Source organism: Cryptomeria japonica, chromosome 10 (genome assembly GCF_030272615.1).
Source record: "Cryptomeria japonica chromosome 10, Sugi_1.0, whole genome shotgun sequence".
In the NCBI taxonomy this organism is placed as follows: Eukaryota; Viridiplantae; Streptophyta; class Pinopsida; order Cupressales; family Cupressaceae; genus Cryptomeria; species Cryptomeria japonica.
Window position 1 is genome coordinate 892,310,482 of NC_081414.1, and position 72,089 is coordinate 892,382,570.

Here is a 72,089-nt window from a genome sequence, read left to right on the forward strand (position 1 = left end):
GGATAGGATTTGTGGTTTTGCAAGTCCTTGAGGAGGAGATAAAATGAAGCCCTAGGCTCACTGTTGGGAGTAGGTGAGTTAAGACAGTAGGAAAGTGTGTTTTAAGAGCCAAAAGAGAATTGGCACATGGAAAAGTGTCATATGGTTGGAAAGCCCTGAGTATACTCTTGAAGAATCCTAAATTGTTTGGAGCGGGAGATTTGACTGGTGAAGAGTTTCAGACCCATCTTTCTAAGTCACCCGGTGAGGCCTAAACCCTCAAAAATAGTGCAGCATTGGAAACCCCCCTTGTACGGATAACCTAGATGCACATTTTCAGTATTGTCTGTAACTTCCAAAAGGGTACTCGAATCCATAATTTAATTATAGCCTTTTTTGAAAAGTTTGCAAACTAAGTCCCTAAAACCGCCAAGGGAGGGTTAATTCAATTCGGCCTATTTGAGCCCGGTAGAGACCTAGAAAGGTTAGAAAGCCAAAGAGATGGGTTTGGTGATCCTAAAAGCCTCAAAATACTTAAAAGACACTTGGTAGATGCATTGTGAGTCCATTGGAAGTGGTTGTGTGTTGAGATCCTTGCAGGAGTGGTTGGAGCCCTGGAGTGGTGTGTGTGTGATTGAGGTGGCAACCTCAAGAGGTGGAGTTGATTGTCCAAAACCATTGGCTATACCTAGGAGGCAAGACAAAGAGGTTCAGACCTTGGAGGTCTCATTACCATAAACCCCTACTAAGTGCCATTGGATGGACTTGAGTAGTTGAAAGGTTAAGGAGGACAAGACAATCCAGAAGATGTATTGGATCAAGCTCCAAGACTCTCTACATCAGAGTGGTATCAGATTCATTCTTTGAAATATTTGGTGTATGTCAAATTGTGAAGAATAAGAAGCAAGTTCAATGCCTCCAAAGGCAATGACTCCATAAGCCATTCGACAGTTGGTGGTAGAGATGATTGAAGGATTGAAGGATGCAAAAGGAAGTAGAGGAACTAGAGAGGTTAAGAAGGATAAGGGGAAGGTAAAGACAAAATGGGGAGATGAGACTGATGAAGAAGTGGAAGATGGAGAGGAACCAACAACAATAGCAATGCCTCAAGACCAAAAGCTATTCTTGGATGCAATCAAATCCATTTCCAAAGACAACTTGGATGGATTACTCACTTATGGAGGAAATCTCAAATGAGAAGAGTTGTTAGATTGGATAGAGGCCCTAAATAATCACTTTGATTATAAAGAGGTAGCAGAGAAGAAAAGAGTAAATGTGGCCGAATCAAGATTGAGGGGATCAACATTATTTTGGTGGAATATGACGCAAGAAGAAAGGATACAAGAAGGTAAGAAGAAGATAACTTCATGGGAGCATATGAAGATCAGACTTAAGGCTCAATTCCTTCCAGGGGATTATGAAGTTCAAATCCATAAGAGACTACAAAATCTGAAACAAAGGGAGTCAAATTCCAATGCATACGCTGAGGAATTCCACAAGCTCAGTTTGAGGGTTAGGAAGCATGAGAATAAAATGGAGAAGTTGGCCAGGTACATGAAAGGCCTTAGACAAAACATACAAGATGCGATAAGTATCCTCACATCTGACACTGTTCATAAGTGTTTTCAGTTGGCCTTAAGGGTAGAGGAGAAGATCAAGAGGAGAAGTGAACAAAATCAGAAACATAGAGGTGGTAAGAATTTCAGAGGTAGAGGAACCTTTGGTAGGGGGCAGCAATCATCAAGAAATGAAGAGCAGCAAAGCCAAGAAGGCAGTGGGGACTCTCAAAGAGGATCATTTAGAGGAAGGAGCAATTTTAGAGGCAAGTTTGGAAACTCAGGAAGAGGGAACACAGTCTTCACCGGTAGGTGTTATCATTGCAATCAAGTTGGGCATACCATGAGTAAATGCCCAGGAAAAGCCTCAAGTTCCTCAATCTCTTACATGGGTGAAAGAAGGACTCAATTGGTGCAAGAGGAGGACACTCAAAGTATGACTTCTTCAATTAGCAAGGCAGGGCCAGTGACAAATGGAGAAAACTTAATGATGAGAAGGACAATGCTCAAGATACCCCAAGCTCAAGAGCCACCACAGATGAAAAGTTTATTTAGGACCACTTGCAAGTCACATGGGAAGATTTTTAAGGTGATTGTAGATTCAGGGTCCACTGAGAACATTGTCTCAGTTGAAATGGTGGATAAACATAAACTAAAAAGATTACCTCATCTCACTCCCTACAAGGTATCATGGCTCAACCGGGGTCAACATGTCTTGGTTGATGAACAAGTGTGGGTGGACTTTGAAATTGGTGAGTATAAGGATAGATTATTCTGTGACATATTGCATATGGATGCTTGTCAATTGTTGTTGGGTCATCCATGGCAATATGATGTGAGAGCTGGTCATGATGGAGAAAAGAATAACTATCTTATCACCAAGAATGGGAAGAAGTACCAAATGGATCCACTACCTGATCCAGAAGAATAAAAACAACTAGGCTCAAGTGTGATGTTGATGAGAGGTAAAGAGTTTCTAAAAGTGTTGAAGCAAGAAGGTCATCAAAGCCATGCTATAGTATTGAAGCCTAGAGATGAAGCTAAGGCAGATCCAATGAGTGAAGTGCCTCAAGAGGTGAAAGATCTACTCAAACAATATGCAGAAGTGATAGGAGATGACATGCCTGATTCTTTGCCTCCAATGAGAGATGTGAACCATCAAATAGACTTAATACCAGGGGCCAATCTGCCAAACAAAGCTACCTATAAAATGACACCTAGTCAAAATGAAGAGATTGCCAAACAAGTGCAAGAACTCTTAGACAAAGGGTTTATCAAGAAGAGTTTGAGTCCATATGTTTTTCCTACTGTGTTAGTGCCTAAAAAGGGAGACAAATGGAGAATGTGCACTGACTCCAGAGCAATCAATAAGATTACTATAAGGTACCGGTTTCCCATGACAAGGATTGAGGACCTATTGGACAATCTAGGAGGTGCAAGCTACTTCACAAAGGTGGACTTGAAGTCTACTTATCATCAAATCAGAATCAGACCTGGAGATGAATGGAAGATAGCCTTTAGAACCAATGCAGGCCTATATGAGTGGTTGGTGATGTTGTTTGGCCTCACCAGTGCACCTAGTACCTTCCAGGGGCTCATGAATGAAGTCTTAGTTGAGTTTATTGGTAGATTTTTTATTGTGTATCTTGATGATATTTTGATCTTCAGCAAGTCTAAGGAGGAACACCTCAAGCATATGGAGATGGTCTTGAAGAAGTTGAAGGAGGCTCAACTCAAGATTAACCTTGAAAAATGTGAGTTTTTGAAAATAGAGCTTGTATACCTTGGTTTTGTTATTTCTCAAGGATGTTTAAAGATAGATCCAAGTAAGGTAGAAGCAATACTTAACTGGCCTATCCCTAGGGGCATAAGTGATGTTAGAAGCTTTCATGGAATGGCATCTTTTTATAGGAAGTTTGTGAGAAACTTTAGCCATGTTTGTGCTCCTATTCTCAATACCATTAAAGGAGGGATTAAGTGTCACTTTAAGTGGACAAAGGAAGCCAATAAGGGGTTTGAAATGTTGAAATCCAAGATATTAGAGTTGCCAACCCTTAGATTGCCTAATTTCAATCAGTTGTTTTCAGTAGAATGTGATGCTAGCCAAAGGGCAATAGGGGTAGTTTTAAGACAATAGGATCATCCTATAGCTTTCTTCTCAGAGAAGTTAAATTAAGCTAAGCAAAGTTACTCCACATATGACTTGGATTTGTATGCAATGGTTCAAGCATTGAAAAAGTGGTGTCATTACTTGCTTCCCAAAGAATTTGTAGTCTTCATTGACAACCATGCCCTTAGTTTCCTCAATGGGCAAGAGAAGTTGAACCAAAGACACCTAAAGTGGGTTGAGTATTTACAATCCTATACATTCACTATCAAACACAAGAAAGGGACAGCCAACAAAGTAGATGATGCACTAAGTAGGAGAGTCGTGACTATGCAGGAGATACAATTACAAAGTGTGGGTTTGAGTGAGTTAAAAGACCTCTACAAGGATGATAAGGATTTTGCAGAGATATACAATGTTTGTTCTGATTTTTCTAACACCTCACATGTCTCTTATTTAGAATACATGATACAGGAGGGTTTGTTGTTCAAAGGTCATCTTCTTTGCATACCTCAATGTTCTATGAGGCAAAATATTATCCAAGAGAAGCATCAAGGATGTCTAGGAGGTCATTTTGGTATTGATAAGACTTTGGAACAGGTTGGTAGGTTTTATTATTGGCCCAAGTTGTAATTAGAAGTGAGAAGGTTTGTAGAGCAATGTACCATTTTCCAAAGAGAAAAAGGAACATCAAGTAATGCAGGTCTATATCAACCCTTGGTCATACCTCAGAGGCCTTGGGAATGTTTAAGCATGGATTTTGTGTTAGGCTTGCCCAGGACCCCAAGGGGATTTGACATTGTGTATGTGGTGGTAGATAGGTTCAAAAAAATGGCACATTTCATACCTTTCAAGAGCACCAATGATGTCACCTATATAGCAGGCCTTTTCTTCAAGAAGATAGTCAAAATTCATGGTCTTCCAATCAGCATTGTTAGTGATAGAGATGTGAAGTTTTTAAGCCACTTTTGGAGGACACTTTGGAGAAATTTGGGCACCAATTTATCCTTTTCATCTTCCTATCATCCTCAATCATATGGTCAGACAGAAGTAGTCAATCAATCATTGGGTAACTTGCTAAGATGTCTTACAAAGCAACATGGGCAGACTTGGGATCTAGTACTTGGATAGGCAGAATATGCATATAATGACTCAATAAACCATAGCACAGGTAAAATACCCTTTGAGATAGTATATGGATTCCATCCTAGGGGAATATTAGAGCTCAGAGATCTCAGTTCAATGGCACCTAAGAGTGCACAAGGGGAAAACTTTGCAGAAGGTATTAAAGAAGTGCATGATAAGGTAAGGCGGTCCTTACAACAAAAATCTAAGCAGTATAAGGTTCAAGATGATAAAACAAGGAGGAATGTACAATATAAAGTGGGAGACTTAGTGTTAGCATACCTAAGGAAGGAGAGACTTCCAAAAGGGTAGCCTATCAAGCTCATGATGAAGAAAATTGGACCTCTCAAGGTGGTGCACAAGTATGGGCAAAATGCATATGAAGTTGAACTTCCTTTCACCTTGGGTATATCTCTTATCTTCAATGTATGTGATCTCTATCCATATAAGGGAGATTCACCAACACCTCATCTGGACATGTCATCATCGGTTAATGAAGATTGGATAAGGGATTTGCCACCTAGTCAACCGGTTAAGTTGGAGAGTATCTTAGATACCAAGATAGTAAAGAAGACAAGGAAAGGAGTCTACAAGAACTATCTTGTCAAGTGGGAAGGGCTACCTGAATGAGATGCCATGTGGATGTCAGAGGCAGATATACTTTAGCATGGAGTGGAGATTGCAGACCTTTTAACTCAAGGGACTTGAGTTCTTTGTCCCAGGGGAGTATGGTGCAGGGCACCTAACACTCCAAGCATGAAATTTTGTTTTCTTTCAAGTTTTGTGCGTTGTATTTGTGATGTAATATTGGACCAATCATTTGGGACTCAGTAGAGCCATGGTTGAGTTGTCCAAGTTTTGGTTTGAGTCAATTATGTTCAGGATGCTGACAGCTTGAGAAGTGAGATGCTTAGGTAGTTCACAGGAGAAGTACTCTAGATGAATGTATTCATTTAAAAGGGGTCAATTTTGTTGTGTTTAGGTCTTATAGGGTGTTTGAGGACCTTTAGGAGTCTTAAAATGCATTAGAATGCAAAGTTGTATCTTATGAGTAAAAAGATGTAAAAGTTGTTGAGCAACATTTTGCAATTTTTGCAAAAGTTGCATTTTTGGTTTAAGGCATTGAAAAGTTGGTTGAACCAACTGATCTAAGAGAATAAAAGCCAAAATTCACTTCATTGTACGGGTTGGAGGATTGGAAATGCAAGAACAAGTTTTTGGATTTTGAAACAATCTTGTTTTCTTCACCGTTTGATAGTTTTTCACTTGTTTTCATTGCTTGGTATGGTCCAATACGGACTTGATTGTGTAGACTCATTGCAGGGCATGAATGTTGATTGAATTTACTTTCCAAAAGCTTGATTTGTAGGTGTATACACATAAAAATGGCTATGAGCAATTAAATAAATATTTAATATTTATTTAATGTTTATTTTTCTATGAAAAAGTTAATTTGAAAAGATTAATTTATCTAATTCATTTCATGTCTTTCTATTAATTAATTTAATTGAAATATTTTATTAATTAATTCATCTATCCTATTCCTCTAATTAATTAAATATCTAATATTTAATTATTCTTCTAATCAATTAATTGAATATCTAAATATTTAATTATTGCCTTCAATCATTTGAATGTCTAATGTTTAATTATTGTTCTTCTATCCTATAGTCTCAAAATATTAAATGATTTCTTAAATTATTTAATCCCTTTTCCAACTCACCTTCCATCTCCACTTCATCTTCCCTTTGCCAACTCATCCATCATGTGGCTAAGGAAATTAATATTTCTTAAATATTAATTTATCATTTATCTTCAACTTCCAAACTTAATGAGATATTGTGTACGTACACATATTTCATAACCTTCTTCTATATTCCCTCCAACATCCCTACATCTTAGGAAGAACTTGAGTCCACTTGTTCTCTCATGCCTAAATTTTCTCCAACCATCCCTAGATTCCCTCAGTTAGCAACCCAGTCAAGGTGAGATGAGTGACACTTGTCTTCTCCTTCCCCCTTTCTCTCAACCTTCACCTTTGCTCACAGCCATCCAAATCTACAGATCTGATCATGACCGTTCATCTGAGATGCATCATCTTGTCCTCTCAAGGTCTATAAAATCAGGAGTTTGAGTTGAGAGAGAGTTAGACTTCAAGTAAATTTGCAAGCTAATCATTTGTAAAACTTATGCATTTGTGAGTTTTAATCTTGAAGCAAATAGCATAATCATTTTAGCATAGTCATTTAGCATTGCATATCATAGTATCAGTTAACTACTAATTATCAGTCCATTCTTCATATGTCATCTTGGAAGCTATCAATGCTTGTCTGAGAGCACACCATCTGCAACCAAGAACAGTGGAGTTAGGACACAATGAGACTTAAACCATGAAGGTAAAAATAATTTTTATTTTAATATGTATTTCATGTAGTTTCATTGATTGAATTTGGATTTCCTGTAGCATTTCCTTTGTATTTTGTGAAACTAACTTGTTGCAGGTAGCATTTTGACGATGAAATTCAAGTCGACACAATAGGTTTGATTGTTCTTAGCTGCAGAGATTTCTTCCATTCTTTGCAACTAGGTGTAAAACCCTTGCAAGTAGGGTTTAAGAGCAAAAATGGCTCTAACCTAAGCATTCTTTGATGGCACCTATTGAAATAATTAAGAATGCTAGGTTAGGTTCTGTGTATAGGTTTAGGATAGGATTTGTGGTTTTTCAAGTCCTTGAGGAGGAGATGCAATGAATCCCTAGGCTTACCGTTGGGAGTAGGTGAGTTAGGACAACAGGAAAGTGTGTTTTAAGAGCACATAGAGAATTGGCACATGGCAAATTATCATATGGTTGTACATCCCTGAGTATACCCTTGAAGAATCCTAAATTTTTTGGAGCAGGATTTTTGACAGGTGAAGAGTTTCAGACCCATCTTTCCAAGTCACTCGATGAGGCCTAAACCCTCAAAAATAGTGCAGCATTGGAAACCCCCCTTGTATGGATAACCCAGATGCACATTTTCAGTATTGTCTATAACTTCCAAAAAGGTACTTGAATCCATAATTTATTTCTAGCCTTGTGTTGGGAATTTTGCAAACTGCCCCTAAAACCACCAAGGGAGGGCTAATTCAATTAGGCCTATTTGAGCCCGGTAGAGACCTAGAAAGGTTAGAAAGCCAAAGTGATGGGTTTGGTGATGCTAAAAGCCTAAAAATACTTCAAAGACACTTGGTAGATGCATTGTGAGTCCATTGGAAGTGGTTGTGTGTTGAGATCCTTGCAGGAGTGGTTGGAGCCCTGGAGTGGTGTGTGTGTGATTGAGGTGGCAACCTTAAGAGATGGAGTTGATTGTCCAAAACCATTAGCTATACCTAGGAGGAAAGCCAAAAAGGTTCAGACCTTGGAGTTCTCATTAGCATAAACCCCTACTAAGTGCCATTGGATGGACTTGAGTAGTTGAAAGGTTATGGAGGACAAGACAATCCAGAAGGTGTATTGGATCAAGATCCAAGGCTCTTTGCATCAGTAAGGCTTTGAGATAAAATCAAGTAATCTACCACACTCTGAGTATTATAAGTTTTGCAAGTAATACCCCTTGATGATGGCTAGCTTCTCATACCATTGCAAATAACCAAATCAAACAAACTACACATCCCAAATAATTTTGCCCCAAAATGTGAGACATCCCCATTATTAGCTTGTGAAGTTCTTTCCCAAGACTGTCCCTCAATTTCTTCCAACCATAGCAGATTATTTTCTCCCTTTTTACCACTACTCAACTATAAAGATTGGTTATTATCCGTCATTGCATTGAAGTTTCCAATTAGCATTATTTCTCCTAAGGTGTTGAATAAGGAGATATCCTTTTTTAGAGATGCATACGGATCTTCTTTGTCTAAATTCCCCCTCTTGTAGAACTTAAAAGTTTTTAGGGGCAAAGCAACAAGCTTCCAACCTAAAAACTATCTCATTCATTGTTATTTGCAATGAAATGTATTGTTTATTTGAGTCCTCTTTTTCAACTTTAACAGCTCCATACCACTTCTCATTTATAAGCTTTGTAACTCCACCATGACCTTTTCCTATCCCATTCCCCTTGTTCCAAACAGAAAATTTCTTGTAACCTTCAAAATCTGGGACCTTGCAGCCATCATGTTCATGCACTTCAATAAAAATGATAATGTCTTTCCCCTCTACTATGGGCCCCACCCCAGGACCTCTTCTCCATGGATAATCTCTACAGTTCCAACTCACTACAATTAAGCAGTCTCGTGGGGCCCCTATTTCCTATTTCTTATTTGAGAGGCACTCTCTAATTTGAGCTTTTCCATTCTTCAACCATGCCCACTTTCCCTCCTCTCTTGTTGCCTTTACTTTATTCTATTCCTTCCTTTGTTCCTCCTACAAAGCAAAAGTCAAATCTTCATCTAGATAGAATTGTGACCCTCTGAGTAGTCTTCTATTTCTAAGGATAAAATTTGTATCCTCTATGTTTCTCAAGGTAACTATTACATGCCTAACTCTACCTTCTATCTTTCTTCCTAACCTGTTTGCTTGTTGAATACCCCCTATCCACTCTAGTTTATCTTTAAGAAAGTCTCTAGCTAGAAATTCAATTCTCTCTTTTTCTTCGAATTCTTTGAGACCTTTGGTACTGATATTTGCAGCCTTGCCACATCTGTCTTGTTCTTCTCTTATTTGTATTTTAATTTGTTGCTCAATTATTCCTTTTTGTTTGTTTGCTAATCTGCTTACTACTTGTGACCAAGATTTAGCCTCTTCTATCTGCTCCCTTAGTTTAGACTCTTTATTTTCTAAGTTTGCTAAGGTTGATTGAATTTCCTTTACTTGTGTTGCATCCTCTCCCTCTGTCAATTCAGATCTCTTGTCATTATTTGATTTCCATCGTTCTAATTCTTGTTTTATGATTTCCAATTCTTTTTTGTCTTGCTTCCATTTTGATTTGCATGCTAATTTTATCTTTTAGGCTTTTGTTCTCTCTCTCTCTCTCTCTCTCTCTCTCTCTCTCTCTCTCTCTCTCTCTCTCTCTCTCTCTCTCTCTCTCTCTCTCTCTCTTGCTTATATATTCTATTGCTTCATACACTTTGTTCTCCTCTTCCCAATTCCTTACTTCTAAATTTTTGAGCCTCTTTTTTATTTCCATGAGCTCCTCCACGTATAACTCAAAAGACAACAATAAAGGTGTTGATGTTGGACTATAAAAAAAAAAATTGCTTTGTTTATCTTCCATGTTGTCCTCTTTGTGTGATGTGCATACTTCTTCTATCTGGAAAAATTTTGATTCGGGATTCTCATTAACTTCTGCTTGTGTTTGTAACCCTTCAATTTCAATCTCTTTTTGTCATGCTTGTTCCACATTGGATTGATAAGTTTTCCAAAGAAATTGCCCATTATTGGTAAAATCATTGCAAATCTTTTTTTATGCTTTTGCTTGAGTTTTCGAATCTGCCTACGTCTTAAAATACCTTTGCACTATTTTGCATTTACCAATATCAACATGCCATTTGTGTTGCCTTCTTTCTTTAGGAGAAAATATGTCATGACAAATTCTCAAGCCCCTGTTAAACCCTCAAAATCTGCCATATAACGAGGTGTCTCAGGTGAGGTTGGAGATTGTTTCCAACCATCTTGGTAAAACAAGTTGAACATTGATCCTGTTGGCATATGGACACTCCAATGAGACATTGTGTGTGATTGAAGGTTTTTTCATTGATGGCAACCTTGTAATCCTATGGCACCGGCAAGACATTATACCGGCAGAGAATTACACAGGCAACCTTGCAATCCTATGACACCGGCAAGACATTATACCAGCATCAGCAAGATCACTCTACACCGGCACCGACACAGAAGAAAAGATGTATACCGGCACAAAGGCCGACAGGATTTTTGATATGTAATATTTTGTTTATTATTGTAAGCCGACTTGGCAAATTGTAAAATGACTCTTGTATATAAAAGAGATCATTGTAGTCATTTGTAGGATATGGATAGGAAGCAAAAACAAAATTATAAGGCAGACCTAATGTGCGAATTGTAGGTCAAGGGTATATGTAAAGAACAGTGCAAGAACCGGTACTGAATCTGGCATTGAAGATGCTATTGTAAAGCAGTACAGATCATTGGATTTGCATAATCCTCATTGTAAGTTAGTGTGACTTCTTATTGAGTAGTGTGCTCTAGGCAGTTGGCCTTCCTGCATGTGCAGGCCCCTATTGTAAGTAATATTCTCTTATTGGTCAGTAAGTGAATATTGTGGGTCACAAATCCCACCGAGGTTTTTCCCACACCGGGTTTCCTCATTAAACATCTTGTGTTATGGTGTTCTTTTCATGTGGATGTTTTTTATTCTGTTATTTACATTAATTCTTGCATACCGGTATACTATTACTTTATGTTTTGCATGTTCTATTTTAAGAAAATCACATTATCGGTCAGATAATGATTCACCCCCCCTCTCAGTATCTATGGGAACCCTAACAATTGGTATCAGAGCCTGGTCCTCTATTTTCAGAAGCCTAACAACTTGAGGAAGATCTTGACACCGGTAAAGATGGAAAATCTTATGAAGCAACTTGAAGGAGCTCTTACTGACTATGATGCAGAGAAGTTGAAAAATATGAAATTAGAAGATGATTTAAAAGCAGCTTAGGACATTATTCAGGCACTTCAAGAAAATCTTACTGTTACAAGAAATAAGAGAAGAGAACTTTGTGAAAAATTACAAAATGAGAATGATGAAAAGGAATCACTAAATGATATGATAAACAAATTGAAACAAGAGATCATGACAACAAAAAATGAAATGCAGGATATGACTATGAGATTTTGCAAAGAGATTGAGGACAGAAAGAAGAATGAAGAAGAATTGACCAGGAGACTAAGTGATGCAGCCAATGAGAACACAAGACTTAGCTATGAAAATGACATGTTGAAAACAGATCTGATGTATACTCAAAATGACTCGAATGAACTAATGAGACAAAAAGAAATCTTGGAAAGGGAATTGGAAACTGCAATTCAACACAAAGAAAAATTCAAGAAAAGCTCAGAAGAACTTGGTACCTTATTGAAAAATCAAAAACCCAAAGGTGACACTTCTAGAATTGGATTTGAAGTTGGAGAAAGCTCCGGTACTGCAAATACCCAGGATCACAGCAAAATGGTAAGACCTTCTAATACTTACAAATTCAATGGAAAATGCTTTAACTGCAATAAATATGGTCATAGGGCAAATGAATGTAGATCTAGGAATTATCAGAATATCAATCCTCCCACCGGTCAATGCTCCAAATGCAACAAAATTGGTCATAACTCTGAAAATTGCAGAATGAATGTAAGATGTTATGTTTGTGGAAGATTTGGACATTTATCAAATCAATGCAGAACACAAACCGGCATAGGTTATGGGAAAGCTATTCAGAAAAATAATGTAACTTGTTATGCATGTAACAAGATTGGTCATATTGCTAAATTTTGTAGAAGTAAAGGTACACCGGTAGACAACAAAAGTACTAGTTTGAAGGGTAAAGAAAAGGTTGAAGAGGTTAAGCAAGAATTTTCAAAGCAATGGATTAGAAAAGGTGATCTAAATATTAGGGATACTCCTCCACCAGTAGAACCAATAAATGCTTCACCGACAGGACAATATGATGCTGCACCGGTAGGACAGAGCAATGCTCCACTGACAGGATGTTCTTCATCTAATTGAAGGAAATTATCTTGAGGGTTTGGCAATCTAATGACACATGTGCTATTATTACCTCGGTTAGAGAAAAGAAGTTGAAAATCATTCATTACCGGCAAATAAAGTTAAGCTAATACATTATCGGCAAGCAATTAATGTGGTAGGTAGCAGAAAAGACTTTATAAAATAAGGTTTTGGCTCCATTTCACTTCACCGAACATTCAAACTTTCAGAGAGAGTGAAGATTTCCGAGCTAAGGCATTTTCGAGCAAAGAGGCAAAGCACTTTAGCAATCAATCCATCCAAAGGTAGAAAAAGGTATTTATCATCATGGCATCCTCCTCTGCACCTGAATTCATAGCAAACCCTACAGTAGTCGAGGTTATAAAATGCCCTAGGCCCGTGTTTGAGCTAGTTCCCGAGGTAGCTAAGAAAGATGACAATATAGGTGCTTTTTCCCAAATTCCAAAAGGTGTTGTTTATGCAGAAGACCCTAGAATGTATATTCATTGCAACATAGAGGAATTAGGTGATGAAGAAATTAAAAACATGTATAAGTCTGTTATATGTGACAACTCTGGAAATGTGAAACTTGAACATAAAGTTGTTGAAACCCTAGGATTCACTAAAATCCTCTGCATTCCTGAATTTACCAAGGAAGTGGTTAGGATAGTTATAAGCAGGGTACATGGATCATTCTTTTGGCTTGATTCAGTTCACAAAATTACTAAGGAAGTTGTGAAAGTAGTGTTACCTTCCACTGGTAATAGACCTGACAAGACCAAGAAGGTCTCCAATGACCTAGTAATGAACTTAACTGGTGCAACATCCGACAAGAGATCATTGAGGGTTAATGATGTAATTGATACGAATGTGAGATTCATTAGCATGATTTTAGGGTACAAAGCAACTCATGCTAATAGGCTTAACTCAGTTTCCAGTTTATGCATAAAGAGTGCTTATGACATGGTTAAGGACAATGTGAAAATTGATGTTTGCGAATGGTTAAAAGATGAATTGATTGATAACCTAGGCAAAATCAAGAAAGATAAGAAAGGAACCTTTAGATTTGGAAATTTACTTGTATGCTTAATGCTACATATAACCAAACAGGCTCTCGGTATAGGCAACAAATATTTTGGATTTGACATACCGGTAGGAAAACAATTATCAGACCTATTCAACAACATGGGTGAAAACAAAGAAAAGAATATCAATGAGTATTTTCAAGCACTAAAGGTCAGAATGAACAAAAGAATCAGACTATCACAGGAAATTGTCAACAAATACAAGGATGATATATGTTTTGTAATCAAAAAGGATGAGATCTAGATGGAAGCAGTCATCCCAAGGACAATCTGGGTAACAGAGATGGGGTATGAAACAGATGACCACATAGTGGAAACTTATGCCAAAGCACTTCTGGAAACCCCAAATGAACCAAAGGAAGAAGTATTTGGTAGTGCTGAGACCATAGAAAGTCAAATTCAATCTAAGAAGAGAGTGAAAAAGGTTGAGGCATTTGTGAGAAAAGGATCCAGACAAGCAAAAGCCATAAAGGAAGATGTATTAAATAAAACCGGCATAACTGAGGATGAGTTGGAAGCCCAACAACCTGAAACTCATCTATCACCGATAGGTACTTCCTCAGAAGGAAATATGCCAGCAACTTTTAAAAGAGTTGTTAGGAAAAGAGACCCCTCACCGGTAACCACTCCTTCACCTAGAAGGACAAGACAGAAGCAACAAGTTGTGAGATCTCCGGTCAGAAAGGTCACACCTAAGAAGAAGCTGACCCCCAAAAGGAAGAAAAAGACAAACACTAACTTGGCCCCTCTTGATATATTACTGAATGAGATCATAGAGGAAGGTAAATTGAAAAACATAGGGAAAATCTATGACACCCTATCAGATGATGAGAAAGGACAAGTTGAGGAGAGTGTTATATTACACATGGACATGTATAAAAAGTTTTTGTTGCAAGTCTTAAATGAAATTCCTAATGAACTATATAAAAGACTTGAGGCCAGAAGGCAAGGAATAATTGAGTTGGATAAGAAAATCAAAATAGAAAAATTACTTGCAAAATACCCGGTTAACTCACCTAAGGAAATTGATGATCTGATAGCTCAAGCCAACCAGACAGTTTTTTCCATTGCACACCAGCAAATTTCACTGATGGCAGGTAGAGTTACAGAGGTTTCAGAGGAAACAGAAAATGGTTGGGATATATTCTTGGTTGAAAAAGAAAAACAAGAAGAATATAGGAATCCCAAGCCCATTAAGGTATATCAGAAGGACAAAGGGAAAGGTAAAGTTGGTGGACCACCAAGTATCAAGATTAGAGACAACTTACCCCCACCTCCTCTAAATACTCCACTGGTAAAAACAACAACTACTGAAGATCAACCGGCAGCTGAGAGTATGGATACAGAGGATAATAATCCTAATCCTGAAGTCCTATATACTGTGAATGTTGATACTCAGAAGATCAACATAGTGGTAGATAAGGATACAACAAATAAATCAGGTATATCCAAAGAGCCTCCGGTAACAGGAAACACAGAGAAACCGGCGGCAGATATAGAGAAAAGATGGAATTTGAAACACAAACAGAGCAACCAACAGAGCTAAAGGCTTCAGAACAGATGCCACCGGTAAGAAATGATGCAGGAAAACCAGTGCTTAAAGAGATGGAGACACAAACAGACCTACCAGAGGTCAATACTAGCATGGTCACTTCCACCGACACTCAATTTGTTGGGTCACCATCAAATGTGATTGAGGTATTACTTGAATCTATCAAGAAAATAATTGATTATAGCTCACAAGCTTATAAAGAGATAGATGATTCAATTCCATTTTTAAAATCAATAGCTCCTAATTGTAATATAGACAATAAAGATTCTTTAGGCCAGTTGGATACACTTTGTAAATATATTTCTGGAAATTTTGAGCAAACAAAGGTAGAAACTATAAAGGAAATTGTAGAAAAAGAGAAACAAAAATTCTTTGAGGAAGGAATAAAGAAGTGTAACAGGGAATTTGACACACTTTTATCGGAACTATGCAATTTATTGAAAGAGTACAAAACTCTATACAAAGACACCTATAAGACAAACTTTTTGACCATAGATGTAGACAAAAAGATGAGCAAGGTACAGGAAGAGATCAATAAACTTGCAGATAATTTTGTTAACTCACCTGATACATTATCGGTTTTTGAGGAAAAGATAACAAATTTTGAGGAAGAAGTACTCAAATTGGAAAGAGAAAAAGAAAAAATAATAAACAAGGCAAAACTCTTGAGATCTAAACTAAGTCCAAGATTGGACTATTTAGCATCTCTGTGGAAGGAAATCTCAGAGGCATTAACACAGGGAAGCAAAACACCGGCAAAGCACTTGCAACATCTCACCGGTACAGTATACAGAACTGAGATGGCAATAAAAGACAGTAAGAAGTTTATGGATGCCATAAACTTAATTTTGGGAGATCTTCTTCAGATAATAAGTACCCAACTACAAGGTTGAGGTTATGGATTGGTACAACTACAAACTCTACTAACCTTTGTCATTGATGCCAAAGGGGGAGTAGTAGGATGAGAAAATTCAAAACACAGGGATCATATGCTCAGGGGGAGCTCTCACATTTTTGGTCTACACATTTTTGGATATCTTTTTTTAAAATTTCTCATGAGTGTTGCCATCAATGCCAAAGGGGGAGATTGTTGGCATATGGACACTCCAATGAGACATTGTGTGTGATTGAAGGTTTTGTCATTGATGGCAACCTTGCAATCCTATGGCACCGGCAAGACATTATACCGGCAAAGCATTACACAGGCAACCTTGCAATCCTATGACACCGGCAAAACATTATACTGGCATCAGCAAGATCACTCTACACCGGCACCGACACAGAAGAAAAGATGTATACCAGCACAGAGGCTGACAGGATTTTTGATATGTAATATTTTGTTTATTATTGTAAGCCGACTTGGCAAATTGTAAAATGACTCTTGTATATAAAGGAGATCATTGTAGTCATTTGTAGGATATGGATAGGAAGCAAAAACAAAATTATAAGGCAGACCTAATGTGCGAATTGTAGGTCAAGGGTATATGTAAAGAACAGTGCAAGAACCGGTACTGAATCTGGCATTGAAAATGCTATTGTAAAGTAGTACAGATCATTGGATTTGCATAATCCTCATTGTAAGTCAATGTGACTTCTTATTGAGTAGTGTGCTCTAGGCAGTTGGCCTTCCTACATGTGCAGGCCCCTATTGTAAGTAATATTCTCTTATTGGTCAGTAAGTGAATATTGTGGGTCACAAATCCCACCGAGGTTTTTCCCACACCGGGTTTCCTCATTAAACATCTTATGTTATGGTGTTCTTTTCATGTGGATGTTTTTGATTATGTTATTTACATTAATTCTTGCATACCAGTATACTGTTACTTTATGTTCTGCATGTTCTATTTTAAGAAAATCACATTATCGATCAGATACTGATTCACCCCCCCTCTCAGTATCTGTGGGAACCCTAACAGATCCCATCAAATGAAACCACATCAATTCAACCATTTTAATGTCAAGGAAATCAATTAAAGAATAGAATCTACAAACATCTCTTATTAAGAGATTAAATCATAGACCCAACCATTCAATCAGATTGTAAATCTCATCATTCTTTGATTACGTAAGGACATCTTTCTCTAAAAGTTGAAACAAACTTTACTCACTCAAATTATAATTAAGTTTTTTAAAGAAGATGAATTGATCCACTCTTGTATTGGTAAGATAATCAATGACCATATCATTTTCATAGTAGTGGTGATTAAACATTTCTTTTTAAAAATATATGCACAAAAGTTGAGTTCAATATGTACAAAAATATATCAAATGCTAGTCAATTTATAATCTTGCATAGGTTCTTGCTCAAACCACATTAATCATTAAAGGGACTCCCCTTCTTAGGATTAAGGTGTCATCTACCTTGTAAATCTTATGACATGGTTCCAACATCCTTGGAAAGTGTCCTAAGGCACTTAGGGTGTATTGGGAAAATATTTTGTAGTATTTATTCTCATTATTGTTTATAATACAATCATAAGGAGTAATGAGTTCCACTCTGAACAATAAAAGTGTGTTGTGAACATAATTATTTAATATTGTTTTCCTTGCATGTGGACACCTAGAATGAGATAATTAATGGCGTGGGAAGTGGACAAATGAGTGACCTTTAGGCTTCTTGGTGCAGAGCACCTAGCTCAAAGTTGTCTTTTCTTGAATTTTAGAATTTTTGTGTGATTTAAAGTTATTTTATGTTGTAATAAGGTGGAATAAGTCCTATGATGCTTTTTTAAGCCATAGTTTGGTTGTCCACACTTTTGTTGTGCTCAGGATCCAAAATTGTCATTATCCTGAAATATTGTCAAAATGTCAATTTTTTGGTTTGTACCAGGTGGATTCCTGGAAACTTGCTAGAATGTTTGGAAATGGTTTAAATCCATTGTAGGATGTCATTTGAGTTATTTTTAAGGCCTTGAGAGCCTTGGAGTGTGTTTTTGCACTCATAGGTAAAAGTTGTCAAAATTGTCATGACAACTTTTGCATTTTTAGGCAAAAGTTGTCCATGAAGGAAATGGCATTGGAAGTTGGTTGGAACCAAATTGAAATTGTGTATAAAACCTTCTAAAAATATTCAATATGAGGTTAATCAACTTTTGGTTTGCATTCCATTCATTTGCCAAGGGTTTCTTATGCTTTTTCTCACATTTGGACTGTTTTTGCTTTGAATTTCTGATTTTGTATGACCTGTATGGTCTGGTACGGTTATCATAGTAGAATAGGAAGTTATAAATTTGTTTTACCTTTCCAAAAAGTATAATATAAAGGTCTGAAGTGCTTTGAATCAAAAGTTATCACTGTTTTTGTGAAAGTTGCTCACAAACCCTTGAAATTTGGGGTTTTGATTGTAAAAATGTATTTTACCTGAGCATCCATGAATGGAAAAAGTTGAAATCCATTCGATGGATTGGGTAGGCTTTGTTAATAGTTTTAGAGTAGGCATTTTTTGTTTTTGCAGGCCACAAGGAGGAGAATGGGTGAGATGAATAACACACAAGCTTGTAGCTAGTGTGTAGGGGTAGCAGAGATTGCTCATTTTTAGTGCCATGGAGAAGTGATACCCTAGCAACCCATAGTGTTTTGGAAATGTATATGGGTGTACCAAAATTATTCAAGATTGTTCTGGTTGTAGATTTTTACTGGTGAAGAGTTTGGAGCACATCTTCCCCAACTACCTGGAAGCCCTAAACCCCTTAAAAATAGCTCATTTTGAGTTACCCTAGTTGTACGAAAAACCCAGATGGGAAAATTTGTGATCTTGTTTAACTTCCAAATGGGTATCTGAATATGTAAAAATATCTAGGGTTTGTTAGGAATGTTTGGGTGAAAAGACCAAAAAATATTCCCAAAAGGGTTAGTCATTTAGGCCTAATAGCAACCGGTAGAAGCAAGTTGAAAGCCTAGGGCTTGGGAGGAAGGTGAAGACCTTTATAATGAATAAAATGACCTTGAAAATACCTGAAAAACATAACCACAAAATTTAAACATGGTTAGAGTGAAGATCCTTGGCGGAGGTCTTTGGAGCCTAGCTGGAGTTTTGGGAAACTAGTAGGAGACCATCTCAAAATCAAAGATTTGGGTCAAAACCAGCAAGAAACATCAAGAGGTTATACCTAGGAGGAAAGACAATAGATTTTAGGCCTTGGAGGTCTAAGGAGTGTACCCTAACAAGTTATCTTGGAGGAGCTTGAGTAGAAGGGTGAGTTGAGGAGTTGGGGTGAGTAAGGGTGAATTGGAGAGCTAGGCACAAGATCTCTGCATCAAAGTGGTATCAGAGCCATTCTTTGAAAGATTTGGTGTATGTCAGATTGTGAAGAATCAGAAGCAAGCTCAATGCCTCCAAAGGCAATGACTCCAGAAGCCATCCGACAGATGGTGGCAGAGATGATAGAAGGATTGAAGGATATAGAAGGAAGTAGAGGAACCAGAGAGGCAAAGAAGGAGAAGGGAAAGGTTAAGACAGAATGGGGTGATGAGACTGATGAAGAAGTGGAAGATGGAGAGGAACTAGCAGCAGTAGCTATGCCTCAAGACCAAAAGTTATTCCTAGATGCAGTCAAATCCATATCGAAGGACAATTTGGATGGATTACCCACATATGGAGGAAACTTCAATGGAGAAGAGTTGCTAGATTGGATAGAAGCTCTCAATAATCACTTTGATTACAAAGAGGTAGCAGAAGAAAAAAAAGTTAATGTGGCCAAATCAAGAATGAGAGGATCAACATTGGTTTGGTGGAATATGATGCAAGAAGAAAGGATACAAGAAGGCAAAAAGAAGATAACTTCATGGGAGCGTATGAAGATCAGACTTAAGGCACAATTCCTTCTAGGAGATTATGAAGTTCAAATTCATAAGAGACTACAAAATCTGAAACAAAGGGAGCTAGATGTCAATGCTTACACAGAGGAATTCCATAAACTAAGCCTCAGAGCTAAGAAGCATGAGAATGAGGTGGAGAAATTGGCTAGATACATAAATGGATTGAGACAAATTATACAAGATGAAATCAGTATCCTTACTCCTGATACCGTTCATAAGTGTTTTTAGTTAGCATTAAGGACAGAAGACAAAATCAAGAGGAGGAGTGAACAAAATCAAAAGTTTAGAGGTGGCAGATCCTTTAGAGGAAGGGGCACTTTTAGTAGAGGACAACAAACATCAAGGAATGAAGAAAACTCCAAGCAAGAAGGTGGTGGAGACTCTTCAAGGGGGCCATTTAGAGGATCCTTCAGAGGAAGAAACAATTCTAGGGGCAGATTTGGAAGCTCAGGAAGAGGAAAATCAGTTTTCACTGGTAGATGTTACAATTGTAATAAAGTTGGCCACACAATGGGAAGGTGTCCAGAGAAAGCAACTAGCTCTTCACACTCATACATGGGTGAGAGAAGAACACAATTAGTGCAGGAAGAAGACAATCAAAGTGTGTCTTCCCCTCTCAGCAAGGCAGCCCCAGTGAGAGATGGTGAAAGTTTAATGCTAAGAAGGTCTTTGTTGAAGATTCCTCAAGCTCAAGAGCCACCACAAAGGAAGAGTTTGTTTAGAACAACTTGTAAGTCTCAAGGAAATATTTTCAAAGTGATTGTAGACTCAGGTTCAACTAAGAATATAGTTTCAACTGAAATGGTGGATAAACTCAAGTTAAAGAGGTTGCCACATCTCACTCCCTACAAGGTGTCATGGCTCAACCGGGGCCAACATGTCTTAGTTGATGAGCAAGCATGGGTAGACTATGAGATTGGTGATTATAAGGACAAGATTTTATGTGATATATTGCCTATGGATGCTTGCCATTTGCTGTTGGGACGTCCATGGCAATTTGATGTAAAGGCTCAACATGATGGAGAAAAGAATAGCTATATCATTATCAAGAATGGTAAGAGGTATCAAATGGATCCATTACCTGATCCAAAAGAGGAAACAAAAGTGAGATCAAGTGTGATGATGATGAGTGGAAAAGAGTTTCTTAAGGTGATGAAACTGTGTGGGGGAAAAAGTGACACTAAGCAAACATGCCCTAATCTCACTTTCAATCACACACTTGTGGAATACGAAAGAGCCTAGAGGTATCACACAATTGGCTACTTCTTTTTGTGGAAGAGAGAGCCACGGGCTACCTATTAGGATTTCTATTCCTTTGTTGCAAATGATAGATAAAATGATGCAAGTTCAACTATTAACCCTAAAGTGTAAGTATGAACTAGTAACAAGATTACAAGATTGAGATTAAGTGATGAAAAGCTGTAAACACAAGGATAAAAGGAGAATGCAGATGTGTACCTGGGGTTAAAATCTGAGTGGAAATGTTCGGGACGGGGGCGCGGGCGCCACTGTCCTGATTCTGCACCTGAAGCTGTTGTTTTGCAACCTGAAAAGCTGTCAGAAAAATGCTGAAACTGTTGTCGTCTGAGGGACCAGGGCGCCCAGCGCCCCTGTCCCAGGGACCAGGGTGCCTAACGCCCCTGTCCTGTCAGGACCAGGGTGCCCCACGCCCCTGTCCTAGGTTTCTGCTCTGCAATTTGGTGTGTTGTCCCATCTCAGTCTGCTTCCGTCGGATCTGCAACTTGCGGCGTCCTTCGAATTCAGAAATCTGCACTTATATCTGAAAAGGTATGGTGGGCGGCTATATAGGGTTTTGCCTTAGTCAAACCCCCGCTTTGGTGATTTCCACCTCCACAAATAGCCAAGTTGTATTGTAAAAGTAATCTGTGTGCAGACCTTGTGTGTGTGCAAGATCCTAAAATGAAAGTAAGCAAACTAGAGCAACCTAGAAAGTAAACCCTAATTGCTTGTAAATGATAATGTAAATGCTCCAAATCAAGATGCAAAGTGATCTAAAGCATGAATACAAATGATATAATGAGGCTTATGCAAAGACATGAAAACAACATGAAATCATACCCAACCCCAAGGGAGGGGTACAAGCCAATCTTCAGTCGGTGATCCCCAATTGCTCTTCAATGTCTTTAAAGCCCTAAATGGATGAATGAAATTGATGAATGCTTGATGGATGGTTGTTGAATGTTGTTAAAGTCTTCAAAGATCTGCTCTTTCACTGCGTAGAAGGCTCTTGAAACCAAAATTTCGGATCCTTTCAAATGAAGAAAGAGAGCTCTTATTTATGAAACCCTAGGTCTTAATTTCAACTTTTGGCCGACCTAGAGATTGAATCTCCCGCCCATTTCTTGGGGTTAAGCTTTATTTTATGATTGGATTGCGCTCCTAAAATTTCAGGAAAAATGTCCGGGACCATGTGCACTCCGGGCGCCATGGTCCCGACAACTTTTCACCAAATTTTCAGGGCCGTCGGATATGATGATTTTAGAGAGAATCCCGAAGTTACAGCTGATTTCGAGATGTTTTGACCCCTGAAATCAAGCCCCCAAGTTCAAAATAGGACCTAATTAGGGTTTTTGATTAAATGATGTATTGGAAGAATAAAATGAAAGGGGCACACTTTAATGAAAGGGCCCAACTTTATAATGTGGAAGATGATGAAATAGGACCTTAGACCTAATTAATTTGATTAATTAAGTGCTAAAGGGGAAATGCAATGCAAAATGCAAAATGCGCAAAGGCGGGTACTAAACTAGGTGTGAAATTGTACCACCCTAGCAAGTGCGTACAATTTACGACGCTACAGAAACAAGAAGGAGATAAAGGGTATGCTATTGTACTCAAACCTAGTGAAGAAGGTAAGGCAGATCCAATGGAAGAAGTGCCACAAGAGGTGAAAGGTCTACTCAAAAAATATGTAGAAGTAATAGGAGAAGATCTACCTGATTCTTTGCCACCAATGAGGGCTGTAAATCACCAAATAGATCTGATTCCAGGGGCAAGTTTGCCTAACAAGGCTGCCTACAAAATGACACCTAGTCAAAATGAAGAAATTGCCAAACAAGTGTAGGAGCTCTTGGACAAAGGATTCATCAAAAAGAGTTTGAATCCATGTGCTGTACCTACTGTCTTAGCACCCAAGAAAGGGGGAAAATGGAGAATGTGTACAGATTCCAGAGCAATCAATAAGATCACTATAAGGTATCGGTTCCCTATGCCAAGGATAGAAGACTTGTTGGACAATCTTGGGGGTGCAAGCTACTTCACAAAGGTGGATTTAAAATTAGGTTATCATCAGATAAGAATCAGACCAGGGGATGAATGGAAGACAACCTTTAGGACCAATGTCGGCCTCTATGAGTGGTTGGTCGTGCCATTTGGCCTTACCAATGCACCTAGCACCTTTCAAAGGCTCATGAATGAAGTCTTGGCTGAGTTCATAGGTAAATTTGTGATTGTATATCTTGCTGACATTATAATATTTAGCAGGTCCAAAGAAGAACATCTCAAGGATGTGGAGACGGTCTTAAAGAATCTTAATAAGGTACAACTCAAAATCAACCTTGAAAAGTGTGAGTTTCTCAAGACTGAACTTGTATATCTTGGTTTTGTCATTTCACAAGGTTATCTAAAAATGGATCCTATTAAGGTTGAGGAAATCCTTAGTTGGCCTACACCTAAGAATATCAGTGATTTTAGGAGCTTTCATGGGTTAGCATCCTTTTATAGGAAGTTTGTAAGAAACTTTAGTCATGTGTGTGCTCCTGTGCTCAATACTATCAAAGGGCGAGTCAAGTGTCAGTTTAGGTGGACAGAGGAGGCCCAAAAGGGATTTGAGTTGTTGAAAAAGAAGATAGCTGAGTTACCTACCCTTAGGTTACTTGATTTCAATCAGTTATTTACAGTTGAGTGTGATGCTAGTCAAAGAGCAATAGGGGCTGTTTTGAGTCAAGAGGGTCTTCCCATAGCCTTTTTCTTTGAAAAGTTGAATGAAGCAAAACAAAAGTACTCTGTGTATGACTTGGAGTTGTATGCCATGGTGAAAGCCTTGAAGAAGTGGCATCATTACTTTCTGCCCAAAGAGTTTGTGGTCTATACTGACAACCATGCCCTTAGTTTTCTCAATGGACAAGAGAAGTTGAATCAGAAGCACCTAAAGTGGGTAGAATACCTACAATCTTACACCTTCACTATCAAGAATAAGAAGGGCACCTCAAATAAAGTTGCTGATGCACTCAGTAGGAGAGTCATGACCATACAAGAGATTAAATTGCACAGTGTGGGGTTGGAGGAGTTGAGAGATCTCTACAAAGAAGACAAAGATTTTGCTGATATATATGCTACATGTTCTGATTTTTCTAACACTTCTCATGTTTCCTACTCAGAATATATGATATAGGAAGGTTTTTTGTTTAAAGGAAATCTCCTTTGTATACCCCAATGCTCTATGAGACAAAACATCATTCAAGAGAAACATCAAGGGGATCTAGGAGGTCATTTTGGCAGTGATAAAACAATGGAGCAGGTTAGTCAGTTCTACTATTGGCCCAAGTTGCAATCAGAAGTAAGGAGATTTGTTGAACAATGTGCCATATGTCAGAGAGCAAAAGGATCAACAAGTAATGTAGGTTTATATCATCCCTTAGTCATACCCCAAAGGCCTTGGGAATGTTTGAGCATGGACTTTGTGTTGGGTTTACCAAGAACACCAAGAGGATTTGATAGTGTTTATGTGGTGGTAGATAGGCTCAGCAAAATGGCTCACTTCATCCCTTGTAAGAGTACCAATGATGCCACCTATATTACAGGTCTTTTCTTCAAAGAAATAGTAAGAATCCATGGACTTCCAGTTAGCATTGTGAGTGATAGGGATGTTAAGTTTTTGAGTCACTTCTGGAGAACCTTATGGAAGAAGTTGGGTACTAGACTCTCATTTTCATCTGCCTACCATCCACAATCAGATGTTTAGATTGAGGTGGTCAATAGGTCCTTGGTTAATCTCCTAATGTGTCTCACTAAGTAGCATGGTTAGACTTGGGACTTGGTGATTAGCCAAGCAGAGTATGCATACAATGATTCAGTCAATTGGAGCACAGGTAGAAGTCCTTTTGAAATTGTTTATGGAATGCATCCTAGAGGTGTCTTAGAACTTAGTGATATCAGTACAATGACCCACAAGAGTGCTCAATGAGAGAGTTTTGCTGAAGGTATTAAGGAAATTCATGACAAAGTACGACAGTCCTTGCAACAAAAATCAGAAAAATATAAGGAACAAGCTGATCAATCAAGGAAGAACTTGCAATTTAAGGTTGGAGACTTAGTTTTGGCTTATCTCAAAAAGGAAAGACTTCCAAAAGGACAACCAACCAAGTTGATGATGAAGAAGATTGGGCCACTCAAGATTGTGCATAAGTTTGGCCAAAATGCCTATGAAGTTGAACTACCTCCTTCTTTGGCCATATCTCCCATTTTCAATATTTGTGACTTGTATCCCTATAAAGGAGAATCTCAGACCTCTCAGATGGACACCACATTGCAAATCTAAAGAGGATTGGGTGAAGGATTTACCAGTTAGTCAACCAGTTCAGTTGGAAAGCATCTTGGATACCAAGGTGATCAAGAAGACAAGAAAGGGCATCTACAAACATTATCTTGTGAAGTGGGCAGGTCTACCTGATTCAGAGGCTATGTGGATGTCAGAAGCTGATATAATTCATCATGGAGTGCAACTAGCAGACCTCATAACTCAAGGGACTTGAGTTCCTTGCTCCAGGGGAGTATGGTGCAAAGCACCTAGCTCAAAGTTGTCTTTTCTTGAATTTTAGAATTTTTGTGTGATTTAAAGTCATTTTATGTTGTAATAAGGTGTAATAAGTCCTATGATTCTTTTTGAAGCCATAGTTTGGTTGTCCACACTTTTGTTGTGCTTAGGATCCAAAATTGTCATTATCCTAACATATTGTCAAAATGTCAATTTTTTGGTTTGTACCAGGTGGATTGCCTAGAAACTTGCTAGAATGTTTGGAAATGGTTTAAATCCATTTTAGGATGTCATTTGAGTGATTTTTAAGGCCTTGAGAGCCTTGGAGTGTGTTTTTTCACTCATAGGTAAAAGTTGTCAAAATTGTCATGACAACTTTTGCATTTTTAGGCAAAAGTTGTCCATGAAGGAAATGACGTTGGAAGTTGGTTGGAACCAACTTTAAATTGTGTACAAAACCTTCTAAATATCTCCAATAGGAGGTTAATCAACTTTTGGTTTGCATTCCATTCATTTGCCAAGGGTTTCCTATGCTTTTTCTCACATTTGGACTGTTTTTGCTTTGAATTTCTGATTTTGTACAACTTGTATGGTCTGGTATGGTTCTCATAGTAGCATAGGAAGTTAAAAAAAAAATTTACCTTTCCAACAAGTATAATATGAAGGTCTGAAGTGCTTTGAATCAAAAGTTATCACTGTTTTTGTGAAAGTTGCTCACAAACCCTTGAAATTTGGGGTTTTGATTGTAAAAATGTATTTTACCTGAGCATCCATGAATGGCACAAGTTGAAATCCATTGGATTGCTTGGGTAGGCTCTGTAAATAGTTTTAGAGTAGGCTTTTTGTGTTTTTGCAGGCCACAAGGAGGAGAATGGATGAGATGAATAACACACAAGCTTGTAGCTAGTGTGTAGGGGCAACAGAGATTGCTCATTTTCAGTGCCATGGAGAAGTGATACCCCAGCAACCCATAGTGTTTTGGAAAGGTCTATGGGTTTAAAAAAATTATTCAATATTTTTCTGATTGTAGATTTTGACTAGTGAAGAGTTTGGAGCACATCTTCCCAAACTGCCTGGAAGCCCTAAACCCCTTAAAAATAGCTCATTTTGAGTTACCCTAGTTGTACGACAAACCCAGATGGGAAAATTTGTGATCTTGTTTAAATTCCAAATGGGTATCTGAATATGTAAAAATGTCTAGGGGTTTTTAGGAAATTTTGGGGAAAAAGACCAAAAAATAGTCCCAAAAGGGCTAGTCATTTAGGCCTAATAGTAGCCGGTAGAAGCAAGTTGAAAGCCTAGGGCTTGGGAGGAAGGTGAAGACCTTTATAAGGAAGGTGAAGACCTTTATAATGAATAAAATTACCTTGAAAATACCTAAAAAACATAACCACAAACTTTAAACATGGTTAGAGTGAAGATCCTTGGCAGAGGTCTTTGGAGCCTAGCTGGAGTTTTGGGAAACTAGTAGGAGACCATCTCAAAATTAGAGATTTGGGTCAAAACCAACAAGAAACCTCAAGAGGATATACCTAGGAGGAAAGCCAATATATTTTATGCCTTGGAGATCTAAGGAGTGTACCCTAACAAGTTACCTTGGAGGAGCTTGAGTAGAAGGGTGAGTTGAGGAGTTGGGGTGAGTAAGGGTGAATTGGAGAGCTAGGCACAAGATCTCTGCATCACTTCTCCAAGTGGGTGCTTGGAAGAGGCAATATGTGTCTTTTTGGTATTCCATCATTTATCGCATTGATATAATGTTTATCTTCCATGTGTGGGCATCCAGGTTGCAGGGAAAGTATTGTAGCCAAAATTAGTGTCCTTTCAAATTCCATGGAGGCAATCCAAGGATTGGGTATGTTTGGAATGAAGAGCCTTCTTTGGACACCTTGTTTGGTGGTTTTGAATTTCTTGTCATTCTATATAGATAGCTCATTGGATGTAGAATTTAATGAGGAAGAATTGACCGTAGAGCTACTTCGGAGGAACAAAGAGAGGTGGAGGCATAAGGAGGTTGTTCACAAGTACATAGGTGTTGTCATGTTGGAGGCAAAGATGAGGATGGAAGTGAATGTATTGTAATCATAGTTATTTGTTGATAATGCAACTTGACCTCTTTCTTTGGTGGATTTTTTTCCTGCAAGGGTTTCCCCATGTAAATCTTGTGTTATGTGATGTTCTTAGGTTGATAATGTATGCCTCTTTGTCGCTATCTTATGGTGATGTTATGCATGATTTATTGTTGTTATGAATTCACATAAGGTGGGGTTAATAAGCATGATATGCTAGTTGATTTTTAGCATCATAAAGAATAAGTATCTAAGCATGGTAATTCCATATTAAGGCAAATTAATTTTTTAGATTTGCATATAAGTTTCAAATTTTATGTTAGAGTTGTGCAAGCCTTGTATCTCATCCTTTGTTTGATTATTTGGATAGAGATTGAATTTTCCAACATTTGGTATTAGAACCTATACATTTCTCAACACCTTCCTCTTTTAAACACTTAAAATAAAAGAGATGGTTATTTAGTCCTATCAAAACAATCAAAGCTTAAACTTCAATATTTGACTTGATACCTAAATGGAAAGAATTCCCTTTTATAAAATAGCCATAAGAATAATAAACCATTTTTGTTGATCTAACTACCCTTAGGTTTCTTGTAACAAGCCCTTTCAAATTCATCTTGAGGCAATCATTTGCAAGTAAAATCCAAGGGGAGATTCTCTACTTATAGAATTTATCGATATCATTGTAGATATTGATGGAAGGAACTAAGTTCCATGATTGGAAAATCTTGATCACTTGTTGAGAAAGCTTAGCCTCCACCATCATCAAAGATTGATTAACATATGAAGAAATTGCTACAAAAGTTCTTTGTCCAATATAGCTCTATGAGTGGGTGAAATATGCAATAATTTGAATAATGATATTTGTGCCAGAGTTTTCTTAAGTTGCTCAACAACATTGTAAGTCCCTATTGCTGGTGGTTGATTTTGTGGTATTCCTTGTAAAGTTACCTTTGACCTGCGAGTAACTACTGCACAGTCATTGTCTCTGGGAGTTATGGTGATTGTAGCGATTGTATCATATGACTTACAAGGTTTGTCTGTATCATAGGTTGTTTTATCAAGATTTATGTTAAATCCCTCTTCATAGTCTTTATGTGTATGTTTGACATTCATAATGTGTTCTATGAGTTCATCTTCAAACCAACCTAAGTGAGATGGTTGATCATGCCCCCAGTCTCTGAGACAAATATTTCTATCATCATCATCCTTCAGTGCCTCTAATATCATGCAAATTTGGTTATCATCTGTGTGAGTATCTTGATGTTGGTCATCTTGGTCGAGTGTTTCTTGTGAATCATTGTTTTCTATATCTCCTGAGCTAATGGCATGAATAGTGTAGTCGTATGAGACCTTTGTGTAGTTAGTTGTATTGTCTTGGGTACCTGATGTGGTAGCTTTCCCCTTGTAATTCTTAACAAAAGGATCCTTAAAAATTGTATGATTTGTGTTTGCTGAGGTTTTATCGATATCAATTGTGATGTCCCCTTGGTCTATCATATCTTGGACCAAGTTTTTCAATTTGTAGCAAGTTCTTGTTTTGTGACCTTTAGTCTGATGATAATCATAGAAATCATTATCGTTCCACCATGTGGGTTTGAAAGGACCTGGTTCATACACTCTTACTCCAAGTAAAGTGATCATGTTTGTCTGTATTAACTTTTTGGGTGTTGACTCAATACGTTCTCCTAGAGGTGTGTAATTTCTTCTTGGAGCATTTACCCTGGGGTATCTTGTGTTCATGTTTTGTGTAGCATTCACATTTGTTGAGGTTGTGTTATTCCCTATATGTGGATTAGATGACTGACTCGTTCCCAAAGATAAAATGGGTTGAGTTATGTTTATCGTTCTGGCATCTACAATACCATCATTGGTCACATTTTTGTTTTTCGACCAAAACTTAGATTTGTCATTGTTGTTGGTATTGCCTTACTTAATAAGACCTTGTTCTACTAGTCCCTTCTCACATTTGAGAGCCTTTTCCGTGATTTGTTTGAAGGTGGTTAAACATTGCATTTGTATCAGATATTTAATCTTAGGAATCAATTTTTTTGTGAACATATCCACTTGCTTTGTTTCTAGGATAACTGTCTTGCACCTCCTATAGAGAGCCCTCCATCATTATATGAAGGATGCAAATGTTTCATTCTCATATTGTTTAGTGGCACATAAGTCCATCAAAGCAACTGAGGTATCAATGTTGTGTGATAAGTTTGCAATAAATTGTTTAGCTAATTCTCGCCATGATGTGATGGTTGGTGGTAAATGTGAAAACCACTCTAAAGCCGACCCTCCTAGACTTTTAGGAAATAGTCTCATTAAATAAGTATCTTCTGAGGTAACCTCTATACATGTCATAAAACATTCTCTGATATGATCTCTAGGATCACCTTCCCTCGATATCTATCAAATTTAGGTGTTTCAAAATATTGTGGGAAAGGTGGCATGTATAATGTGTGATCGAATGGATAAGGACGCAAGTCCTACATTGTGTAGCTCTTTTTATCGTTACCAGTTTGCATGGTCATCATTTGTTGTTGTAAATTTTGTATTTGTTGTGTTAGAATATATGTTTGTGTCAAAGGTATACCTTGTGTTTGTGTATGTCCCACAAAAGGATTCATGGTTGCATAACTAGGAGGTTGTTGGAAGGTACCCAGATTATAACTTTATGTGTTGTGTGTTCCACTAGGTACTATGAAATGGGTGATATGCGAACCCATGTTTGGTTGAGTTGTACTTGTTGTTTGTGTTTGAGTAGGTGCTGAGACACTTGATATTATCGGTATGCTTTGTGATGGTATACTAGCATTGATTGTCGAGGATGACACACTTGTTTGAAAGTTTGCATTTGTGTTGATATTTGTTTGGATAGGTATGTTTTGAGGAAAACTGGAGGTCATTGCTTGTATTTGTGTCAAGGGTGGTGTTTGACTGTTATCTTGACCTAAAGTTTTTCCTGGTGGTAAAATATTTGTGACATCAAAATCCTCAGGTAGTTTTTCCCCATTTTGTATTAACAACGAAAGATACTTGTCCCTATCGCTATGTATAAGTGCATCTAGAATCATGAGGACATGTGGGTCTTGTTGAGTAGACTCAATTTCTTCCTTTGTCAAATGTTGTTGTAATTCGTTTAGGGTGGACATTGTTTGTGTACTTGAGTGTTGACCTATTGACATGTCCATATTCCAAGTAGGGTTTACAGACTATGTGTTGTTCGGGTCCATTATTCCTTTCGCTTTTTGCGACCTTGTGACGGGCATCTAAAATTGCTTATATGAGGGTGGTTCTATGCAAGATGATGACTTAAGACTAGACTGTAGACATAAATACAAGGCTATACTATACTCTCTATTGAGGATTTTGATGTGAGACCTTTTGAACATTTCTAGATTTCTCTAATGCAAGTCTTTCCATTTGTTGACTAAGTTGTTCGGCCTCAATCTCTCTATCAATTCTATGGGAAATCTTAGACTCAATTTTTATCTCGTGTATGACTCCTATATATTGAGTTGCACTTCTTCTTAAGTCCCAAGCTAAGTTAGCTATACCATCAATGATTTCTCATTGACCGCCGTTTGGAACTAGATTAGGTTGCTCGAAGGGGAGCAAACCATCACCTGGGAGACCCATGAAGGTACGTGCTATGAATCTATAACTGACAATGAACGTAGACGTATATGAGGTCTAGATGGAAACTTATATGATAATGTAGGACTATGTAACTAATATTGATGATAATGAAAAATACTTAGGACGATAATGAGGGCGTAAGTGGGACTATGCAAAAGACATAGGACGATAATAAGGACTTGAGTGGGACTATGCAAAAGATGTAGGATGATAATGAGGACGTGAGTGGGACTATGCAAAAAATGTAGGATGATAATGAGGATGTGAGTGGGACTATGTAGGACAATAATGAGGACGTGAGTGGGACTATATAGGATGATAATGAGGACGTAAGTGGGACTATGCAAGGACTATGTAAAAGACTGCCTAGGGTCACAAGTATGTAAGGTCTTTTGAGTTTTGGTTTCAAAATGGACTTTGTTTTCTATAACTTCATGTGTGGGACAATGTTTTGTAGTTTTCCAAATCTGAGAATAATTGTTGATAGGTATGTATAGCTGACTGACTCAATTTTCATACAATCTCAGAAAATTCAGAGATAGGTGGGATAGGGCCTGAAATAGCCCAAGGGACTGACTCAATACTGGTCTAGCACAATGATAAATAAAAAAGCATGAAATATAACCTTAGGTTGGATAGGGGAAACCATTCAAATGAGGCCCTTACAATAAAATACCGAAACAAAATGAATGGATAGAGAGTCTGGTAGCACTGGCTCCACTCCACGACACACACTTCTCAGGCATGCCAGTCTCTCTTACCCCGAAGATCTGAAGATCTTATAGCCGAGGGATTCCTGTATCATAGTGTAAGGTACATGAAGGGTATCTATGGGGTACAATCCGCACTCCCGAAATCACTGAATGTAGGGTTTTTTGGCAACTAAATTGGTTCTTAGTATTAGGTTTCGAGGGGTCCCGATCCAACGATGGATTCTCAGAGCAAGCCACTTAAGACTTTAGTTGAGCTTATTAGTGCAGGGAAGGCCCCCACATATGTCGAATTCACTCAACACTGTAGCCGCCTTACCAGTATATTTATATAGCAGCTCAAAAAACCTGCTCGAGAGTACACTGGGAGAGATAATATCCCCAACGCATCCCAATTCAAAGTACCTCTGTGGGGTGATGAAATCCCCAGTCAAAGATACCCCTCACTACGTAGAATAAAATAAAATTTGGATGTCGTTGTCACCTTCCTTCTTTCTCCCAAGACCCTGAAGGCGGGTGGAAAGTCAGTTAGTGCAATAGTAGGTCCACCCTAAACATAATAAAAATTATTTACCTTAAGAAAAAGAAAAATGATTTAATCTAATGCAGCCTGATTCATGTTCATTTTATAGCCCAAATTTAGGTGTTAGATACGCATGTGCATGTCTATTTTAAACACCAAATCAAAATATGAAGGCATACATGTTAATTTTAACCATTTGTTGATTTTAAGCACCAAAAAACCAAGTGTGAGATACATGCATGCCAATTTTAGTCCATATTCATTTTAAGCACCAACAATGAAGTGTGAGATTATCCATGCATGTCCATCTTAACTGTTGTTGATTTTAAGCACCAAAAATAAAGTGTAAAGTGTGCATGCAAAAATACTAATCTAATCCTCTCTGCAAATCTTCCACAGGCTGTAAACAGAAGATTAGTAGTAAAGTCCAAACAACAGAAAATAGAAACTCAAAATTTGACAGAAACTAATGTGTAATCCTACCTGCGCGATTGTGTGATACTTACAGACCGAATGTGTGAACCTGACAAAACAAATGCGTAATTCTGACAGACCGAATGCGTGATGAAGACTGATCGATTATGTAGCACCAACAGGGCGATTGTGTGACAGAAGGCACACAATAATAAAAGTTAAAAAATAAAAAAATAAAAGGAAACTAAACCCGATTAGGAACCTGCAAAACCAATTGTGAAGCCCTAGCCAAATCTCTCGTCATCCATTCAATATTGATTAGATCATATTTAACTGCATAAGAAAGAACTAGGCTATTAGATCTATCTAAGGCCAGTTGCTCTTCCGAATCTTGTATCAATTTTTCTGCCTGGAGAACCTTTTGATAGCGTTTGGCTTCTCTTGTTTGTTGTTTCATCCTTCTTGAACCTGAAGTCCTAAATTGTATTTTTCTTGCCATAAACTAGTGTAATCAAATCATGAAATAAAAGTAATTTGATCCCCAATTAACCCAATTTGAGACAGAATTAGATAGACAAAATAACAGAAGGAAGAAAAATTTAAACAACAATTAACCCTGCGGATGCGTGACGCAGAAAGGGCGATTGCGCGGTCAGGACAAGGCAATTGCATGACCCTGCCAGAACGAATACGTGACCCTGAAGGGTTGAATGCATGATGTTGTCTATGCGATTGCGTGATGATGTAAGCTCGATTGCATGACGGAAAATCTTTTCTCAAAATTTGTGCAACCTGCAAAAAAAGATAAAAAATCCGTACGATATGCAAAAGTCACACAGAACATAGAAAAGGTTAAATTGCTATTAGTTCACGTCGGGTTCACCAAAATGTATATGCATGTAAAATTCATCTTATTCAAAACAATAATCAATTAATTAGAAATCAAGGGAAATCATGAATCCTTATCTAACCAAAGAGTCTAACAAACAAGACAATGAAATAATGCAAATATCAAGAAATAAGAATTATAATAATTCAATGAAACTCCCTATTCCAAGATTGCATATTGCTTCCATTGCTCTTCTCTTCTCTGTGGTATGATGGCTCTCAGATATTGCATTGGTAACCTACAAGTGACACAAAGATTCGAAGTTCGTGATTATTGAAAATGGAGATTGAATGCTCAATTTATAGAAAATTGGAGAAGATTGATTGAAAGGTGGAACAGATTGATCAAGAGGTGGAACTCAGGTGAGCTCACATGAAAATTGATAGTTGAACTGGTGATTGTAGGAGTGGAACTCAATAGATTGAATAGATTAATTGAGTTAACTGATTGAGAAAAAGCTAATTGAGGGAAGAAAAAGAATGATTGGAAGAAATAAAGAGGATGACACAAAAAGCTTAATTTAGAAAAAGCTAACTAAAAGATGGAAATAGAAGTTGAAGAGAAAAATGATTTAATTAGTTAATTGATTGAATTAATTAATTTAGCATGTGCTTGCATTTAGATTTAGATTTTCAATTTAATCTTTGCATGATATTTAATTCAAATAATTGAATTTATTAATTCAATTTAGTATTTGAATATATTTAGAACTTGACTTTGATTTTCAATTTGGTTTTTGAAATCATGCACATGTATTTGAATTTGGAAGAAATTAGAAGAATATGAAATTAAATGAAATTAGAATTCGGGGATTTGGAAATGGAAGAATTAATTAGCTAATTAAATAATTAATTATTTAGAAATGGAATTTAACTAAATAATAATATTTAATTAAAGGAATTAAATCATAATTAATTAAATAATAAATATTTAATTAACATTTAGAAGAGAGTTGAATGATTAGATGAATGGAGATAGAAATTGAGAATTAATTTATTTAAATAATAAAGATTATTTAAATTGGGGAATTAATCAGAATTAATTAAATAATAAATAGTTTATTAACATTAAAAAATGGTTAAAGTGATTAAATGATGATAGAATAGGAAATAGAATAATTAGTAAGATTATGAGGAAATATGAAATTAGAAGAATATTGTTAATTAACTTAATTAAATAATTAAATAATTATTTAATCAATTAGATGAATAATTAGTACATGATCAATGAGACTTTTTTAGGTGTTTAGAGTTTCCTTACATCTTTCTTAGGAAATAAATTTATCTATTGAAATCCTTTAAATTCGCTCCAACCAAATTCTCAATATTTATAGCAAAGGGTAAAGCCTCTACAAGAATTTTATATTTGGAATGTCTCTAGGTTATTTACAAAGATGCATTTTAAAACTATTTGGAAAGGCATGATCCATTTAAGATCATACATAAAAAACCAAATCGTTTAAGAGAAGGGACAATGTGATCGAAAATGATAAACTATTTTTCCCTAGCACTAGAAAAGCATTCATCTAGAACATGGGAAATTATTCCTACAAATTATTAAAGCTTAGGATCTTGTTAGGTTCAACTAATTTATAAATTTAACTAAGATAAACTATTTTTCCCTCGCACTAGAAAAGCATTCATCTAGAACAACATGGGAACCCGTTCCTACAAATTATTAAACCTTAGGATCTTGTTAGGTTCAACTAATTTAAAAATTTAACTAAGAGAAACTATTTTTCCCTCGCACTAGAATATAATGCATCTAGAACAACATGGGAACTTGTTCATGCAAATTATTAAAGCTTATGATCTTGTTAGGTTCAACTAATTTACAAAATTAGTACATTTTTAGAGGGGCTTCAATATTATTTACAAGACCAATTAGCTAGTGATGAAGAGGAGGAAAGGAGGAAAAACTCTATTACACAAGGAATAATTAGATTTTACTCTATATCTACCAAATGAATTATCATTCTAAAATTAAAAATTCATGTCATGCTAAGTATTGAGAATTTTAATAAGTTGGAGCTACTCTTTCAACAAATGTGTATTATCCTCTTGAAAGGGAGATTGTCAATTTTTTACTATGTGAATGAAATGATAACTTAATGATGAACGAATAGTACCAAACCAATATTGAGAGGGGGGGGGGGGTGAATCAATACAGGAAAAAACTCAACCTTAAACTGGTTTGTCAACTAACACTTATGCACTGATAGACAAACAGCAGCACCGGTCCTTCAACAAAGTTCAACCGGCAAAACCCAGTGTAACTAAGATGAGCAAAGACCGGTTGACGCTTATCTTCTCATATAATCTAACTCTTCATTCCCATTTCACTTTAATACATGAACAAGAAATCTACCATCAAAGATGTATATATTACAACAAGATCAACATGCATCACCACTTAATCAGAAAACAATCATAACATCACACATGACACACATATTTTTCACGTGGAAACCCAACTAGGAAAAACCACAGTGGGGATGAATACCCACAAGCTTGTTTTTGAACTCTTTGGAAGTCCGCTCTGTTAGGAGCCTTGTACGGTTAAAGATAGATACAATAGGTTCTGTTAGGAACCGATCCTGTTAGGGATCACCCGGTTAAGGGATGGCTACAATACCCGGTTAAGGGTTAAACCTTATTAAGGGTACCTTGTTAGAGGATTTCAAGAACTCAATAGCTAAAGGATATCAATGACTCAGTAGCTTCAAGTTACCCTGTTAGAGGATTTTCAACAAGCCGGTTCAGGCTACCCTGTTAGGGGATTTCACAACTGTTGAAGTAGTTAAAGGTCAACTGGTATATCAATGACCTGATAATAGCACTCAATGCCAATGCAGATCTGCTTAAGCTCCTCTTCACCTTCTGCACTTACACTCTGCAGATATGACTTCTCTCCTTTGGTCTGGCAAGAATCACGTATCTCTTCTCTTAGACACACACACACAACTTTTGCCAACAAAATCTGAAAGAATCACAACATCGACTTTATAGGACAACAGACAAGTCGATACCATAAACCCTAAACCCTAGACCTGTTAGGTTAAGGAATTCAAACGGTTCAATCCCGACCGTTGATCATACTGTATTGAATGCAATAGTCTTGATCCAATCTCAAGACATTCTCCATCGTTCATTTTCCACCGATTTCATGGCGACTGATAACCCATCACACGTTATCACCGATTACAGACTTGCACATTCCCGAGGTAGATAGGAACACTCTTCTTTATGCAAGATCCTTCACACGCACAAGGCTTACATGGCAACACTATCTGTTCTTCATTATAATGCTAAATTCATCACATAAAGATCACCAATTGAGTCACATAGGCTTAAGATACTCCAACCGGAAATCCTGAAGTGGAAACTACCTACCAACTAGTAGTCATACAATGCTTCCATGTGCCAGTTCCCATGACTACATGTCAGTTCACCTTGACATGCTGGTTCACCTTGAATAAATATACCGCTTTACTTTGGCATATATATTGGTTCTCACATATGCCGATTCTCTCTTCATATCACATATTGACATCAATGACAACATACAATATCATTATGTCCTCATACCAGTTCACATAATGCCAACAATCTCCCCCTTTGGCATTGATGGCAATATACAATGATATCTTTCTGCAAACTCATCTTCTCCCTAATTTCTGCAGATATCTTCTTCGCTACACTTCTTCTCCCCCTTTGACAACAATGCCAAAGTGGAGGCACAAACATCCATGTTCCATTATGTTGCTCCCCCTAAGGAGTAGCATCCTTCAACACATCAATCAAAAAAATTTGACTATGCAATACCTGACTGATGTGGAACAAATACTTTTAATTTACCTCTTGAAGGGGCAGTACCCCCAATTCACCTCTTAAATACGCAAATGTAGTCTTTGGGAGAGGCTTGGTGAATATGTCTGCTAACTGCTCCTTACTAGAAACATGTTCCAGTGCAATATCTTTATTCTGAACTTTTCCCTCAAGAAATGATACTTAAGCTCAAAATGCTTGGTTCTAGAATGTAAAACCGGATTCTTTGAAATATTGATAGCACCTGTGTTATCACAGAATATACTTACCGGTTCAGATACGAGGATTTTGAAGCCATCTAATACATGCTTCATCCAGATTGTCTGAGTGTAGTTCATGAAAGCTGCAACATACTCCGCTTCCGCTGTAGACTGAGAGATACAGCTCTGCTTCTTACTCATCCATGAGACCAATCTACCACCAAGAAAGAATGCACCACCGGTTGTGATTTTCTGATCATCCATACTACCTGCCCAATCAGCATCTGTGAATACTTTCAGGTTGAAATCATTGTTGTATGGGTATCACAATCCATAGTCAACTGTTCCCTTCAGATACCTAAGAATCTGCTTAACTGCAACCAAGTGGGATTCTCTTGGATTTTTCTAGAACCTTGCAGTAATGCCAACTGCATGTGCAATATCTAGTCTGCTATGCACTACATAATGCAACTTACCAATCATTGATCGGTATTCCTTCTCATCAACCAATGCGAAATCATCCTCTTTTGATAATTTGCAACTGGTCACCATTAGTGTACCAACTGGTTTTCTATCTTCCATGCCAAAGATCTTCAAGACCTCTTTGACATATTTGGACTGAGTGATAAAGATTCCATCTTTCATCTGCTAGATCTGCAATCCAATGAAGAAATTAATCTCCCCTATGAGTGACATCTCAAACTCTTCCTTCATCTCATCAGCAAACTCATGACTCATCTTGTCATCTCCACCAAAGATAACGTCATCAACAAAAACTTCATAGATCAGGATCTGATCTCCTTCAGATTTCAAGTAGATATTGCTATCTTCACTTGTTCTCTCAAATCCAATCTTCACAAGATGGGAATGTAGACGTTCATACCATGCTCTAGGTGCCTACTTTAGACCATATAAGGCTTTATGTAGCCTGCACACCATATCATTTTCTTTAGATAGGGAAAACCCATCTAGTTGCTCTATATACACCTCCTCTTCAAGTACACCATTTAGGAATGCAGATTTTACATCCATTTGATATACCTTAAATCCTTTAAAAGCTGCATATGCAAGAAGCATACTAACTCCTTCCAATCTGGCTATAGGAGAAAAGGCTTCTCCATAGTATTCTCCTTCTTCTTGAGCATATCCTTTGCACACCAATCTGGCTTTGTTCCTGATCACTGTGCCATCCTCATTCAGCTTGTTTCTAAACACCCATTTGGTGCCAATGACATTTTTATGTTCTGGTCTGGGTACCAAGGACCATGTACCATTTTTCTCTATCTGGTCAAGTTCCTCTTCCATTGCCTTGATCCAATCTTCATCTTTATGAGCCTCTTTGAATGACTTAGGCTCAAATTCAGAGATCAAACATGAGTTTTCTCTAATCTTTCTTCTTGTAAGGATTCTTGCATCCTTATCTCCTATGATCTGCTTAGGATCATGATTTAGCTTGACATACCAAGGAATAGTCTTGACTGGTTCTTCTTGCTTTTCCTCTTCATCCTCATCTTCATCAGTATCAACATTCACCGGTTCAGGAACACTGTTACTGGTACTTGGTTGACTAACAACCAGTTCCCAGAAGGTTGCAACCGGTTCATTTACAACTTGCTCACTGCCTATTTCTTCTGGTTTCTCAGAGGTTTCATCAACTCTCACATTGATACTTTCCATAATTCTCTGAGTCCTATTGTTGAAACACTTGAGAGCTTTACTCTTGGTGGAATATCCTAGGAATATTCCCTCATCACATTTAGCTTCAAACTTGCCCTGATGTTCACTCCTCTTGATGTAACATTTGCTACCAAATATCCTAAAGTAGCTAACCACAGGTGTCTTACCGGTCTAATACTCATAAGGAGTTTTATCCTTACCTTTCTTGATGAGTACCCGGTTCATTGTGTAGACTGCAATGCTTACTGCTTCTCTCCAAAAGGTGTGAGCTACTTTTCCTTGAATCAACAAGGTTCTAACTACTTTAACCACAGTCTGGTTATTCCTCTCTGCTAGGCCATTCTGCTATGGAGTTTGGAGGGCAGATAGTTGCCTCTTAATGCCAAATTCTTCACAATACTTGTTGAATTCACTGGAAGTGAATTCCCCTCCTTGATCAGTTCTGAGACACTTGATCCTTTTACCGTTTTCCTTCTCCACTAATGCTCTGAAAGCTTTGAACTTCACAAAGGCTTCAGACTTCTCTTTCAAGAATGTGACCCACATCATTCTTGAGCAGTCATTAGTGAGAATCATGAAGTACCTATCACCCTGCACACTTCTAGTTTTCATAGGACCACACAAATCAGTATGTACAAGATCAAGCAAGTTGTCAGTAGTGAAAGATTTACCTTTAAAGGTTGAGGAAGACATTTTCCCCAATTGGCACTCTTTGCACAAGGTATTATCTAGTTTGCTTAGCACCGGCAACCCTCTAACTACCTTGATATTACTAGCCTTCACAATGTTATCAAAGTTTACATGGTAGAGTCTCTTATGCCATATCCAACTATCATCAAACTTAGCCATAAGACATGTACTTATATTTGCATTAGATGAAATAGGTTACCTTTGGTCTGCATGCCGGTGGCCACCAATTCACCATCTTTTCCTTTGATTCTGCAGATTCCATTCTTGAATTCCAGAGTGAGGCCACTATCATTCAGCTGGGCAACACTCAGAAGGTTGTGTCTGAGACCATCAACCCAATACACATTGTCAGCACTACTCTTTCCATTCAGAGAGATGGACCCTTTTCCTTTAACCATACATGGTGCATCATTACCAGAATGAACCACACCACCATCATACTCTTCCAAGGATAGAAACTTGCTCCGGTCACCAGTCATATGGTGTGAGCAACCACTGTCAATAATCCACTCATTGGAATTATCAAAGTGGGAGATAAGAGCCTTCTTGTCTGACACATCTTCCTTTATAGCAACAAACACAATGTCTTCATTCTCTTCATCTTCTCATTCCTCATCTATGACACCTTCATCAACTGCAACAAAATAGTTTCTCTGGTTTCCTCCTTTGAATTTCTTGAATCTTTCCAGTTTATCCTTGTTGTCACTATTAGGACAGTTCATAGCAATATGTCCTATCCGGTTACACGAAAAACATTTCAAAGGGAGCTTACCTCTGTATTTACTGGTTCCTTTTGGAAATTTCCTGGCAAGAAGAGCTTCAAATTCCATCAAAAACTCCTCATCATCCATTACTCTGCTCTGTCTTGGTTCACCACTAGTGCTTGCTTCTTTTCCTTTCCTGGATGGTACAGCAGAAGCTCTAAAAGCTGATTCAGTCTTTTGAACATTGCCATCAAAACTATTTAGCTCATAGGCTGTCAACTTTGCTATGATGGAGTCCAAGGATACCTTAGTCTTGTCTATTGATCTCAGGTCCTGAATAGCAGCAACCCTTATTGCATAGACCGGCAATAGGGATCTCAGGACTTTGCTTACCACAGTGGAATCTTCCATTTTACCATCTGCACTCTTGATATCTCCGACAATAGTTTTGATTCTAATACCATACTGGTGAATGGTTTCACCTTCAACCATTCGCATGTCTTCAAACTTTCCTCTAAGGCTTTCTTCCTTAGCTTGTTTTACATGCTCATCACCTCCATAGATATTTTCAAGAGCATCCCATACCTCTTTGGGATTTACCATATCTTGGACATCAATGAACTCAATATCAGATAAATTACTGATTAGGGCTTCCATGACTTGCCCATTCTCCTATATCTCTCTCTTTTGATCATCGGTGAGAGTACTGGTAGGGGCAACATAGGGATTCTCAACATAGCTCTAGTGTTGAACACTCATGCTTCTAATGTATATCTTCATTCTGTCTTTCCATATACTGAAATTTTCTTTGTTAAACTTTGGACCTTCCCTCTTCATCATTACAACAGGATCTTTCCCTCAAGCGGTTAAGCTTACAACACAAAGGACCTGGAGGATGCTCTGATACCAATTGATAACTTAATGATGAATGAATAGTACCAAATCGGTACTGAGAGGGTGGGGTGAATCAGTACAGGCAAAAACTCAACCTTAAACCGGTTTGTCAACTAACACTTATGCACTGATAGACAAACAGCAGCACCGGTCCTTCAACAGAGATCAACCAGAAAAACCCAATGTAACTAAGACGAGCAAAGACCAGTTGACACTTATCTTCTCATTTAATCTAACTCTTCATTCCCATTTCACTCTAATGCATGAACAGGCAATCTACCATCAAAGATGTACATATTACAGCAAGATCAACATGCATCACCTCTTAATTAGAAAACAGTCATAACATCACACATGACACACATATTTTTCACGTGGAAACCCAACTAGGAAAAACCACAGTGGGGATGAATACCCACAAGCTTGTTTTTGAACTCTTTGAAAGTCCGCTCTGTTAGGAGCCTTGTCTGATTAAAGATAGATACAATAGGTTCTGTTAGGAACCGAACCTGTTAGGGATCAACCGGTTAAGGGATGGCTACAATACTTGGTTAAGGGTTAAACCCTGTTAAGGGTACCTTGTTAGAGGATTTCAAGAACTCAATAGCTAAAGGATATCAATGACTTAGTAGCTTCGAGTTACCCTATTAGAGGATTTTCAACAAGCCGATTAAGGCTACCCTGTTAGGGGATTTCACAACTGTTCAAGTAGTTAAAGATCAACAGGTATATCAATGACCTGATAATAGCACTCAATGCCAATGCAGATCCGCTTAAGCTCATCTTCACCTTCTGCACTTACACTTTGCAGATATGACTTCTCTCCTCCGGTTTGGCAAGAATCACGTATCTCTTCTCTTAGATACACACACACAACTTTTGCCAACAAACTCTGAAAGAATCACAACATCAACCTTATAAGACAACAGACAGGTCGGTAGCATAAACCCTAAACCCTAGACCTGTTAGGTTAAGGAATTCAAATGGTTCAATCCTGACCGTTGATCATACTGTATTGAATGCAACAATCTTGATCCAATCTCAAGACATTCTCCATCATTCATTTTCCACCAATTTCATGGCGGCTGATAACCCATCACACGTTATCACCGTTTACAGACTTCGCACATTCCCGAGGTAGATAGGAACACTCTTCTTTATGCAAGATCCTTCACACGCACAAGGCTTACGTGGCAACACTATCTATTCTTTATTATCATGCTAACTTCATCACATAAAGATCACCGATTGAGTCACACAGGCTTAAGATACTCCAACCAGAAATCCTGAAGTGGAAACTACCTACCAACCGGTAGTCATACAATGCTTCCATGTGCCGGTTCCCATGACTGCATGTCGGTTCACCTTGACATGTCAGTTCACCTTGAACAAATATACCGCTTTACTTTGGCATATATACTGGTTCTCACATATGTTGGTTCTCTCTTCATATCACATATTGACATCAATGACAACATACAATATCATTATGTCCTCATACAAGTTCACATAATGCCAACATGAAAAACCTCGTTGCTCCTTCTACAACTAAATAATCTTTTAAAAATAAGATCCCTAAAGATAGTTGAAAAAATCTAGAGGCATCCTTCAATTCCAAGGAATTCTTAAGTGGTCTTGATCCATGAATGAGGGTAGATATTCCACACATGTTAATCATGGGCAATTAGATAAATAAATATCCAAATTTATTGCATAACTTCACACCCACTTAACATGTAAAGATAATATGAAATCTAACAAAGAGATAAATGTATAAATAAAATAAACATTGCAACACCAAGCATATTGTTGGAGAAAATCTTCAATGGGAAAAGCTTTAAGAAGAGTGAGTAAAAATACCTCATGCCACCATATGACAACAATTATTTCATGCTTTGTGGAATAATAGAAGAATATCCTTGTGGCAACTAACAATTCCATATAGTTGCACATACTAATGACACCAATATAGACCTAAAACAACTCATGTTATTGTAGAATGGATAACAATCACCAAACATTATGGGGAAATGATCTACCCATAATTCTACCTATAATGCCCAAAGTTTTATATCATGATATTAATAGACAAAACACAAAATAATTATTTTTGTTCCAATTATGAATTGATAAGCATATCACAACTTTCAATTCAACACATGATGTCAAAATTAAAAATCATGACCAAAACATACAAAACTACCTAGTGTATTGTGGTACAAGATCAACAACATCAAATACAATCACATCAATGAAATAATGACATGATCATAATGGACGAAAACTAACATAATGTTCAAAATAGAGGAGGAAGTCTCCTCGTAATCAATAATAGAATGACAAATCACATCATTGACATAAACAAAGGGAAAGTATGGAAAGAAATAATGAATAAAGATATGGTACGCCCTTCCCACATCTAATCCCATAAATAAATAACCCAAAGAATTGATAAATAGCATCCAAATATCCTCTCAAACAAACCATGAGTGGTTGATTGCAAGTAAGATATGAAATATAGCCTAGGTCCTATTAAATACTAACTGAGAACACTTAGGGGCACAAGAACGCCTTTATTTTGATACAAGTATGGTGAGAACATCACACCAAATCAACCAAGTAGATGGGAAGGAAAATCATACCATAAGGTACAACTCTCCAAGAGAAAAAAATTTAGAAACATATTAAATTACTTGTCTTGGGATCACCCTTTAGAGTAAAATCAACTATTTTGCCTATCAAATTTTTATTTTCCATCCTAGGATCACCCCTTTTACCAATCATTTTTTTCCTATTCAAAATATGCAATTCAGAATAGTGTAATGGATCTAAAATGGGTTTCTTGAGACTTGAATATTGACACCAAATTTTCCAAACAATTTGCAATATTTTAACTAACAACAATGCATCTAGGTCTTTGTCTCAATACTAAGAAACATGAACAAGCTCATGTCTAAGTTGTGCAACATTTAAAGGTTGACACAATGCATGCACCCTAACTCCCTCAATTCATGCACTGACAAATCTTCAATTATTTAACTTACACAAAGATGATATTTTACTTTAGGTGAATTCAATTGGGTCACATGCATAAAAATAATTGCCCTGAATATGGCAAGGAACATTCAACCTGTGATACATAAAAATGGAACTGAGCAACTAGGCCTAATCCCACTCTCATGTACACGTGGTGGAATACGAAAGAGCCTAGGGAGATAGTTCACTTTGACTACTTCTTCTGATGAAGAGAGAGTCAAGGAATATCTATTAGGGTTTCTAGTTCTTTGTTGTAAATTAGAAGTGGATACGTAAAATGCAGTACAATAATTAACTGAACTAAGAGATGAGAAACAAAGCACACTAAATAGAAAATGCAGATTTAACACAAACTGAAACTGAGAGACAAAAATCAGGGCTAGAAAATAGGTTCAGAGGTGCACCTGCTGCTGAAACTGATGCAGATCTGGCAGATCCTAGGGTGTTGGCACCCATTTCCTCCTACTGAAAGAACGATGATCTTCTAGATCTAAGGTCACGAGGGTCTGATATGCAGATCTAGCACTTAAAACTGGAAAACCCTGGGGACCAGGGCGCCACGCCCTAGTCCTATCCTAAGCCACCACACCCTGGTCCTATCCCAAGGTTCCACGCCCCTATCTCTAAGATTTGAGATTATATTTGAGCCTTGAGACTATCTTTGTGTCTTCCATCAGTCCCAAAATTCATGCATGCGTCAAATTCTTGTACCTGCACCTGCAACTTGGAAAAAGGGTGTCTAGGTGACTATATAGGGTTTTGCCTTAGTCAAACCCCTTGTTTTGGTGATTTCCACCTCCACAAATAGCCGATAATGTAATGAAAATGTGTGTGCAAGAATCTTGTGTGTATGCAAGATCCTAAATGAACAAGATAGTAAATCTAGAGTTCTACCCTACGCTTTGGAGAGCAAACCCTAAATTATTGTAAGTGTAAATGTAAATTCTTCAAATCACAAATGCAATAATGGATCTAAAGAATGAATGCAAATCTGAAAATTAATGTTGTGAAGCTCATACAAAGGCATGAAAATAACATGAAACTATACCCAACCCTAAGGGAGAGGTACAAGCCAATCATCAGTCGATGATCCCCTATTATTTTTTGATGTCTTCAAATCTCGTAAAGGGATGTTGAAATGACTTGAAGTAGACTTAATGGATGCTTGATTTGTTGTTGTAGACTTCATAAAACCTACACTTTCACTACATAAGAATCTCTTTCAATCGCTAGATCTTAGATCTTCAAATGAGGAAAGAAAAGGGTTTATGTAGGAAACCCTAACTTTGTTTTGAGTCATAGGCCGACTTAGAAATGATATTTTTCAACAATCTCTTGGATTTGAATATTAAAATACCACCAAAACATGCTCCCAAAATCGAGGGAAGAAAAGTCGAGACCATGTTGGTACCAACATGGTTTGAACACACAGTCGGACCTACTTTTCGCCAAATTTTGGGGAAGCAAGATATTGCAATTTTAAAGCTAATTCCAGGAGTATGTGGAAATTTGAGATGTTTTGATATGCTAAACAAGGCCTTGAAGATCGAAATAGGACATAATTAGGGTGTTTGATGAAATGATTAATTGGGAGAATAGAATAAAAAGGGGCACATTAAAGGTAAAGGGCCCAATTTTATGATGTGTAGAGGGATAAAAGATGACTTCATATTTAATTAAATTAATTAATTAAATGCTTAAAGGGAATTGAAATGCAAGATGCAAACACACTAAGGCGGGTGTTGACCTAAGCATGGAATTTTACCACCCAATTAAGGGTGTACAATTTACGATGCTACATTTATCCCCCACTTTAGCAGTCATCTAACACTACATGCATATGAAAGCTAAAGTACAAAAAAGTAAACATTCATTAAAAATGATATATCCATAAGGTATTAGATGAAGCCCCCAGTGGTATATGTTGTACATTGTTAGGAACCGCACCCTAGAAAACCACATGTTAGATAAAATCACAAAATAACCTAATGCTTACTAGGGAAGTGATGAAATTCATGGGTAGCTATATGCCCCCCTTATTTAGGCTTGCTAATTTAGTAAGGTGAAACAGGGTATCATGTTTATCACAACAAATTGTGAAAATAAGTGATGACAAATGCTCACAATGAAGCTTGTTACAAGATCGAATCATATCATGGAACATTTGGTAAGGAAGGGAACTAAATCTTGATTCCAACACCACCAACGGTGCAAAAATAAGAGCTCTCTAACCCAAGATATGAGAGATTAAGTAGAAAAATAGAAATTAGGGTCTCAAGAAAAAAGGGAAATGCATACTGTATGAATAGTGGAAAGTGATACTTTCATTTTTCATTTTCTCACTTTTTGTCCTATTTGCAGCAGAGGAGCCCACATAGCACTCACAATGCCTCAAAGACGGCTTGAGCGACCATCCTGGATGGAGATCCTATGGCAGTTTGTCCTTATCGATCAGCCACTTGACGAGCTGAGTGTACTAAACCACCATTGCACTTTTTGTTAACTTTTATTTGAGTTGACTTTGACTTTTTGGCATGAGGGAAAGTTTGATTGCACATGTGCCCCCAGAAAGGTGCCATGGTCCCAACAGGGTGCCTTGGTCCCACTAGGGTTCCCTACTCCCTCCAAAGCACCCTGGTCCTTCCATGGCATCCTGGTCTTTGTCTAAGGTGACCAAGGGTTAGCATAGGATCAAGCTTTCAGATGGTGAGATGATACTAATTGTTGATTGGTTGATTTTTGCAGAGATTACCCTATATGTGAGAGCACACTACCGATCACACATATCAGAATCTATAGAGTCAGATTCCTCGATTTTTTGATGATGAAAAAGAGCTTCTTAAAGTAGTAGGGCTATGGTATATTTATAATATACCATCCATGAAGTTCCACCCAGTGATGCTCATGGAACTCATGGAGAGATAGGATATAGATACTTCCACGGTTGTCCTACCAGTGGGAGAGATGATAGTGACACTTGAGGATGTCTACCGCATACTAAGGCTTCCCATTAGAGGATGTATAGTGAGATATCAGGCAGGTCTCAACCCATCTTCTTTTAGGAGATATCAGAGGTACTACGTTGGGTGGGTTATGCCCAGTGAGACCAGAGGAGGGATCATAATTCAATGGTCAGTAAATTCTACCGGTGCCATTCCACTCATGAGGAGACTCGTGATAGCGATTGTGGGGCTAGCCATGTGCCCAGATGGATGAGGTAGTCACATGCATGGGGGTCTCACTTATGCTATCCGAGCAATGGAGGAGTGACAGACAATGTTCTCCTAGGGATGGAGCATGTTATCCTATCTCTACCATAACTTAGGAGACTATGTCTATGGTGATCATGGATGTAGCTTGATGATATGCACTCTTCTCTAGGTTTGGATGTTTGAGCATATTACATGTACCAGGCCAGTCAGAGTACCAGCTGATGTTGGTTTTGATGATCCTAGAGCATATGCATACCCGCTCACTAGACCATGGCAGAATGGTGACTTGTTGCATTGGAGGATTGTGATTGATAGACTGAGATCAAATGTCATTAGATGGAGACTATACCAATGCATGGACAGGCCAATGCAGTCATCTTTGTTTCATGCAAACGAACCACTTTCTTGAGAGGCGCTACAACCACATCGTAGTCCCATTCTATTTTGATCAAGTCAAGCGACAGTTTGGGATAGAGCAAGGTGTTTTGGATGATGTTTTAGTTTTTATACGCCACTCTCGAGTGAGCAAGGTCGGGAGCAGTTCTTAAGCATTACAATAACAAGATTGAGCTTACAGATTTAGATTATTCTGATCGAGATTTCGTGGTCCCTTTAATGATGACATGGGAGCTCATTACAGTTATATCACATGGTGGGACAAGACTTTCCCCAAAGCTTTTTTTATGTTAAACTATCCTAGGGGGAATCCTAGACCATGGAAGCGATTAGCTAGGGAGGATCATGAGACATCCGAGGATCCTAGTGATGGAGATACATCAAATCACGAGGATGAGAGAGAGGAGGAGGAGGAACAATGGGATAGAGATGATGAGGAGGGAGGAGGAGATGGAAATATTGGTGGGGAGGGAGGTTAGGATGGTGATGACAATGAGGATGATTCAAAGGAGAAAGAAGAGGAGGAGGAGGAGAGAGAGGAGGAAGAGAAGAGAGAGGAGAAAGAGGAGAGAGAGGAGGAGGATATTCCCCATCACTATAGAGATAATACTATAGCCCTACATCCAATGGTAATTCTAGCTAGAGAAGAGGAAGCCGATCTTAGGAGACCGACTTTGAGCTTACGACAATCATATCCTACAACACCATTCACTAGAGTACAGAGACACTATGAGCATGGAGAGGGAAATAGCTCTAGGTCAAAGATGGCCACGAAACATGATCCACACTGGTAGGTGGGAGATCCAAGTAAAGGATTTTTATTTAATTTAGTTTGCTTAGAATAATTTTTATTATGATGATCATGTGATTTTATTTCATTCCCTCTTCTATAGTCAACGTACATGAGTGGTGATCCCTTATCCAGAAGATCCTATCAGACATTGTCACTGCTTCACGCATACCTTAGTCTTTGTAGATTATGCATAGACCTCAAAGGAGTGCCAGATGACATGAGGATCTATTTGACTCAGTTTTAATAGAGCTAGAGATCAGGCGAGAAGAGGGGGAGAGGCTACAACGCAATCTAGCAGAGTCCCAGAAAGATTCAACCATGTATCAAGGTATACTTATGGATCGAGACCAGAGGAGTTCTTCTAGGATTCACTCATGGTCTTCATCCCGTTATACACCCATGGGACCACCATGACAAGGAATCGAGGGCTCAAGTAGTCAACAGCCATAGATAGTGTTGATATAGAAGAGACCACATTTTGCATCTAGTGGTCGATTTTGTATATGATGATGTATTTAAACCTTTGATGATATATATATATATATATATATATATATATATAGATATATAGATCTCTATATATCTATATATATATATATATATATATATATATAATGATGGTCTTAGCCTCAAATGTGTTCTTTTAATTTGCAAAAACAATGAATCTATTGCTTTGATTAAAAGTAACAAATTTGGAAATGTACATGTATGTCTAATCTAACTCTCACCTAATTGATTTCTCAAAACTTCATGGTTAAATTGATACATGATAGATCTAATTAAATAACTAAGTATTTAATTAAACACAACATTGATGATGTAGAGAAATGTGTTTAGGTTAAGGATTACATAAATAACGTGATCTAATTAAAGGTTTAATTATACACAACATGATGCATCCTAACTCCAAACACATAAAGGAAATTGCATGATATAGTAGCACATAGAAAATGTAAATTCCTAAAAATTTACATAATGAATTCAAGACAACCAAAATTTCAGAACATGTTTGTCAAGAATGAAGCAATATAGATCAAATGTTAATAATTTAATACTACATGCTTTAAACAAGACATGCTATCATACCACACAATTTTTGAAGAAGAAAAGAAAGGAAAAGAATAGAAAGGAGAATATTAGGCATAGTATCTATGAAGATGCATAGCATTTATGGGTTCTCTGAGAGGCATAACTTTCACATTCATTATTTTGTAGGCACCTAATCCATAGGCTTCAGTGATGATATATGGTCCTGTAGCATCATAAAATTGTGACCTTTGCAAATTTTTGACTGCATTTGGGTCTTTGCATTAGTAGATGAATCCCTAAGCCTGATTGGAGACCGCAATGACTTTTTTCACTGCCTGTCCTAAATTAGGGTAGGATAGGAGCATGGCACCCCTGTCCTAGCCCTATTTTGGGCCTCCTTTGATCATATCTTGCATTGGGCTTGTCAATTGTTGAGCAGGAAAAGTTTTCCTATGTCAGCCTAAGACAAACAATTAGCTAAATACCCCTAATTGGAAAGTATATAAGGACAATTTCCCCTCCTATTTGCATAAGTTTGAAAGAAAAATTAAGTTGATCATAAGGCGAAATCAAGTCCAAGCATTCAAGCATCCATTGAGAATTTCAAGTCTCCTTTCAAGGCTAGGTGTTGCATTCAAGTCAAGGATTCAACCATTGAAGAGGAGATTCCTATCAACATTCAAGACATCCTATTTCACATATCCTTTCAAGAAAATTCATCAACATTTTCAATTGCATCCCCTTCTTGAGGAGGATTTTACTTCAGACATTTCCTTTCATTTACTTGCAGCATTTTTTAATCACTTGGTTAGTTCCAAAATGGGGTTTGACCTGAAGGCAAACCCCCAATCCCAACAACATTTTCCTCTCTCTTTTGTGTGTAGGTTGTAGGTGCACGACTATAATTGTAAATTTAGGATTCATTTTCAAAGAAGGAAAAACCCTTTTTAGCACATGGATTTTTCGGAGGACTAGGTGCAACTTCAACCCAATCCTTGCAACTTTTGCTCAGATTTGCAGGGAAGTTTTGTCTCGACATTTTACTCCTAATTCCAGGTGCACAGCTTCATCCCGCATCTCTATCTTAAGATATAATTGTTTCTTTGTCATCTCTACACTTAGTCTCAATTTGCTTGATTCAACTAGTCTATTATAAAAGAGGGTTGATTTACTTTCCGAATACATTCCAAATTCCCTAGAATTCACTTAGCATTCTGATGTAGCCATACCCAGTAAAACCCTCAAAGAGAATCAACCGGCTTATGCAATAAGAAAACATAACAAGATTACATAAACAGATCATATTATTGCCTTAGAACCTCTAGCGACCAACCGATTATCATCATATAATCATCATAGAACGTTCGGTAGTTAATTGGTTACATGCAGGCTTCAAGCCAGATACAATCCAACTAGGACTCTAAGAATCAACCGGATCACAAAATGCAAATCTCAATCCTTATTCTCAATTCTACTTCCTCTACCACTACAAATGATTACATAATAACATATATATACCCACCGGAACATATCTGAGTCGACCACAAAAGATTATATTTACCAATATAGGAAAATGAAATGTGTAACTAGGTCGGCACTAATAATTAAAGAGATCTTTTCGAAAAATAACAACCAAGAGGTGTGATTCAGTAGGAAGGTTGGCTACATGCCAAAGAACATCGAACAAGACCCAAAATAGATCCACACACTAAGAATCACTCTGTTAATGAAGGAAAACCAACTGGTAAGCACATGAACTATCTTGGAACCTAGAAACAATCAACTAGAAGCGATAAGTGATTGGAAAAGAGCCCAAATAAACTAAAAATTTAGAATTAAGCACATGAACCAACCTAGAAACTGAAAATAAGATCTGCCACGAAAAGCAAGCAACTACTGGTACCAATCAATAAGAACATAGAAAACTGCACAATGAACTAAACAAGAACAAAATTGAAAGGAAATATTTTTGGTTGATGCAAGATTGCTCATCGACCGGGGATGCTCTTGCATCAAACACCCCAGGTAGAAAGAAGATGTTCTATGAGAGGCAACTCTTGAACATCTAAAAGGATTTAGAATAACTACCCCATGCTCATTTCTGATCCAAACATCTTCTTTATCTACCAACCTCTACTTTCGCTCCTTTGGTACTTCAACCGACTTCTCTAACCCCTAACTCTCTTTGTTTCTCTTCCTTTGCTTCAGATTTGTACATTTTCTCTATTTACTGCCTTCTTTCTTCTGCAAATCTAATTTTCTTCTGCCACAAGACTTCATCTGCTTTGTTTCCATAAGCTTTTTGTCATTCGGTTTCATCTATCCATCAGGCTCATCTCTCAGATCCTTCTGCAAACCCATGTCACCCTCCGGTATAACCTCTGCAACTGGTTCTATCAGATCTTTCTTCAAGTCACCTTCTAGTATAACCTCTGCAACCGGCGTTATTAGATCTTTCTACAAACCTTCCGATATAACCTTTGCCACCATTTTCTTAGTACTGCAACTTTTCCCAAGGTTCAGATTCTTCACCTCCTTCTCTTTCTCCTTCAAAGAAATCAATGTGAACTTTTTCCCATCTTTCTCAATAGTGACTAGGTTTTTTCTATAATCATAAATAGCTCCTCTATCCAAATGCCAAGGTCTTCCCAACAAGACATGACAAGAACTCATAGATACAACATCACACAAAACTTCATCCCTAAAAGGTCAAATATTAAAATTCACCAAACATTGTTCCTTTATCTTTATCTTTTGATAATCTTGTAACCAACTCACCTCATAAGGACAAGGATTCTCAAGCCTCTTCAATACAAGCTTCATAACCATCTCCTCAGATAATAAATTATCAGTACTCTCGATAGCCATAATAACTTTGTAATACTTACCACCTGTTTTACACACATTTTGAAAAATACTCTTCCTTTGAGTAGACCTGGTATCCTTTCTTTTGAAAATAAGGGATTCTCCTTAATCCGGTGCACAATCAAATCCAGTACCTTCACCTTTCAGTTCCTCATTTTCCACACAACTTCTTGCCATTCCATGCTTACATTCATAAAATCTATGTCTGGTTTCTCCAAATTTGAAACATTTGCTAGGAAATTATCTACCAGTATTGCTAGTGCCTTTCATCTGTGTTTTTTGTTTCGGTTCTTTACTCCACTTAGGTTTTGATTCTTCCTCAACACTCTTTTTCTCTGAACTCATCTATGCCTTGAATTTCTCCTTCCGTCTATTCATTTTTTTCTTCTCATCTTCTCCTCAGCCTTCAAAGCATATTGGTAAGCTTCCTCAACTATGGAAACCCTCAACATACTCATTTCATCCATAATGTTAAAAGCAATTCCATTTATGTACCTCGCCACCTTTTCTTTGTCCATCTCTCTATGTCTAGATCTAATCATCACCTTATAGAAATCCCCAATTTACTCTTTCACACTCATGTTTCTCTATTTCATGTTTTGCAACTTCTTAAAAAATTTCAACTCATAGTCTCCCGGTATGAACTTGGCCTTCAATCTTGCAACCATCTATCTCCACCAGATGATCTTCAATTCACCATTCTCTACTCTTTCTTTTTGCAATTCTTTCCACCATAAGGAAGCATGACCTTTCAACTTAGTCTATGCCAACCAAACTCTCTATGGGGCCTTGACATCCTCAAACTCAAAGTAATTCTCCAACTCTTTAATCCAATCGATCAGATCCTCCGGGTTTAGTGTTCTGGAAAAGTTGGAAACTTCTACTTTATGAACTTTACTTGTTTGTGCCATTGCTCTCAAGAATCTTTCATCTCTTCCATCTTCTGGTCCTTTAGCTTCTTCTTCAAGCTCTTCACCGACTTCTTCATATTCATCCTCAGATTCAGGGTTTCTCTGCAAACCAGCCAAAGTGTTTCGGATTTCATTCCTCACTTCATTCTTGAAGTCTTACATCATTTGTTCTACCCTCTAAGGGTTTATCCTTCTAGGTGACATCTCCTCTTCCACTCTAGTGAACTGCCTAAACTCGGTGATTTGACTACCGGTTTCAATTGCCTCCCCTCGATGATCTATTGAACACACATGTAGCCTGCCTCCAATCAGTGACATGTCCATCCAAAGGAATGCCTCAATATTCGCAAACAATTCTTCCACCAGCCAATTCATAACCAGCTCTGATACCAATTGATGAAGCCATAACCGGTAAAACCCTCAAAGAGAATCAACTGGCTTATGCAGCAAGAGTAACACAAAAAAAGCAGCAAGAAAACATAACAAGATTATAGAAATAGATAATATTGTTGACTTAGAACCTCTGGCGACCAACTGGTCATCATCATATAATCATCATAGAAAATCCGGTAGTTAACCGATTACATACAGGCTTCAAGCTAGACACAATCCAACTGGGACTCTAAGAATCAACCAAATCACAAAATATGAATCTCAATCCTTATTCTCAATTCTACTTCCTCTACCCCCACAAATGATTGCATAATAACATATATATACCCACCAGAGCATATCCAAGTTGGCCACAAAAGATTACATTTACCAATGTAGGAAAATGAAACATGTAACTAGGTCGACCCTAAGAATTAAAGAGAACTTTCCAAAAAATAACAACCAAGAGGTGCGGTTCAATAGGAAGATCAGCCACACGCCAAAGAACATTGGACAAGACCCAAAATAGATCCACATGCCAAGAATCACTCTTTTAATGAAGGAAAACCAACCAGTAAGCACAAGAACTATCCCCGAACCTAGAAATTGTTGGCATTATGTGAACCGGTATGAGGACATAATGACATTGTATGTTGTCATTGATGTCAATATGCTTTAGAGGTGAGAACCGGCATATATGAGAATCGGTATAAAACTATGAACCGACATTTGTGCCAAACTGAAGCGGTGTGTTTGTTCAAGGTAAACCAGCATATGGTTATGGGAACTAGCACATGGAAGCGTTGTATGACTATCGATTGGTAGTCTCAACTTCAGGGTTTCCGGTTGAAGTGTTTCAAGCCTGTGTGGCTCAACCGGTGACTTTGTGTGATGAGTTAGCATGGTAATGAAGAAAAGATCATGTTGTCATGTAAGCCTTGTGCGCATGAAGGATCTTGCATGAAGGAGATTGTTCCTACCTACCTCGGGAATGTGCAAAGTCTGTAAACAATGATAACATATGACGGGTTATCAGCCGCTATGAAATCAGTGGAAAATGGACGATGGAGATTGGATCAAGACTGTTGCATTTAATGCAGTGTGCTCAATGGTCAGGATTGAACCATTTGAATTCCTTAACGTAACAGGTTTTAGGGTTTAGGGTTTATGCTACCGACCTATCTATTTTCCTATAAGGTCGATGTTGTGATTCTTTCTGAGGTTGTTGGTAAAAGTTGTGTGTGTGTATCCAAGAGAAGGGATACGTGATTCTTGCCAGACCAAAAGGAGAGAAGTGATACCTGCAGAGTGTAAGTGCAGAAGGTGAAGAGGAGCTTAAGCGGATCTGCATTGGCATTGAGTGCTATTACCAGATCATTGTAATACCTGTTGATCTCTAACCACCTCAATAGTTGGAAAATCCCTTAACAGGGTAGCTTTAACCGGCTTGCTGTAAATCCTTTGACAGGGTGACTTAAAACAATTGAGTTCTTGAAATCCTCTAACAAGGTAACCTTTAACAGGGTTTAACCCTTAACCGGGTATTCTTGTCATCCCTTAACCGGGTGATCGCTAACAGGATCAGTTCCTAATAGAACCTATTGTATCAGTCCTTAACCGGACAAGGCTCCTAACAGAGTGAACTTCTAAAGAGTTCAAAAACAAGCTTGTGGGTATTCATCCCCACTGTGGTTTTTCCCATTTGCGTTTCCACGTGAAAAATATGTGTGTTATGTGTGATGTCTTCCTCATGTGATGCTTTGTTGTTTTCTATCAAGCAGTAAGTCATGTTGATCTAGTTGCTCATATGTATATCTTTGATGGTAGATTACTTGTTCATGTATTAGGGTGAAATGGAAATGAAGTGTTAGAGTATATGAGAAGATAGGTATCAACCGGTTTATGCTTGTCTTAGCTGTTCTGGGTTTTTTATGGTTGTACTCTATTTTAGGACCAGTGTTACTATTTGTCTGTCAATGCACAATGTCTGCTGACAAACCAGTTTAAGAGTGTATTTTTGTCTGTACTGATTCACCCCCCCTCTCAGTACCTATTTGGTACTATTCTTTCATCATTGAGTTATCAAAAACAGTCAACCAGAAGCGATAACTGATCGAAAAAGAACCCAAATGAACTGAAAATATGGAATTAAGCACATGAACCATCCTGGAAACTGAAAATAAGATCTGCCATGAAAAGCAAGCAACTACTGGTACCAACCGGTAAGAATACATAAAACTGCACAATGAACTAAACAAGAACAAAGTGAAAGGAAATATTTTTGCTTGATGCAAGATTGGTCATCAAACAAGGATGCTCTTGCATCATGTTGAGCTTCTTAATTACAATCGAGGTTGGAATACTAATTCACAACTTAGGAATTTTTATCCACATTAAGCAACCCTTCATGAACTAGAAGCTACATTTAATTATCAACCTAGGGACATGAACTTGAAATGAGACAACACTGTATATGCACTATGGAATCCTTCTAAGATATTGTGTCAGTTGTGTATAGCAAATAAAATTAGAATAATAAACTGAATTGAAAACATGACAATGCTAAAAATAAAACTAACTACACAATAGTGGTTGCAGGAAGACTAGTTATTTGCAACAGCAGTGGCTGCGGGATGACTGGTTATTTGCAACAACAGTGGCTTGTAGGATGACTAGTTATTTGCAACAACAGTGGTTGTAGGATGACTGGTTATTTGCAACAACAATGGCTAAAGGATGACTGGTTATTTACAACAACAGTGGTTGCAGGATGATTATTCTAAAACTAGTGAAATCAAATATGTTGAAAACAAAACCTATCATAACTGACTCTCTAATTAGAGTAAACCGTAATGAATAAAAATCTAAACTATGATGAAATCACAGTTCCTCAAGTGGACCTTGCTTGAGTTGCTTCAATCTGTCATTAGCATTCCATCTTCAATAAACAAGCTTCAATGCTCAAATAATCTTCTTATTGCAAATCAAATATTACATGGAAATATATCAAACTTGTTGATTGAACTTGGACACCATTAACAAGACTCAACACTAATTGGACACTCTCTACACTATTCTTAACACTACTATCAATAATACTTTCAACACTACTTTCAACACTACTTACTCACAACTCAACAAAATCTCATATTTATGCTTGAGGCTTGAGAGTTGGAGTAATTCTATTCATGACTAATAATAAATATTAAACTAACAAGAGTTGAGAGAGTTCTAATCATCTTCGAACTCTATAACTATAACGTGCAGTCGTGGTTGAACATGTGTACAAAACATGTAATAATTATTTATTTATCACCAAATATTGTCTCCACAATCTTCTCAAAATTTTCTTGACTTCAATAACTCCAAATACATGAACTCGTGAAGAGGTAGAAGAGTCTGAGTTGAACTAGAACTCAATCCTTAACTGCTGCCTGAAAATCTGCTAGTTTGTCTCAGTCAACTTCTAGTGAATGCTTCTCATTAACTATTGTGAATAAGCTCAAGAGGTTTAAACCCATTTTATATCTCCTTTTGATATTTCCAGATCATTTTGAAAATCTGAATTTCGTTAAGAAACAAGTGAGATATGCCTATTTTACTGAAACTAGTCTTTGACTTTTTTTGCACTTTCAGTCAACTGTTACATCTATCAATTGCCAACTTGTTCCTCCTTCCTTCTAGTTGTATGATCGACTCAAAACACTCACAAACAACATGTTAATAATTATAAATTTATAAATTAATAATAACCATTTATTATAATAATTTACCTTTATTTAGCATTAACTAGCTAGACATACATATGCATATCAAACACCATTAATCCTAGTTAATGCTTCACAAAACCAAGATAATATTTGGAAATGACTTGGAAGGAAATTATAAACATGAGGTAAAGTATCATAAAACATGAAACAATATGGTCAATTTATAGGCTCGTCACATCACATTCAATCTCTTTCCATTAGGATTGGATCTAGTGAATTCAACCCCTCTTTTAAAGTAATATATGTGAAAAGTTGAAGGGAATCCTTTGTGAAACTGTCATCCCTCATTTGAAGGGAGTAAAGCTTTCCACTTGATCTCCCCTCATCACTTTTCACAATATCACATTTTGGTGAACCCAACATCTTGCATGCTTTACATTGAAAATTCTTGTATATTTTTTATTTACAAGTTTAATTTTCTTGCAATTTATAAAACTTAGTGGTTAATTCATTCAAAACGCTAGTTGTTAAAATTGAAATTGAACTTGTGTTTTCTAAAAATTGCTATCTATTGTCTTAGATCTGAAAAATTATTTTTAAATTTAACTCTTTCATTGTCTTGTTCAATTTCCAAATAAAAATTACAAAATTAAGTGGTTAGTTGTCAAAACCCTAATTTTCAAAAATCAACTTGAATTTGTGCAAAAATTGGATTAACATTTAATTTTCAGATTTGTGACTGTTTTCAGACTTGTCTTCTTGCCTAAAATTCAAATTTTCAATTTCCCTTATTTTCCCAAAATTCAGTGGTTAGGTCCTAAAACCCTAATTTTCAAATTTAATTGGATTTTGTGCAAGTTTCAATCGATTTCAACCAATTTTAGTTTTTTAAATATTATTCAAGGTGGTTCTATCCATTAGGTTTGCCCTTTTTCAAAATTGCAATTCAATTTCTTATATTTTGTAAAACCCTAATAGGGTTCTATTTTGAGATTCAAACCTTAATTTCACCTATCTAGAGATCATAAACTCAATCATTTTTTTGGGGTTAGCTCTAAAATCATCGCAACTTTCATCCCTGAAAATTTCAAAAAAAGTTAGGAGGGTTGGGTGCACTTTCAACCTTGTCCCTAGCTTTTTTCCCGAAATTTCGGGAAACTATTATGACTATATTTAATTGCTTAAATCCAAAAAATTGGTTGATTTTGTTGAATTTTGATCCCTCTAAAATAAAAAACACTTCCCAATTTCAACATTACAACTTTCAAAGAAACATTTAAAATTAACTTGTTAATTATAATCTGCCCTACTTTTGAGCTCTTAACCTTGTCAATTTTAATTTTGAAATAAGTGGTATCCCATTGGCCCTAATTTTAAATTTCAATCTCTTCTTATTAATCAATTTTTTCTTGGAGATTGTGTCATTCTTCTTTCCACAAAGTTCAAATTGTATAATCATCATTTTTTTGAATTTTGCACTATTCAATTTTACAAACTTTGTCCCCAAAATTCAAATTTCAAATTTTCCCTCGAGTGCATGAGTTTTACAACTATTAGTCCTCCCTCTACTATCCCCGTTAGATGAAGCATTAGAATTAAGGCTTCCCAAGGTTTAATTCCTGAAGAGATGGAGCCTAATCACAAAAGTTTTATCATGTCAACTTTGATAACTTGATAAGGGTCAGCAAATCTAATATGGTGAGAGGTATGCCCCAACTTGTTAAACCAGATAATGTGTTATGCAAAGATTGTCAGATGGGTAAGATGGATTCGACATCTTTTAAGAGAATCTTTTTCTTCAGAGCATATTCTTGATTTAGTGCATATTGATCTATGTGGTCCTATGAGGACTAGAAGTTTTTATGGTGATAAGTGTTTTATGATTTTCACTGATGATTTTTCAACGATGATGTGGATAACTTTCTTGAAGGAGAAATTAGAGGCATTCAACAAATTCAAGATCTTTAAAGCCCTAGTTGAAAAGGAAACCGACAAGAATCTGAAGTGCTTAAGATCTCACCGAGGTGGAGAATTTACTTCTGATGAGTTTACTAGGTATTGTGAAGAACATAGAATAAAGAGACAGATGTCAGCACCTAAGACTCCACAACAGAATTGCATTTAAGAGAGGAGAAACAAAACAAGAGTGGAAGTTGCTAGAACAATTTTTATACAAGGAGATGTTCCAAAAATGTTTTGGAGAGAAGCAGTTAGCACTGCAGTTTATACTTTGAACCAGGTTCTTGTGAAGAAAGGTAATGATAAAACACCTTATGAACTTTGGCATGGTATGACCCCTAATGTCAGCTACTTTAAAGTTTTGGGTAGTAGATGTTTTATTAAGAGAGATGATTTTATTGGAAAGTTTGATGCAAAGAGTGATGAAGGGACATTTCTTGGATATTCTACCAAGAGTAAAGCATTCAAATGTTATAATAAAAGGACAAAGAAAATAGTTGAGAGTGTGAATGTTAATATTGATGAATTTTCTGACAAACCTGACGAGTCCAACAAATCTTAGCCTACTGATGATAAAGAAAAACTTGTGTATATTGAACCGAAAGTGTAGAAGGAAGATGAGCAAAACAATGCATAAATAGGAGCTCAACTGGTAAGCAATGAAGAAGACGTCGAACATGAAGTAGAAAGAATTGCACTGGAAATGGTAATCCCAAGATATGTAAGGCTAAATCATTCATAAGACCAGATTATAGGTGACAAGAATACCGGTGTGCAGACAAGAAGAAAAATCAGAGAGAATTCCTGTCGAATTTCAACTATTGAGCCAACGACTGTTAGAGAACCTTTGAAAGATGAAGACTGGTTGAATGCAATGAATGAAGAACTTCACCAGATTGAGAAGAACAATACCTGGTCTCTTGTTCCTAGACCGGAAGACAAAACTGTTATTGGGACAAAATGCGTATTCAGAAATAAACTTAATGAGGATGGTGAAGTTGTTAGAAACAAGGCGAGGTTGGTTTGCAAAGGGTATGCACAAGAAGAAGGTGAAGAATATGGTGAAACCTTTGAACTAGTGGCAAGACTTGATGGTGTTAGAATTTTGCTTGCCTTTGCTACTTTTAAAGGATTTAAGGTATATCAGATGGATGTTAAATCAACTTTTTTGAATGGTATTTTGGAAGAAGAAGTATATATAGAACAACCAGATTGTTTTGCATTGAGTGAAGATGAAAATATGGTTTTCAAAATACACAAGGCACTATATGGATTGAAGCAAGCTCCTATAACATGGTTTGAAAGATTGCATGCACATCTGATCAAGATAGGATTTTAGAGAACCAGTGAAGACATCAACATATATTTAAAGACTAATGGAGACAAAATATTAATTTATAAGTTTTTGTTGATGATATAATATTTGATGGAAATGATGACATGTGTATGTCTTTTGCAGATGAAATGAAGAAATAATTTGAGATGTCTCTTATCGGTGAGATAAAATTCTTTATTGGTTTACAAATTCAACAACTGGAGTGCAATATTTATCTGTCAAACTAAGTATGTAAAAGAAGTCTTGAAAACTTTTGGCATGGAAGATTGTAAATTGGTTGGTACTTCGATGGTGGCAGGTTGTAAATTGTCAAAACAAGATGATTTGATGTTTGTGGATGAGAAATAATACAGGTCTATGATTGGAAAGTTGCATTATGTTGTTCACAATAGACTGAACATTGCACACATTGTTGGATTGGTTGCAAAATTTTAGAAAAATCCTAAGGAGACACATATGGTAGCGGTAAAAAGGATATTCTGGTATTTGAAAGGAACAATTGATTATGGTTTGTGGTACTCTTACAATGATAATTTTTCTTTAAAAGTTTTCATAGATGTAGACTAGGCTGGAAATGTTGATGACCGGAAAAGCACAATCAGTGGAGCTTTCTTTTTAGGAGAAAGATTGGTGTCCTAGATAAGCAAGAAACAATATTATATTTCACAATCTACAGCTGAAGCAGAATATGTGGTAGCATCAATGAATTGCACCCAGGCTATATGGATGAGACATATTTTGGAAGGTTTTAAGGAAGACATGTTTGAACCAGTGACTATTCATTGTGATAACACTAGTGCTATTAATATTTCAAAAAATCTTGTATTACATGCAAGAACAAAGCACATTGAGTTGAAGTATCACTTTCTAAGGGAAAGAGTACAGGAGAAGAAAGTAAAAATGGAGTATGTGTCTAGCAAAGAGTAGTTAGCAGATATATTCACTAAACCTTTGCCTAAGACAACCTTTGAATATCTTAGAGGTAGATTAGGGGTTGTATCCCTACACAAGATCAAATAAGGTGTTGATGATGCATCAATCTGGTGAATTCATTCAATATCTTTCAGTTTTGGATTGATATGAAATGGGCTAATCCTCAAGGTGTTGGCATTATGTGAACCGGTATATGGACATAATGACATTGTATGTTGTCATTGATGTCAATATATTGAAGAGGTATGAACTGGCATATGTGAGAACCGGTATAACACTGTGAACCGACATTTGTGCCAAAGTGAAGCGGTGTGCTTGTTCAAGGTGAACCGGCATATGGTTATGGGAACCGGCACATGGAAGCATTGTATGACTACCGGTTGGTAGTCTCAACTTCAGGGTTTTCGGTTGAAGTGGTTCAAGCCTGTATGGCTCAATCGGTGATCTTTGTGTAATGAGTAAGCAATATAACAAAGAACAGATCATGTTGCCACGTCAGCCTTGTGCATGTGAAGGATCTTGCATGAAGAAGACTATCCCTATCTACCTTAGGAATGTGTGAAGTTTGTAAATGGTGAAAACACATGATGGAATATCAGCCACCATGAAATCGATGGATAATGAATGATGGAGAATGTCTTGAGATTTATTCAAGATCTGCTGCATTTAATACAGTATGATCAATGGTCAGGATTGAACTGTTCGAATTCCTTAACCTAACAGGTCTAGGGTTTAGGGTTTATACTACCGACCTGTCTGTTGTCCTATAAGGTCGATGTTGTGATTCTTTCAGAGGTTGTTGGCAAAAGTTGTGTGTAAGTATCCAAGAGAAGGGATACGAGATCCTTGCCAGACCAAAGGAGAGAAGTGATACCTGCAGAGTGTAAGTGCAGAAGGTGAAGAGGAGCTTAAGCGGATCTACATTGGCATTAAGTGTTGTTACCAGATCATTGTAATACCTATTGATCTCTAACCACCTCAATAGTTGGAAAATCCCCTAATAGGGTAGCCTTAACCGGCTTGTTGTAAATCCCTTAACAAGGTAACTCAAAGTTATTGAGATCTAGAAAGCTAGAGAGCTCTAGAAATCCTTTAGCTATTGAGTTCTTGAAATCCTCTAACAAGGTACCCTTAACAGGGTTTAACCCTTAACCAAGTATTGTAGCCATTCCTTAATCGGGTGATCTCTAACAGGATCGGTTCCTAGCAGAACCTTTTGTAATGTCTTTAACCGGACAAGACTTCTAACAGAGCGGACTTCCAAAGAGTTCAACAACAAGCTTGTGGGTATTCATCCCCACCGTGGTTTTTCCCAGTTGGGTTTCCACATGAAAAATATGTGTGTCATATGTGATGCTTTTATCTTGTGATGCTTTGTTATTTCCTGTTAAGCATATGATGGTTCTGTGTTTTATGCCTATCAATAAAACATGTTGAACTAGCTATTGTGAAGATATGATGATAGATTACTTGTTCATGCATAAGGGTGAAATGGTAGTGTAGTTTTGAGTTGAGTGGAAAACTCAGTGAGTAACCGGTTTATGATTGTTTTAGTTGTTCTGAGTTTTACCGGTTGCACTCTGTTTCAAACCGGTGTCACTGTTTGCCAGTCATTTGGAGTAATTGCTGCTGAACCAGTTTAGGTCTGTATTTTGTCTGTACTAATTCACCCCCCCCTCTTAGTACCAGTTTGGTACTATTCATTCATCATTGAGTTCTCACAAGGGGAGTAGCTACGATGAGATAAATAGAGATGGCAGCAGAAGAGATGAAGACAACATAGCTATTTGCACCTTTGGCATTGTTGTCAAAGGGGGAGAAGAACTAGTTGAGAAGAAGAAGAATGGGATAACTGATAGAAGAAATACATAGGAGATGTTGAGCAGAAGAGCAAGTACAGAACATATTAGTTCAGTTCAGCATGATGAGGTTTTTCAGTGTTGCCATCAATACGAAAGGGGGAGAATGTTGGAATATTGGCATAATTGTTGATGATATTGATGAACCAGTATAAGGATTGTTGGTGATGATATAGTTGAGATGTTGTTTAATGACTTGATGATCAGTTTGTGTTGTCATTGATGGCAACTATGTTTAGATTGTTCTATCATGTTATCTTAGTCGTCTATGATTAATTGGATCCTCTAAATAACATATTAGTCTTGCATATACTATCCCCGTTAGACGAAGCATTAGAATTAAGGCTTCCCAAGGTTTAATTCCTGAAGAGATGGAGCCTAATTTGGGTGACTTCTACAATGAGGATATTGCTAATTCTTCTCATCCTAATAACATCTCTATTTACCTAGTTGATGATTCCCATGATGAAGAAGAAGCTTTGACTAGAGTTTCCATAGATCAACTATCAAAATTGGACAATCAATTTGACAAATTCCAACAATGGATGTCCCAAGAATATCCCAATAGTGAAGGTATTCCATTAATTGAAGGTCTAAAATGCATGATTCAAAGTGATAAGAATGGAATTGATATATCGCGTGGTATTTCTCACATTTTTTATTCTAATGTTATGCCTATGAAGAGTTGTGTTGAGAACTTAGGTTATTCACAACCTTCTACACAAATCAATCATTATATTCCTTTGACCACTTCAATGACTAGTAATCCTACTTTCACTTTAAACATCATGGCTACTTCAACTCAAAATATTATACCTACAACAATTAGTCATGGGGGCAATACCTCTTCTTCATTCAATCCTCCATCTTTATCTATGCCTTCAATGAGTATTCCTATTGTTTCTCAACCAAACAATGTGACACAAGGGGGCAATTCATCCAATCATTTTACTCCTCCTTTTAGTCTCACTTTTCCTACTCAATCATCACCCATGCCTAATTACCATAGTTTTCCACCACGTTACTCTCAATCAATGCCTTCTTTCAATAACATTACACCACCTTCTCAATCAAATATGTCTAACATAAATTCCTCAACTGAAGCAACCATTAATAACCTTTCTCAAACTGTGTCTTCATTGCAACAACAAATCGCTTCTATGAGTCAATTCAAGTTTAGCGTGCTCACATTTACTGTTGCGAGAACACTTTCTCTTGATATTGTTATATTTTTCCCTCCTAACCATGTTGAAGTCCCTCAATTGGAACTCTATAATGCAAAAGGTGATACTTTAATACATGTCAAAACATTCCAAACTTTGTGTACCGATTTTTCTTATGATCAAAGATTGCTTGCCAAATTGTTCACTAGAACATTAAGGGATAAGTCTTTACAATGGTCTTTCTCTTTGCCTTCTTATTCTATTACTTCTTTTCAACAATTAGCAAATGCTTTTATTCAACAATTTCAAAACAACATAGGTCCTAAAATCACTTTGACTGATTTAATGCATTGTAAACAAGGTGTTAAAGAAAAAGTGACTGATTTCATTGGTCAATATAAGCATTTGTGTTCTCAAATTTCTTTTCAAGTTCCTGATAATGATATTCAAAGAATTTTCATTTCTAATTTACAAAAAGACATTAGGGAAAAATTTCTCCTTTCTGAGTTTACTTCCTTTCCGCAGTTGTGCGCAACACTTCACAATTATCAACTGACTGTGAGTTAACTAGAGAAATCTACTCCTATGGCTCCGAGTGCTCAATAATCATTTGTGAAGTTCAAACCAAACAAAGGCTTCATCAAATTCAATGACACCATCAACAACAACAATGTGAATGCTACAACAGGTTTGCCTCCTATTTCTAAATTTTTCAAAAGAGAAAGACAATTCACTCCTTTGAATGAATCTTTGCATAGCATCATGTCTCCGTTGTTACAAAGAAATGTTATCAAACTTCCTCCAATAAAATGAGTTGATCCTTCTAAGGCAACTTCACCTCACTTTGATAATAATTATTTTTGTCAATTTCATCATCAACATGTCATGATACTAAAAATTGTTTTGCATTAAAATGGAAGATTCAAGACTTGATTGATAATAATACTATATCTATGGTGGGTCTGAATGATAAAGGAAACAAATCAATAGCTCCTCCTAATCAAAATCTTAAGATTTTCACTGATCCTTTACCCTCTCATACCTCTAACATGATTGACATTGAACATACCTCTTTGTCTCCCTCTGATGTCACTTTTATAGTTCCAAATGTGGTTAATATGGTAGAGAAACAAGAAACACCTAAGGATCCATGTATCACATTTGACCCTAGTGAGATCATTAGAGCACCTGATGGCCCTTTATACATAGTTGCAAAGATCTAAGGAAAACCTTGTCGTGGTGTGCTTATTGATCCCTCTTGCATGGTTAATATCATCACTGAAGAATATATTTATACTTTACATTTGCATCAACCAATCTATGATGATACTAATGTGGTCGTTAAGTTATTTGATGGATTTTCTTGTCCTACCATTGGTTCTATCACACTTCCTATTGAGGTTCATACTAAATCTATAGATGTTAACTTTGTTATCATTCCTTCATCTGAACAATTTCATGTGAATTTAGGCTACCCTTGGATATCTTCCATGAAGGCTATTTCTTCTCCAATACATAAGTGTTTGAAATTTCCCCACAATGGAGAAATCATAACTGTTAACCATAGCTTATTTTAACCAACTAAAAGAAGCCCAGGTGTTCCTATTGATTACTTTTGGCCTCAATAATTTCAATCTCTTCCAACAAGAAGTGATGCTCTCTTTCTATCTTATCAAAAATGGAAGAAAGATATGATATTATCCTTAGGCCAACCTAGAACTCCAAAAGTTGATATTCCCATCATTCTTGAAGATGAAGTTCTTCCCCTAACAGATAGAACTAATCTTCCTTCTAAGGAAGATTCTCAACCTATATGGATGAAACTATGCCTTCTCCTAAGAAGAACAATAATATTCCTCCTAAGGTTATACCTATACCTCCTCCTCATGATGGACCCAGTCTCCTTCCTACACCAAATATTATTCCTTTATATGGTGCAGTTCCACCTCCTTGCTCTTATAGAGAGAAGAGACCTACCTCTCCTCTTGTTCAACCTAAAAGACCTCAACCTAACCATCCAACTACCAAATATGAGAATATTCCTCCTTCAACAAATATTCCTCCTTCTTCTCAGCCTTCTGCTAAGACTCGATGGAATCATTGTGTAAGAGAATGCCGACAAAAACATCATGCTAGAGATCATGAAGTTGTTTCTCAAACTATTCAATCTCTCAAAACAACAACAGTTGATATAATTCGATTTTCTCCTTAGCAAGATGTTGAACCTAAATCTCCAAATCATAAGTTGCAAAAAACATGTGATGGTTTTACTTCTATTCATGTTAAAACTCCTCTTTTTTATAAATCTTGATGAAGAAGTGGATGAAAATGTTATTCATGATGGCAATACAACTCCTAATGCTTCTGATAGTGAATATGAATATGTTGATGTTGACAAACATTTATCTGTAGAATTTTCAAAAGCCTTAATCCTATCTCCTAAAAATGAACAAAGTGACTTAGCACATGAGCATAGTCCTTGTTTGGATCTCATGATAGCTCCATCTGTTGTGCTTGATGTCACTCCTCTGGCATGTTTCCCACCTTCCTAAATAGTGATAAGCAAGATCGGGAGGTGGATGTCACACTAGACTAGTTGCATTAGCATCGTAGATTCTCTACCTCTCTCATTTCTTACTCTTTTGTGACCATTCTCCTATGTGTATCCCTATTCTTCTATTTTTTGTCCCTAGTGATGTCTACTTGAGGATGATGCAAAGCATTGAGATCTCTTTTGGACTCTTTCATGTTGACTCAAAAGACACATGTGTTCCCTTTCTTCCAAAGTGGTTTACTTTCTTTGGGAATGAGGACTATTCTATGCATATATATACATGATATACATGAGTTATCATATAGCACACTGAACCCAAGTAAAGGGAATCCACCTCGTGTTTTGTGCTTTGTGTTCATTATCCTTGGTTTTATTCCTCGATTGGGGGCTAAATCCTTGTGATAACGTGCTCCCTCTCTTTCTCTCTCTTTGGTGTATCCTACCTTAAAGAAATTGCTCCTGATAAGGCATGTGTGATCACTTTAATGTGGGGGCATACACTCCACTCATATTTTCATTCTTGATACTTAAAGTTTCTGCATCCAAAATGGTTTTGTTCTTTCTTTCCACCACTCATTCTACTGAGGAGTCCTAGGAGCAGATAATTGTCTCCTGATTCCATTTGTCTCACAATAAATGTTAAATTCTTGAGAAGTGAACTCATTGCCATGATTTGATCTTAGACATTTATTTACTCAGTGAACTTGGCTTTGCTTTGTAATTTTTGGTGTCCTTGCCTCTCATGACTCATAGTGAGGGGAACCTTACTACTTGCAGACATGGTTCTCTCTCTCAATCTTGTTGGCATTATGTGAACCTGTATGTGGATAATGACATTGTATGTTGTCATTGATGTCAATATGAAGAGGTGTGAACCGGCATATGTGAGAACCAGTATAACACTATGAACCAGCATTTGTGCCAAAGTGAAGCGGTGTGCTTGTTCAAGGTGAACCGGCATATGGTTATGGGAACCGGCACATGGAAGCGTTGTATGACTACCAATTGGTAGTCTCAACCTCAAGGTTTCCGATTGAAGTGCTTCAAGCCTGTATGGCTCAACCGGTGACATTGTGTGATGAGTCAGCATTGTAATGAAGAACAGATCGTGTTGCCATGTCAGCCTTGTGCACGTGAAGGATCTTGCATAAAGGAGATTGTTCCTATCTACCTTGAGAATGTGTGAAGTCTGTAAAATGGTGATAACGTGATGGGTTATCAGCCACCATGAAATCGGTAAAAATAGACGATGGAGAATGTCTTGAGATTGGATCAAGACTGTTGCAATTAATGGAATGTTCTCAATGGTCAGGATTGAACCGTTTGAATTCCTTAACCTAACAGGTTTAGGGTTTAGGGTTTATGCTACCGACCTATCTTTTTTCCTATAAGGTCGATGTTGTGTCTCTTTTTGAGGTTGTTGGCAAAAGTTGTGTGTGTGTGTCAAAGAGAAGGGATACGTGATTCTTGCCAGACCAAAAGGAGAGAAGTGATACCTGCAGAGTGTAAGTGTAGAAGGTGAAGAGGAGCTTAAGCAAATCTGCATTGGCATTGAGTGTTGTTACCAGATCATTGTAATACCTGTTGATCTCTAACCACCTCAACAGTTGGAAAACCCCTTAACAGGGTAGCCTTAACTGGCTTGCTGAAAATCATTTAACAGGGTAATTCAAAGCTACTGAGTTCAGAATCCTTTAGCTATTGAGTTTTTGAAATCCTCTAACAAGGTAACCTTTAACAGGGTTTAACCCTTAATTGGGTATTGTAGCCATCCCTTAACCAGGTGATCTCTAACAGGATCGGTTCCTAGCAAAACCTTTTGTAATGTCTCTAACTGGACAAGGCTCCTAACAGAGCGGACTTCTAAAGAGTTCAAAAATAGCTTGTGGGTATTCATCCCCACCGTGGTTTTTCCCAGTTGGGTTTCCATGTGAAAAATATGTGTGTCATGTGTGATGCTTTTATCTTGTGATGCTTTGCTATTATCTGTCAAGCATATGATGGTTCAGTGTTTTATGCTTGTCAATAAAACATGTTGAACTAGTTTTTATTATGATCTGATGATAGATTACCTGTTTATGCATAAAGGTGAAATGGTAGTGTAGTCTCGAGTTGAGTGAAAAGATAAGTGAGTAACTGGTTAAATCTTGTCTCAGACATTCTTAGCTTTACCAGTTGCACTCTATTTCAAACCGATGTCACTGTCTGCCAGTCATTTGAAGTGTCTGTTGTCAAACTGGTTTTGGACTGTATTTTTGTTTGTACTGATTCACTCCCCCCTCTCAGTACCGGTTTGGTACTATTCAATCATCATTAAGTTATCAATTGGTATCAGAGCATCCTCCAGGTCCTCTTTGCTATAAGCTTAACCGCTTGAGGTAAAGATCCCAGTCTAATGATGAAGAGGGAAGGTCCAAAGTTTAACAGAGAAAATTTCAGTATATGGAAAGATAGAATGAAGATATTCATCAGAAGCATGGGTGCTCAACATTGGAGCTATGTTGAGATTGTCTATGTTGCTCCTACCGGTACCCTTACCGATGACCGAAAGAGAGAGATGCAGGAGAATGGGCAAGTCATGGAAGCCCTTATAGTAGTTTATCTGACATTGAGTTTATTGATGTTTAGGATAAGGTAAATCCCAAAGAGGTATGGGATACTCTTGAAAATATCTATGGCGGTGATGAGCATGTAAAACAAGCTAAGGAAGAAAGCCTTAGAGGGAAGTTTGATGATATGCGGATGGTTGAAGGTGAGACCATTCAACAGTATGGAATAAGGATCAAAACCGTTGTTGGAGATATCAAGAGTGCAGGTGGTAAAATAGAAGATGCCACTATGGTAAGCAAAGTCCTGAGATCCCTATTGTTGGTCTATGCAATAAGGGTTGCTGCTATTCAAGAGCTGAGATCAATAGACAAGACTAAGGTATCCTTGGACTCCATCATAGCAAAGTTGACAGCCTATGACCTAAATAGTTTTGATGGCAGTGTTCAAATGACTGAATCAGCTTTTAGAGTTTCTGTTGTACCATCTAGAAAAGGAAAAGATGCTAGCACTAGTGGTGAACCAAGACATAGCAGAGAAATGGATGATGAAGAGATTCTAATGGCATTTGAAGCTCTCCTTTCCAGGAAACTTCCAAAAGGAACCAGCAAATACAAAGGTAAGCTACCTTTGAAATGCTTTTCTTGCAACCGAATAGGACATATTATTGTAAACTGTCCTAATGGCGACAACAAGGATAATCCGGAAAGGTTCAAGAAATTCAAAGGAGGAAACCGGAGAAACTGTTTTGTTGCAGTTGATGAAGGTGTCATAGATGAAGAATCAGAGGATGAAGAAAATGAAGATATTGTGTTTGTTGTTGTCAAAGAAGATGTGTCAGAAAAGAAGGCTCTTGTCTCCCACTTTGATAATTCCAATGAGTGGATCATTGATAGTGGTTGTTCTCACCATATGACTGGTGACCGGAGCAAGTTTCTATCCTTGGAGGAGTATGATGGTTGTGTGGTTCGCTTTGGCAATGATGCACCATGCATGGTCAAAGGCAGAGGGTCCATCTATCTAAATGGAAAGAGTACTGCTGACAATGTGTATTGGGTTGATGGTCTCAGACACAACCTTCTGAGTGTTGCCCAGCTGAATGACAGTGGCCTCACTCTGAAATTCAAGAATGGAGTTTGCAAAATCAAAGGAAAGAATGGTGAATTGGTGGCCACCGAAATGCAGACCAAAGGTAACCTATTTCATCTGAATGCAAATATAAGTACATGTCTTATGGCAAAATTTGATGATAGCTGGATATGGCATAAGAGACTCTGCCATGTAAACTTTGATAACATTGTGAAAGCTAGTAAGATCAAGGTAGTTAGAGGGTTCTTGGTGCTAAGAAAACCGGATAATACCTTGTGTAGAGAGTGTCAATTGGGGAAAATGTCTTCCTCAACCTTTAAAGGTAAATCTTTCACTGCTGACAACTTGCTTGATCTTGTGCATACTGATTTGTGTGGTCCTATGAAAA